The sequence below is a fragment of the Podarcis pityusensis genome (genome assembly GCF_964106645.2).
Source record: "Podarcis pityusensis genome assembly, chromosome: 5".
NCBI classification, from domain to species: Eukaryota; Metazoa; Chordata; class Lepidosauria; order Squamata; family Lacertidae; genus Podarcis; species Podarcis pityusensis.
Window position 1 is genome coordinate 37,602,595 of NC_138032.1, and position 71,346 is coordinate 37,673,940.

At 42.7% G+C, this 71,346-nt stretch overlaps 4 protein-coding genes across 10 annotated transcripts in view; 3 read left to right on the forward strand and 1 right to left on the reverse strand.

Annotated features, from left to right (window-relative positions):
* The window catches only part of LOC308478056 (uncharacterized protein), a 16,052-nt gene extending 11,982 nt beyond the window's left edge, over nt 1–4,070 (forward strand). Inside the window, exons 10-12 of one of the 3 annotated variants that reach the window (XM_081007323.1) lie at nt 233–311; nt 1,557–1,612; nt 3,768–4,070. In XM_081007323.1, the coding sequence (XP_080863449.1) occupies nt 233–311; nt 1,557–1,612; nt 3,768–3,984 (352 nt within the window). In that variant the 3' untranslated portion in view covers nt 3,985–4,070. The remainder of the gene's footprint in view (nt 1–232; nt 312–1,556; nt 1,613–3,767) is intronic. The other 2 variants (XM_081007324.1, XM_081007325.1) reach the window with 2 other exon arrangements.
* A 4,982-nt stretch (nt 4,071–9,052) lies between these two features.
* On the forward strand, nt 9,053–17,018 carry A4GNT (alpha-1,4-N-acetylglucosaminyltransferase). Its single transcript, XM_081007322.1, has 3 exons — nt 9,053–9,183; nt 14,537–14,972; nt 16,388–17,018. Exons 2-3 carry the CDS (start codon nt 14,562–14,564, stop codon nt 17,009–17,011), a joined length of 1,035 nt encoding a protein of 344 aa, XP_080863448.1. The 5' UTR covers nt 9,053–9,183; nt 14,537–14,561; the 3' UTR covers nt 17,012–17,018.
* Nucleotides 17,019–19,900: 2,882 nt separating this feature from the next.
* On the forward strand, nt 19,901–46,512 carry DZIP1L (DAZ interacting zinc finger protein 1 like). Of its 4 annotated transcripts, XR_013986828.1 has the most exons (17): nt 19,901–19,978; nt 24,478–25,056; nt 28,637–28,721; nt 31,621–31,733; nt 32,749–32,910; nt 33,797–33,934; nt 34,589–34,651; nt 34,952–35,092; nt 35,651–35,681; nt 37,337–37,384; nt 38,440–38,573; nt 39,727–39,919; nt 40,149–40,371; nt 41,149–41,351; nt 42,441–42,580; nt 44,005–44,785; nt 44,831–46,512. XR_013986828.1 is itself a non-coding variant. In XM_081007262.1 (16 exons), exons 1-16 carry the CDS (start codon nt 19,907–19,909, stop codon nt 44,179–44,181), a joined length of 2,502 nt encoding a protein of 833 aa, XP_080863388.1. In that variant the 5' UTR covers nt 19,901–19,906; the 3' UTR covers nt 44,182–46,512. The 4 variants fall into 4 exon arrangements, 3 of the variants coding, with proteins under 3 accessions (XP_080863388.1, XP_080863390.1, XP_080863389.1); XM_081007262.1 differs by having other exon boundaries at nt 44,005–46,512; XM_081007264.1 differs by lacking the exon at nt 19,901–19,978 and adding an exon at nt 20,055–20,329 and having other exon boundaries at nt 44,005–46,512.
* A 13,839-nt stretch (nt 46,513–60,351) lies between these two features.
* CLDN18 (claudin 18) overlaps nt 60,352–71,346 on the reverse strand; it is a 20,492-nt gene continuing 9,497 nt past the window's right edge. Inside the window, exons 1-5 of one of the 2 annotated variants that reach the window (XM_081006577.1) lie at nt 69,323–69,600; nt 65,889–66,053; nt 64,521–64,632; nt 63,152–63,262; nt 60,352–62,256 (exon numbers count right to left, since the gene is read on the reverse strand). In XM_081006577.1, coding sequence (XP_080862703.1) covers nt 62,115–62,256; nt 63,152–63,262; nt 64,521–64,632; nt 65,889–66,053; nt 69,323–69,542 — 750 coding nt within the window. In that variant the 5' untranslated portion in view covers nt 69,543–69,600 and the 3' untranslated portion in view covers nt 60,352–62,114. Of the gene's footprint in view, nt 62,257–63,151; nt 63,263–64,520; nt 64,633–65,888; nt 66,054–69,322; nt 69,601–71,346 lie in introns of those variants that run through there. The other variant, XM_081006576.1, reaches the window with a different exon arrangement.

Here is a 71,346-nt window from a genome sequence, read left to right on the forward strand (position 1 = left end):
ATATATTACATGGTTCTATCATGAAATGTTGGTTAGAAGGCTGCCAGCTCCCTCGGGGAGAGCCAGAATCTGGCTTATCCACGTGCCTTACAACATTTTCTTCTTCAAGGAACCAGAGGAAATTGTGCATTGCCCTGTTTGGGACTGCAAAGAGGACATTCCTGTAATTCAGAGAGACAGAATAGCTGCTACAAAATCTGCTAATGATCCAACCTTTTTTCAATTATTTCAGACATCAGAGCAAGTTGCCAGGCAAGTTTTTGAACCTTCACCCAAAGAGCTTGATGTATGAATTGGCCAGGGCTGAACTGGTCAGTAATCTTGATTTACCCAATAAAGAGAAAGCTATCTGGTCAGTCTTGTGAGCATGAATTTTAGTTCATCGGTCAATAAACAGGAAGGTTTTGATTTTATGCTATACATAAAGTTGACACAGTTATTGCAGCTGAACCCTGCAGGGTCAGGCCAGCAGCGTTGGCGGCTTGGTTGCCCCTGGTGTTTGGATGTGAAGGTAGAGGGAATGCTATTTAACAGCTTCTGAAAGGAAGGAAACGTGTGTTGCATGCTATGTGGCCAATGAATGCATCATAAGCTCACATTCTACATCACTGATGCTTTGTAGTAGTTCTCTTCTTAGAAAGCCAAGAGGAATGCACTGTCCTACAAGTTCTGGCTTATCAGCCTGATCTTACGATCTCTGCAGTGGCAGCAAAGTGCTGAATCTGGTACAAGAGCTTAGCACTACTCCAAAGGAATGTTTTGTCATTTTGCTGTTAGTTTGTGACTCAATTTCAGCCTCTGTGCTGTGTTTCAATAACCCCCCTCCCAAACATAGGTGTGGCACTTTTGCTGTTTTACTAGCCTACTGGTTATATACCTTCAGCATTTGAGGCAGCATGCCTCTGAATGCCAGTGGCTGAGAAATAACAGTGGTAAGGAATCTCACTGGCCACTTTAGGAAACACAGTGCTGAACTAAATAGGCCTTTAGGTTGATTCAGAAAGGGCTATTCTTATTATATATTGCTCATCACAAGCGGTTAAAATAGCCATAGGTGCTGTTCTAACTGCTGTAGTGCAAACTTGGGCTTGCCTCACAACAGCTGGCATGGTGGGAGAAGTTTGTGGTTTTAATTTGGCGGCATGGCTATTCTGGCAACTGATAAATTGCATGGCTAGCCAGTTCCATTTTCCTCACTTCACTTTGGAGAGTCACACAATTTAGAACCTTAAAACTCCCAGTAATGAACTGCTTTGAGTTCCTTTTACAGATAGGTAGCCGTGTTGGTCTGCCATAGTCAAAATAAAAAAAATCCTTCCAGTAGCACCTTTAAGACCAACTAAGTTAGTTTCAGTGTATCTGAAGAAGTGTGCTTCTGTTTCAGTGTATCTGAAGAAGTGTGCTTGCACACGAAAGCTCATACCAAGAACTAACTTAGTTGGTCTTAAAGGTGCTACTGGAAGGATTTTTTTTATTTTGAGTTCCTTGTTCATTTACTACTACAAGCATATGTGTGATGGAGGGGTAACTTTTTCCAACTATCTTTTTAACTACAGGAAGAAAAAATGCGAAGAGAAGAGAAATTTGTGAAGAAACAGCTTTGTGGTGGTAGGTTAGTGAAGAAAATGTTTACTATTTGTCACCACCTTCTCACTTTTTAAAAACACTCACCCATAAATGTATAACAATGCAGACATTTGCAGCAATAGCCTCTGGCTTGTATTTCATATAGTCATATTACTTTGGGAAATGGGAGTTTGTCCCCATTATTTATGGTGAGACTGTGTGAGACTTCTGCTTGGATTTTCATAACTCTATGATTAACTGGTTATGGTACCAAATTCCATAAAATAACCAGAATCCAGAGGTGGGTTTTACCTTTCATCCATGGCAGTACTGCCTGTTCCAAACAATGCTGGGACTTAACAAACCCAGCAAGATTCTGTTACAGGTTTGGAAACCTTCATTAACCACAAAACTGTGAAAGTACCACTGGCAAAAGGGAATAAGAGAAGAAGAAACTCCAGATGCTAAACAGAGGGCATTGAAAAGTACATATGAATGCAGACAATGCAAATAAATAACAATGACTTCCTTCCACCCATCAAGATATGTGGAAGAAGTACTGATGTGTGTTTTTTCCAATGGTTGTCTAATATTGAAACTGTCCATTTTCTGATGTGGAGTGATTAATGTTAGAATTCCTGCTCCATGATTACAGTCATGGGATTGTTGTCTATCACATGATGGTGTATGTTTTGACTCCACAGAGTGGGAAGTGATGGAGACAGGATGTTTGTGTTACTGTGTTCCGTAAAGTGGGACTATTGTCCTTTGTGCTTTTTCTCTTTGCTGTCTGATGCTTGAGAGAGAGGGAGCCATGTTGCAGTGCTCCATGTGTGTTTATATGTAAATAAAGTAGATTAACCAAAATGCTGAGTTGCTGAGGTCTGTTACGCAAGCTGCAAAGACTCTGCAGATCCCTAAGTGTGCCGGTGTCTGTTGGCATCGGTTGCTGTGATGTTCGGGTTGAAGAAAGCTTTTGAAGCTCCCAAATGAATGACCAGGAGGGAGAGAACATGCCAGCTGGGCATGTGTCTCTACCAGGGTCCTACTCAAGTGTAGGATGAGCTCCTGACAATTAATAGGTATAACAAATGAGCAAGGTACATGGAAGGTATTATTAGGTGTGACCAGCCCTGTCCACCTGGTATTCCCAGGCATGCTACTTAGCATCTTCTACAAATCAGGCCCATTCAAGGTAAAAAGAAAGACACTGTCAAACTAGGAGATGTGTACAAGCAAACATGTAACTGGGCATGGAGGGTACAGGGATGGGTGAAGCAGCAAAGCATATTGTTCATAATCTCTGAAGCATGTTCTGAAGTACTTAACAATTATCATCTCCAACTTCCAGTGAAGAAGGCTAGGGTGAGGAATACTGACTTGCTCTAAAGTGGCCTCCCAATTTTTCTCACAGGCCCATATAAGTTCAGCACAAACAGTTGTGCCTGGTGAGCATTTAAGGTCCCCAACCCTAATCTGCAGGTTGCCATGTGATTGGATTTTATTCTGATCCTGATGTGATTTGAGGATGTATTTTAATTGATTGTCTGATTTTATGTTAATGTGTTATACATTTGATGTTAGCTGCTCTGAGCCCGGCTTCAGCTGGGGAGGGCGGGATATAAATAAAATTTATTATTATTATTATTATTATTATTATTATTATTATTATTATTTCAAATAACTTTATTATTGCAGGGATTTGAACATGATTCTGCCACATTCAAATCAAACATACTAGCCATGGAACCATACAGATAGGAAGGAATCGAATGGTCCATTGCCATGTTCATCTTAGGCTATTGTGGTATTAGATGTTTAAATAATGGTGTTTGTGTTACATTTTCCTCATCTGTAATTGGAATGCAATGTCAGCCTTGATTGGCTTGAATGTATCTTCATTTTCAGCCAAAATGGATTTCTTCCAGTTAAACGCATTACAAAACCAACAATCATAATGTGCTCAGATAATACGAAAGGGCCCCACAGTGGTGCTTTTAGTGTCACTTGCTAAAAACCCTTGGAGTCAATTCTCCTTCATTAAAAGCCCAAAGTTCTCTCTGCTTTGAGTGACAACCTTTTGGAACCTGCTTATGTGCTCATTTTGCCCCATCAACAGATTGTCACTTGGGACCAAGAGAGGACAATGTCACCCTGCCTTGTCTTTATAAACTGCAGGCCTCTCTTTTCTTATTTCACAGGACAAAGATCACCTGGGTCTTGATAGGCTTGTGGCACTTTGCTGGTGTCCTGCTGGTGATTGTCTTGACCATCCTGCTAGTCACCGTCTTCATCCTCACTGCCTGCCTTTCCAATCACACAGTGACAGAGGCATATCAGCGGCCTGTGTGGCAGTTCCTGGACTATTACATCCAACCATATATGCAACTCTACAGCACCGGCATCTTACCAAAGTGACCTCAGGATTGGAAGAAGCTGCCGACTAGAGAGAGCCTGTCATTATAATGTATCTCAGAGTGTGGATAAAGCTCATAACCTATCAAGGTTCTCTGGTGTGTAATGATTTGGGAGTGTAATTACACACACACACACACACACACACTGTACCTTACCCATCACTGGAGGCATGCTCAGTTTGTGATATGCCAAGCCAAATACAGCACAATACCCATGTAAGGGCAGGCTGTCCTGGGCGCTATAAACATCCTGGTTTTACTTCCTGTCTGGAGTATAAAAACAGAGGCAGATTAAGCACAGCACATGCAATGTTATAAATTGTATAGGTATGCATTAACAAACTACATACAATCTTCACTGGAGATCTTAGCATGCATTGTGCCAATGTGCTGTCCCATGTTTCCTCCTGCCCTTCTATTTATCTCTGTGTATAGGACAATAATGTGCTTGGTGTCAATTTATCCTTCTGTCTTTTTCTTAGCCAGAGTTGGGGAGAATCAATCTGCTTCTTTTCTTGATAATGTAGAGAGGTTCACATTACAAACATGTTATGGGGAATAATGGTGCCCCATCTATGCCGCACCTCTTAATACAATATTTGTAACATATAATATTAACTGAACTATTGTTGCATAATCCCTGTGCCATTATTATTTATCCATTAGGTGTAAAACTTCTAGATATCATATCATAGTATATGTTTGCCCTGTTATGCTTGGCTGCATTAAGAAGTCCTACATCCTTTAGGTGTTTTTTTACAACAGGATCTGTTTCATGTTGAAAGCAAACATGGAAATATTCTACAACACATGATGTTTTAGCCAGCTCTCTTCCAGAAAACACCCACTACCTACCTATACAGTGGCCAACATCTGAATAAAACCAGATTTATTTAGCTTCAGTCAGGTCCCGATATTGGAGCATCCTGGATAGTGCAAGGTTGCCAACTTTACTAGTTTGGCCAGTAAACTGTTCTGTCAGATAAACAGCACTGGGTTCAGAGAAGCCAGTAAACTTCAGATTCTGACAGGCAGCACACATGATCCAGCAGCTTCTGTCAGATTTCACCCATAAGTCATGTCACCAAGATTTGCTCTGGCTCTAGCCCCGATCCACCCCATTCATCTTGGCTTTGCTCCTAAAATGGCTCTGCTCCTCAGTGGTGTGCAGTGATATTTTTAAATAGAGGGACAGTTAGGGCCAGAGACTCCAACTTGCAAATGCGATGGGGGCAGTCTGTCAACGTTGCATGTGTGAGCATTGCACCTCCCTCTCTAAGCTGGACAGAAGCTTCCTTGGCTTTGGGAAGGAGGTGCCCCATACTTTAATACTCTAATTTACCAGGAACATTTTGGGAACTAGCCTAGTCCCCCTAGGCCACTGACCACATGCCACTGGTACCTTCTCACTACTGTGACATTTTTACCAAAATATGCTTTAAAATAGAGCTTTGTGGGTATCAGGGTGGAAGAATGTGGGGTATACAGGCCGAATTATCAGGATGTGAGAGCCTGCTCACGGCTAGAAAACCACCACTACCTATTCTAGCACAGGGTTGCCTCGTACCTCCTTTCCTTCTTAGCACCAGTTCACGGAGTGGCACTACAGGTCACCTTCCTCCTCTTCAGCCTCAGTTTTGCTCTTGCAGAAGAAGAGGAACAAGTAAGATGGAGACAAAACTAGAGTGTGTTGACTCTGTCTCTCATGAGGAGATTTCACCCCTCCCATATCCAAGAATCTGCTGATTCTCCAGAGAGGAGGGGGGGTTTCTGCTCTCTACTTATTCCGCTCCAGTTGTGTCAGAGAGAGAGACTGAGTGTTAGAGAGAGATCGTGTGTATAGATAAGGTTGCTGCTAAGAGCAGCTGCAGACACTCACTGCAGTTCAGCATTCATTTTATGTTTAGATCTCATTTAGCTCTGTATATAGTTGTGTATTATAGTTGCTGATAGAATAAAGAAGATATTCTACAGAGCTGCTCTCCAAGTCATTTATGCTCTGCTATACTCTGCTGTGCGACGACTGTCTTCTTGTGGAAGTGAATCCGGTGCTCACAACTCTAAGCTGTGAGTCCACAGCACTTTGACCTGTTCCTGTGCAGAAGGTGGTCTCTGGAAGTGCTACCCAGCTTGCCTAGCCCAGTCGGGGCTGAAGTGGATGAGTCCAGTCCATGGCACTGGCTCAAGGGCGATGCTGACATCTCATTGGCTCTGGCTTCACCTACTATTAGTCTACCTGCCTTCTGCCCTGTGAGTCCTAAAGAGCAATAACTACCACTATGTACAAATAACTCATTCTCCAAGTGCCAATTCTTATGTAGCCAAAATGACATCATCTGTGCACAAGACAGAGGTATCAGAAAGCTCAGGGGAGCCAAAACAACTCAGTGAGGACAGAGAGAAAATGAGGATGAAGGCAGCATTGGGACGTGGGAGCTGCCTGGCTCCTGAACATGCACAGTCCGTAAGGCAAAATTGGGTTATGGGTCTCACTTCTTAGAAGGCTAGGCACCAATTCTTACTGTTATGTTTGCCATATAATGCTTGTAAATAACATAACCATTACACGTTAAGTGTGCTTGCTTGGTTATTTAATTGGTTATCAAAGCAAAGATAAGATTTAATGGAAAGAGCTTTGTTGCAATATGAATGGATTAACTGTGAATGGAAGAAATCTTATCACATGGCAAGCTTGTGGGCTGGTAATGATGTCTCAACAGGCCACCTAAATTGGTATCTGAGCCTTTCTTACACACAGGAAGATGAGGGTTGTATTATGCTGCATTTGGCTTGCTTGACACCACAACAAGCTTGCCATTATTTGATATAATTAGTTCTGTGTCAAAAAAAAATCCTCCCACCTTTTTGTAAAGTATTCTCCAACAATTAATGAGGAAAGAAATTGCTTTTGAAAATTATCAAAGCAATTAAGGAAGTGACTTGCCCCATATCACCCAAGGAGTTCATGCCTGACGAGGGATTTGAAACTAGGCCTCTCATTCCAACAATCAAATAGGGAAACCCACAAGATCATTGATACACTCTAGCCCCCTTCATAAGTTATGCCCCCAGTACCCATGTGTGTTGCACATAGACGTCCACAGTGAATATGTTTCAGAAGAATTGGTTGTCCACTCCATGAATCTTGCTAGTAGATCATCCCTGTGACCGGCAGCTATCCAGCAGTTTAACTTTAGTTCAAAAGATGGTCTATAAGAAAGATGTATATCTCATTGTGAGATCTCTTCACATGGAGGCACCTGGTGGAATCATTCCAAGAGACATGCCACAGATACCTATTGTTTCTAGTGCAGTTGGGTTATGTCCCCCTCCCCCCATGAAACATTTTCCTCTCGTCCCCTTCCTTATTGACAGCATCCAGTGAAAGAAATGGCAAATTCAGTATAAACAGTGGTACCTCGGGTTAAGAACTTAATTCGTTCCAGAGGTTCATTCTTAACCTGAAACTGTTCTTAACCTGAGGTACCACTTTAGCTAATGGGGCCTCCCACTGCTGCCGCGCCAACACTGCACAATTTCTGTTCTCATCCTGAAGCAAAGTTCTTAACCCAAGGTACTTGTCATGGGCTCAGGGGCTGAGCCACAGGGGAAGGAGGAGATGGAGAGCGAAGGGGAACAATCTGAGGGGAGCTCAGGAGGGTATGCCAGTGATCAGAGAGATTCCATGAGTCTCTCCAGCGAATCAGAGGATTCCCAGAAGGGGGCCCCCAGAGGCAGGGCAAGGGGGGCCAGTGGGGAGTCTCCAAGCGGCAGCTGGAAATCAGGGTTAGCTTCCCCACCAGAGCGTAGCGGGGGGGAAGAATCCCAAGGATTAAAACAAGAGCCTCCTGCAGGAGGAGAGAGTGAGGCTGGACTGACCACGCCTCCGTCAGAGAGTGGGGGGGCGGAGGGAAGAGCAGGTCAGGCCAGCCTCCCTGAAGGAGAAAGCAGTGAGGGGAGCAGTGTAGCCGTTAGGAGGAAAGTAGGCGGCTGGGCGCGCGCGCCAAGTTCAAATGTGGAGGCGCGAGGGACAGCAGAAAACCCGGATTGGGAGCCAGGTCCTAAAGCCCGCCGGAAGGGTGGGGAGGAGTCAGAAGAATCCGCCTCCGAAGAAAGTAGGAAGGAGGTAACCCCAGAGGACAGGAGGACCCGGAGGAGAAAGGAGCAGAAGGAGAAGAGGAAGAGGTGGAGCAAAGCTCGGGTCTTGAACTGGTGTAGGGGAGGGGAGGAGTCAGACGGAGCTTCGCCGGTCTAAGGACTCAGACGTAGCGCTGCGCGCCACGGATGTCAAACCAACAATGAACCACAATAAAGACTTTTGTTTATAAAGAGCAACTGGCGTTGGTCCTCTGTGAGCTAGGACCTGAGGCAGCGCTGACAGTACTATTTCTGGGTTAGCGGAGTCTGTAACCTAAAACATCTGTAACCTGAGGTACCACAGTATCATCCCCCAAGGAGGCTGAAAAAGGAGTTACATTAAAGAATCTCTCCTTCACAATGCGTTCGGCAGAGGATTGGTGATGAGGAGATAACATGTGTATACTGGGTTGGATCCACACTAAGGCTGCAATCCTAACCCCACTTACTTGGAAATTAGACCCATTGGATTCAATAGGACCTGAGCAAATATTGTTAGATTGCACTGTAAAGTGCACAAGTCTCATTGCAATCAATATAAAGAGTTATTCATGAATAACTTAAGTCCCATTGATTTTAGTGATAACAAAACAGCACTTGCTTGGTCTGGATTCAACCTACTATATCTAAGCACCCACTCCAGAACACTGAAGAAAATGAGCTATCTGTTATATGTTAATCTTGCAGACTGTGTTGTTCCACCTGAGCCTTTATGCTATTCCCAATACATTGCTACTTGATTATGTTCTTATTATCATTCCATAGTGTTAGTCTGCTGCTTTCTGCTGGCAAGCTCTTATTACTACACTCTACATGTCTTGGTGGTTTTATTTCTTCCCTACCTGTACGATTTTTTTCTTCTTTAAAAAGGCATTTGTTTCCTCTGCCTATCTCAGGGCAAGTAATGTGCAAATATCACCTCTAGGGTTGCTGCATTAGAAGTCAGGAACAGTGGTGCATGTCCTGGATATGAAAGGTTCTCCTGCAACTTCTTCACCATATATGTGCACCCAAGTCTAACCATTGCTTGCTGAAGAATCTTCTGCTTTTCCATGTTTTGCTGGTAAGTTCTTATTTATTTTGAAATGCATCATATGGGAATTAAACAACAAGAACAGTGAGAAATTTAGATGGGAGATTAATTGGTTTATACTTATTAAAATGGAAAAAGATAGATTTTGATTACCCATCACATAATATTTTTTTATTTTTTAGAGAAATATGGTCTTTCTGTTGAGTGGTTTGAGTCTCAGGGCAGTGCATTATTCTCTGACAATGAATGTGGCCATTTCAAGAGGGTGCATAAAGGTCTGAGCATGCTGTGACAAAAGCAGAAATGTTTTCATCTCTTTCAACAGAAAATGGAAGGAAGGAACCATTTTATTTTCTTAAATAATACTTGTAGGAATAAACAAATATATAAATAGCAGCATCCTATTTATGCTTACAGAGAAGTCCCACTGAGTTCATTGAGACTCACTCCCAATGAGAAAGTGTGCATCAGATTGCAGCTTTAGTGTAATACATTGATGTTGCATAAAAAGACAGTATAATCAAAGACGTGAAATATGCCTACCACAAAGGGGTGTTAAGCACTACAAGGTCTATAGTTAATATGTGCCATGTTCCAAGAAGAAGGTGTTCAGATTTTGGAGCTGTAAGCTTGTCTATGCTTCCAGGTATCATAAGAAAGCTGCAGAGATAGTGCAGGATAGCACACACCCCGGAAATGATCTCTTTCAGCTTCTGCCTTCTGGAAGAAGGTACAGGGTTAGAAAGACTAGAACTAGCCGCCTGAGAAACAGTTTTTATCCAAATGTGATTTTGGTTTTAAACGCAGTATAAGGTAGTCTCTGTAGGAGTATATTGTATTTCATTATGGAGTATCAGAGTTTTTAGGGGGTTAACCAGGCTGGGATAGCTGGGATAGCAGGCTTGTTGGCTTTTGAATGTCTGCCGTAGATTTTTTCCATTTCATTGTTCTGTATGGGACAATGACAATAGAGATTATCGTAGCGTAGCGTAACAGTACACATTTAGATACGCACATGCAATTACCTAAACCTTGGGACTGGTGATCAGCTTCCCAATAACATTAAATTAGTGTTGTGCAGAAAATTTATTGCATCTTTTCAACCATTCTTCATTAATGAGAAGAGAAATTGCATTCAAAAATGATCAAAGAGGATGGGGTGGGGAATCAGTTACATTCTCATGGTTTCTTCCATGCTTACTTCACTTCCAAGGTGGTCAGAGGTTTTTTGTGTGTGTCCTTTCTTTCATTCTATAATCTCATCAGTGTTCTGCACTCTGTAGGCTTCCCATGCTTCAGTTAAGCCCTGGGGGAAGACAGCCTGTGCAGTGGTATAGTGGTCCAGTGTTGCAGGGGATTGAAGACCTGTTGCTGTTTCTGCAATAGGGTCCCTATTCTAAATCCTAAATCTGCCCAATCAGCACCAAAGAGAAGCTTTTCAGTCACGGTATGCTCCAAAACTAAGCATTTGGAGACACTGAAAACACAATGTGCTTCAGTGTTTTGTTTTTTGTTTTTATTAGATTTTATAAAGAGGGGTCATAGGAATAATAAATGGTATAATTAAAAAGACCAAATCTTCTAATGTCATCTGTACATTGCAAAAATTTGCAATAATATCTACAACATAGGATTCATTATTAGTGGTCAGTGTGCAAGTCCTTGGTTTAAATAAACCAAGTGGATTGGATGGATTAAATAAAAACAGCAAATGGAAACAGGATAGAACTACTCAGCTTTGTTCTGTTTAAAGCTTCCTATCTTTATTATTATTATTATTATTTGGTTAGGAAGAAAAGAGGGGGAAAGAGGGGGGAAATGGTAAGTAGGGTGGGTCTGGGTGGTTATGCTTCTATTCTTCTACAATGTGCTTCAGTTTCAAGAGAATGGTGTGCAAGTTCAGTTGTGTACAATGGAACATCGTGGAAAACACAAGTCAGCTCAGAAGAAGGTAGTTGAGCACTCCAAATCATTTGTCCATGCATGTTCTCAGAAATTATCTAATTCAAAGGCAACACATGGAGGTCTGCATTAATTGTTGCAATGCAGTCCTAATTGTTGTTGTTGTTGTTGTAAAATGGTAATATCATTGTATAATCTTAGAAGGCTGCATGTGAGTGTGAGGAAGCATGGCTTTGAGTACGATGAAAGAACCCTGCAGACTGCAGAGTGTTAGAGCCATGCTTATAAGAAAGAGAACCTTGGCCACCTAGCAGTGATAAGGGAAGATCAAGACCCCACCCCCACTAAAGAAATTCTGAAATGCCCCGAAAATGAGGAAGAAAAATGGAAATCCCTTTTCACAGAACACGGAGAAATTTGAGAGTTTGGCAGGATGTTGCAACATGTACTTCCATATCTGGCTTTCAGAAAGCAAACTGAAGAAAAAAGTAATTGGCTTGAATTACACACACACACACATTGATTTTCAAGATAAGAATACAAATATAAAGAAAAAAGTAAACATATAACCAAGCTTATCGACTGAAACATTGGTGTAGGTGAGCACGTAATGCAGTATTATTATAAATGTCCTCTCAATTATTATTTATTATTATTTTAAGAATGGTATGGTTATGACTTGACTGCACCGATAACAAAAAGGAAGTTGGACAATCACCATGTGTGCATGATTATGAAGTCCATATAGATTTGGCTGTTTCTGACAGAGAGATGCACATATCTTGGTCTATGATAAAGGGATACCCTGTTGCAGCTTTAAGTTGAATGTTATCTTTGCAGAGATTTCAATAAACAAGTCGTTCTTATACGAAGATTGTATAGACAGATTTTCTAATTCCTTCCAATTAGAAGGACTAGTGGCAATTAATAAAAATGTCAACAGATAGAATATCCTTGTTTAATCCTTGATTCCCACCCCACCCCCACCCCGCAAAAATTCTGGAGCACAATGAATTGATTTTTGCAGTATTCTTCCCCCATTTCTGTATGTCTCACTATCCAAAATGCTTATAAGTGTGAGCACTTCCACCATAAATGGAAATAAGTTCCTTTTCTGTCAGATCCATGCCAGCACTTGATGTTTATAGTCAATGTAAATGTCTGAGTCCAGCAACATCTGGAAAACCATAGGTTTCACATCCCTGATATTACATTTCTGCATCACATTCCACAAGAAAATGTCTCAAAGTGATTTACGAATCCATAAAATACCACACAGTTTGGCGATCATTTAAAAACCATACCTACAGAAGAAATACAACAGAACAAGATTTCTCCATCAACAATAATTATAATAATAATGAACTCCACGAAACAGGTCAAAGTCTTACGGCACTACATTCCAAGTGAATGACCCAAAGTCTGGGCAAAAAGCCAGGCACCTAAAAGATGGCAATGATGGTTCCAAGCATGTTTTCCTGAAGACAACATTCCACACTCCCTTAAAGGGAGCAAAAGAAGCACATGCAAATATGCACTGGAAGAAAATGATAATTTATCTCACTTCTCTTTAGCATCCTGATTTTGAATATAGCAGAGTAGTGAATATTCACTGGAAAGGGATTAATCTGCAAAATTACCCTGACACACCTTTTGAACAGGCCTTTCCTCCCCCAAAATGATGCTTTAATGACAATCAGATGCTTCCGAGAATATTAAATTATTCATGCTGTTTAGAGTCTGCAGCCTTCTTCCGACAGCTCATCGCTTGAAATGACTCCAGTGCTGTTGGCTGAAGCATTGCAGCTGAAAGTTTCGACTGTGATAGGCAAAGCCGAGAAGGAGTGGATAACATTTATTAAGCAGCCAGCACTGAGATCAGCATCTTGGCTGAGGAGAGCTTTGCAAACTCCACTCAGCCACTTGTCTTGCAATGATAAATAGATCTTCTCTGCAGAAGGAGCAGTGCTTAATCAGTTCCAACCCCTTTGACAGCAAAAATGATCTTCTGGATGGAAAAAATGGATGTTGTGGGAAAGACAGAAGAGTCATTCCTTGTCTTTTGCAAACTAGAGGGTGTTCCAAGGTACCAACATAGAGAGGGTGCTACCTTTTGATTTTTTTTTTTTTTTTAATTAGTCAGACATGTTTGGAGAGATTGCAACTGAATTCAATAAAAGTCTCCAGTTTCTGAGGAGCTGAGGCTGAAGACATGGAGCAACACCCAAGATGCTAACCTATGGTATATGAATTCCAGCTGCTGCCTCTCCTGAAGTCTCCTGCAGACACAGCTGGCCTAAAGTACTGTAGGACATCTGTTGAAGACATTGGGCTTACGATGATCTATGGCTCGTTCAGGGCATTCTCAAAATAGCCGCACAAGCAAGCTGGCTGACACAATCTCAGCACATCAGAGTTTGGGAAGAAGGGACATTCATTTTCTCCTGAAAACTGTATTACGCTCCATCTCAGATATTGCTGCAGCAGAGACCTGACATGGGCTTCCTATTCACCTCATTTCTGCTTCCATATTATGACAGAGACACTAATCACCGATAGAGAAGAAAGAGCTCCCGTAAATAATTTTATCCCATCAGCATCCTGTCTGCAACAGAAGAGAAAGCCTGGTGCTTGGGAGGGGAATCAATTCAGACTTTGGTTCATTTTCTGAATGCAGCCCCACCGGGAACACTGAATTCAGCAGTAACAATGGAGTCTACTCAGCAACATGAGGAGGGTTCTTTAAGTGGCCCAGGAAAAGAATCCCCTTAGGCGGGCAAGGAAATAGTGGTAAGAGGGCATCTATATTTATTTTTTGAATTTTACCATGAATAACGCTGCTGCATCCTGGAGTGTCTGCTAATTATCTCCCTAGAATTTGCAGGTCTTTCCAGGATTTTTGCTGGATTTCAGATCTTTTGCCATAGTTTGCATGTATAGTGAGTAGCTTTGCACCCTTAGGAATTGGATGGGATGGGATGGGAAAGGAAAGGAAAATTCCCCCAAATGCAAGCTGCAATCTTATATACACTTACTTGGGAGTAGGCTCCACTGAAAATAATGAGACATATAGGATTGTATTGTCAACCACTAACCCAAGGTTGATGAAGCTGGGGGCCTTCAGATGCTGCTGGATTACAACATCCAACATTCCTGGCCATTGGCCATGTTTGACTGAGGCTGGCAAGAGTCCAACAACATTTGGAGGGCCACAGCTTTCACACCCCTGCTTGAACCATTCTTTTTAACCATATATTTTTCCAGGAGACTGAAATAATTCATTCATGCTGTAAACAAGGCTCCTCATCCCACATCTCCATTGCAACCCTACAGAATCTGTTACTATGGCACAACCTTCTGCTAAGAAGGATGGCGATCACCTATTGTTAAGGTTTTGAAAAGCAAGAGTGCAACAAGTATGTGTATGTGTGTGTGAAGAAGAGTAAAGGTACGACTAATATTTATTATGTTTTTTATTAAGATCAAAATTTGGAGAATCAGTCAACATGCTGAAGGAGAGCCAGATCTACCTATGTATCTTCTTTTTGCTTGCATTTGGGATATTGTATGAGTTCTCCCTAGAACCTGGTTGCTTCTTTTCCTGCAAACCTGTTGCTAAACAACTTGTGATACCCCAAGATGTCCTCTCTAAGGGGAGAAGTATCATCTTTCTGGAAACAACTGACCATCTACAGCCTCCACCACTGGTTTTATGCTCTGTCGAATCTGCTGCTAGAATCTATTCGGACAGACCCATCTTTTTTTTTATGCAAGGGCTGAACAATAGCACAATGACAGATTTCAAGTTGACTTCCCCTTCGCTGTCTTTCTTATCGGCTATGAAGAATGTTTTCCTTTTTCCCCTGGAGATGGACATTTTGTTCCAAGACACACCTCTGTTCCGGTGGTACCATCAGGTGAGAGAGAAAGAGGTATTGTTTTCTGGTGGGATGCATTAATTGCAAAGTTAGTTGTAAAATATTTTTGGTGACAAATATCAATCCCCCTTTTAAAAATGCAAACTGTTTACTGGTGACTTTATCAGTGCAAAGGAAAAGAAATTGTTAACTGCCTTTTCCTACCAAGACACTGAAATGTCATTGTATGCTTAAATTTAGTAATGTTTGGTGAAGATACAACTTCAAAGCATGTTTTATTATATCCTTTGGTTCATTTTACCGTATACAGCACAGTATTAGTAATCACCATGCATGGCAATCAGCCCAGGTAGTGAGGAGAATTCGGGAGAAAGAGTCAATATGATGAAAAAGAACAAACCATCATATACAGTGGTACCTCAGGTTAAGAACTTAATTCATTCTGGAGGTCCGTTCTTAACCTGAAACTGTTCTTAACCTTAAGCACCACTTTAGCTAATGGGGCCTCCCACTGCTGCCGCGCCGCTGCTGCACGATTACTGTTCTCATCCTGAAGCAAAGTTCTTAACCCAAGGTACTATTTCTGGGTTAGCGGAGTCTGTAACCTGAAGCGTCTGTAACCTAAAGCGTCTGTAACCCGAGGTACCACTGTATTACACTTGCACTGGGCTTCAGAGTTTCAAATTCACAATTTCTGTTTTCCAGAAATTCTGAATAAACTGGCTACAGTGGTACCTCAGATTACAGACGCTTCAGATTACAGACTCCGCTAACCCAGAAACAGTACCTCAGGTTAAGAACTTTGCTTCAGGATGAGAACAGAAATTGTGCTCCAGTGGCGCCGTGGCAGCAGGAGGCCCCATTAGCAAAAGTGGTGCTTCGGGTTAAGAACAGTTTCAGGTTAAGAACGAACCTCCGGAACAAATTAAGTTCATAACCAGAGGTACCACTGTAGTACTATTCAGCATGTTAAAAATTGATGTTTTCCTTTTACACTAAATATATGCCAATGAAGCTCAGTATTGTTTGACTGGCAGCATTTCTCCAGGGTCTCAGGCAGAAGTTTTGCTCATCACCTACCTGATCATTTGAACTGGAGATAGTGGGAATTAAACCTGGGGTGTTCAACAGGCAAAACATGATGTCTGTGGTCTACCGCTGGGCTCTGCTCCCACCCACAGGTTAAGTGGCCTCTGCAGGAGCTGAGATACTGATTGATGCAGTGAACCCACTGATACATTCAGGCCCTACACTTTCTCAGGTATGCCTGCATAGAGGTGAGGTCTTTTCTAGTGGGAAGTCACATCCAGAATTTGAACCTAGGCTCACATACATGTGACACCTGAGCTGTTCCAGTAGTGGAAATATTGCAGACATTGAAAGGAAGAAGTAAGGAGTATGTCTTAGGAGCTAGGGGCTGTCCCTTGATTCTATGTCCATTTTTAACCCTGCAGGTGAATGCAACACAGGAGAAGAACTGGGTCTATATTATCTCTGATGCAATCAGGCTTGCAATGGTGTGGAAATACGGTGGGACTTATATGGACACAGATGTCATTTCCATCCAACCCATCCCAGTGACCAACTTCTTGGCAGCCCAGTCTTCCCAGTTCTCCAGCAATGGGATCCTTGGTTTTCAGCGTCATCACTGGTTCCTCTGGGACTGCATGGTAGATTTTGTTCAGCACTACAATGGAGCCATCTGGGGACATCAGGGACCTCACTTAATCACAAGGATGCTAAAGAAGCTGTGCAACCTCACAGATTTCAATAATGTGGAGGATCAGACATGTCACAACATTTCCTTCTTGCACCCCCAGCGCTTCTATCCCATCCCCTACACACTGTGGCATAAGTACTATGAAGTGTGGGATTCAAAGCCAGACTTCAATGAGTCCTACGCTTTGCACCTGTGGAACTTCATGAACAGGAAAGAGAAGAGAAATGTGACCATTGGGAGCAATTTCCTGGTGGAAAACCTGTTCAGAACACATTGCCCTACTACTTACCAGAGTCTTATTCAAGCTGCACAAAGAAGCAAACAGATGTCTCAAAATAAAACTAGCCCATTGTGGTAAAGCAAAAGGAGGATATGTTACCATATGCAATACTTATCCTATTAGGCGTATAATTTAGGAACCTCGGGCTCCCAAGCAGATCACCTTCCACTGCAAGATGATTTTTAATATTCTCAGGGGGGATGGAACTCAGAGAATTGCAGACTTGGAAAGGGCCCTGAATGAAAAGCATCTCAAAGAATTTCATCTAAAGCATCCCTGACAAATGGCCATCCAACCTCTGCTTATAAACCTCCAAAGAAGTAGCGTTCACCACTCTCTGAGGCAGGGGAGTACGAAATAGGGGGTGGAGGGGGCGGGCCGCCCCGGGTGCCACTCTGGAGGGGGTGACAAGATTGCCCCTGCCTCCCCCCAGCTGTAGAGTGGCCGAGGGCGCGCACAGTCAGTATGGACTCCGCTCGTGCGACCGTACAGGCCCGGTGACGCACGCACAATGTCCGTACAGAGTATGCATGTGCGGCATACCGTACGGAGTGCGCACGTGCGGTGACCGTGCGGGCTGCTGTCCATGTGCCCTCTGTACGGGATGCCCCACATGCACACTCAGTACAGGATGCCACTTGCATGGCACTCCGTACAGCCACCGCACGCACGTGGCAGCCCATACGGAGTGCACATGCGAGGCAACCCATACGGTCACCGCACGTGCGCACTCCGTACGGTATGCCGCACATGCATACTCTGTACGGACATCGTGCGTGCGTCACCGGGCAGTTCGCCCCGCTCCTCGGCATCCCGCCCCAGGTGCCGAAGTGGGTTCTTCTGCCACTGCTCTGAGGGAGCCCATTCCACTGTTGAACAGTTCTTACCATCAACAAGTTCTTTTTGAAGTTGAGGTAGAATCTTCTTTCTTGTAACTTGAATCCATTGGTTTGAATCCTACCCTCCAAAGCGGGTGGGAGGGGGGACTTGGTCCATCTTCCATGTCAGAGGCCTTAAGATGTTTGAAGAAGGCTATCATATTTCCTCTCAGCCTCCTCTTATCCAAGCAAAGCATACCCAGCTCCTTCATCCATTCCTCATAATGGGAAAATAACTTGAGAGAGATTAGAATGCCATGGTTTGGCAGCAATGCCACCTGGGGGAAACTCCATAATAGCTGAATAAATAATAAAATAAATGGCTATAGATGGAATAATAATTGCCATTTCCTACATAATTCTATCTTTTGCTACTGCCACTGAAGTCAGGCAGTTTTTTAAAAAAAAACAATGTCTATAGCCCTGTTGATACACATCATGCTAAAATGCTATGTGTTTGTCGTGGTGATGGATACTATGTTGTGCATCTGTTTGCATCTGCTTTTCATTATTCTGTGGTTGATATAATAAATAAAGCTGTAACAAATAAAGAAGACTGTTTTCCAGGGCAATCCTGTACATATCTAATTTAGAAGTAAGCTCCGTTGAATTCAATGGAGCTTATGTCCAAATAATACAGGATTTCAACCTTCGGTATGTATGCAGGAATATTGGGTCTTGACACAATGAATGATGGTCTTTGTCCTGCTATTCTTATATGTATTGTTCTTCATTTGACCCTCCTGCCTCCTTTTTAATAGATAAGCTACAGTCAACTGTCTGGTAATGGTGTAGCTTATTTATATACCATATTTATATGACAATTTGATTGCATGCAGAAATAGGTGTCTACTAACTTCTGAACTTAACTACATACATTATCCTCTTCAACTTTCCTAGTAACTTTTTTTGTGGGGGGGGGGGGAGAGGCCTTTCCTTGCTTTGACAGGCACTCAATACACCACTTATTAAGGGGCACTGAAAGGACAAGGACAAAGACATTTCGTTTTGTCCATAAGATTCATGGAGAATCATGCAACCCTGTGCTGGCCTCATTTAAGGACAAGGATGGGGAGGTGGATAAGCCATTGCTTGTCAGGCATATGATTGTGCTTTACCTACTGCAAAACAAGTTGCTATTTAAGCTGCTGCATCTTGAGACAATTTATAGTAACTGAGCAGACTAGAATGCCCCCAATCCATCAAGGATCAGATGCAAAGTTCTGTTTGGTTTTGCAAACTGCAGTTTGGGCAAGGGTAAATGACATGGCCAGAGGAACCGAGCAAAAGAAACCCAGATAATACATATGCAAGTAAGTTGGTTGATTTCATGTCACCAAAACTCTTATTGAAAGAGAATTTACAGCACAATCCAATACATATCTACTCCAAGGTCCGTCCCATGGCTGAGATCAATGGGGCTTACTCCCAGAGAGAGAACTGCAGCTGTAGTCTTGCATTTTTATGCACATATTAGTGAAAATAACATAGAAAAATGCTTTACATTAGAGGAAACCAGCTTGCAAAAATGTATATACAGTGGTACCTCTGGTTACGTACTTAAATCGTTCCGGAGATCCGTTCTTAACCTGAAACTGTTCTTAACCTGAGGCACCACTTTAGCTAATGGGGCCTCCCACTACCGCCGTGCCACCGGAGCACGATTTCTGTTCTCACCCTGAAGCAAAGTTCTTAACCTGAGGTACTATTTCTGGGTTAGCGGAGTCTGTAACCTGAAGTGCATGTAACCTGAAGGGTATGCAACCCGAGGTACCACTGTATTAGGCAAAATCATATACAAAAGTGTGTCTTATCAGGAGAAATCCATGACCAAATGCTGATCAATTACCTTGAGGACTTTTAAAAATCATAATCATTGCAAACTGATGTGGGAAAGTGGCAAACTGAAGTGAAGACTGGAAAAACGAGTAACTAAGAGAAACCCATGTTGACAGATTTGCCCGTCCTTAATTGCAACCGTGAGCCCAGCCTCCTCACCTGCAGTTACATGTTCGGGTACAATTATAGCCACGGGGAGGCAGCTTTGTTATCAAATATACAGCAGCTTAATAACCCCCTGAGCATCGATGCTCTAATGCACATTTATTACCTGAACCTCCCTCTTTCCGCGTTAGCAAAGCCAAACAAGAAGGGAAAGGGAAATCAGGTAGGGTGTTATTAGAAGTTACTACAGCAACGGCTTGGCTTTAGGGACGGCCTCGCAGCGATTCCCCCCCCCCCTCCATCCTCGAGGGAGCAGCTCTCTGCGCTCAAAGCCCTGGAGCTGCTTTCTCCCGCTTCAGCCTGATGTTGTGCATTTAGGCCGAGGCGATTCGTCGCTGTGGGGAACCAGCGCTTTGCTGGATGGTGTTGAATTTCCTGGGTGGGAGGAGAGAAGAAGATTCCAGCTCGGAGAGAGTTGCGCCTCCAAATCCAGGCTGCTTTAGATCTCTCTCTTTCTCTCTCGCACGCGCCCAGTTCCCAACCCCACGCCACAAAACATGCGCCCTGGGGACAGGTAAGGATTTGCTTTGTTTGGTAAAGAACTGAAACGTTGCACCGTGAAGCTCTGTGGCAAGAGAGTTGGAGGAGGGAAGGAGGGAGGGAAGAGGGGGAGGAGGAGGAATGCAGAGAGGTAGGACTAAGCAGCTCTGCTTTGTTCAAGCCACTGCTCGCCTTCTTTCCCTCTTGCATGTTCCCACCGCTCAGGAAAACATCAGCGGATGAAGTGGCTTGTTAAATTGCAAACACTCGCAGGAACCTCCAGACTGGAAACTTAAGGAGCTGAGCTGACCAAGCGAACTAAATCTACATAGTAGCTCCTCCCTCGCTGTCCACCCAGCTGCTCCTGCCTGCAGCCCGCCTAGGAAACTTTTCTCCAAAAGCCGATTCCTTGCAAACTTCACTGGAGAATCTGAAGCGGCTAAGGGGAGGACTTGGGGGCTGCGTGACAGGAAGGGGAGTTGGTTTACTGGGAAGGGAAGCAGGGGCGCTGAGTTGGGGCATGCTCGTTATAAAGTAGCCTGTCACCAAAAAAAAAAAAAAAAAAAAAAGGGAGGGGAGGAAGAGGAGAAAAGGCATTGCTCCTTGTTCAGTTTTGAAACTGCCTGAGTAGAAATTGCTAGCCAAAATTTGCGGGGGGGGGGGGGGAGAGGGAAGTTCGACATTCCGCGGCCAGCAGGGCCCTGTGCATCCTTCTCTTCGGAGGCATCCGGGGTTCTTAGCCCTTGGAAATCCAGGGGCAATTTTCCAGAGAGGTTGTCGGGGGTTGTCAAGAGAGGCATGTTACTAATGCCATTCTCTTCTATGGTGTGAGAGAAAAGGTAGGGGAAGGCAGAAACTCAGTGTTAGGGCATCTGCACTGCATGCAGAAAACCGAAGGTTCAATCTTTGCCATCTCCAGGAAGTGCTAAAAACGACCCTTGTCTGAAACCCACGCCAATCTGTGTAGACCAGTGTTTCCCAAACTTGGATCTCCAGCTGTTTTTGAATGACAATCCCCATCATCCCTGACCACGGGTCCTGCTAGCTAGGGAAGATGGGAGTTGTAGTCCAAAAAACAACTGGAGACCCTCAGCCCTCTTAATCAGGGACGATGGGAGCTGTAACCCAACAACTTATGGGGAACTGAAGATTGAGAAACACTCATGTGGACAATACTGAGTGAGATGGACTGATAGTCTGACAGCATAAGGCAGCTTCCTGTAATTCTGTTTAAGCAGCTTCCTGTAATTCTGTTTAAGCACCACCAATGATGCTTTACAATGTGGCTTGCCGCCTTGCTTCTGACAGGGCCCCTGGGACTTCAGAAGCTGCAAGCAAATTTATTTGTCTATTAATATTTATTAGATTTATATACCACTCAAAAGATCTCAAGGTTGTTCACAACATAGAAATACAAGATAAAAGCACAAATAAATAGTTAAAACAGAAACAACAAAACAACAACCCCCTCCCCCCCACACACACACATTTAAAAGGCTTTAGAATGTTAATCAGCCAAGGGCCTGGTTGAAGATTACATCAACCTGTACATTTTGCCCCTTTCATTCATAGGCAAGTTAAACATGGTAAGGCGAGTGATAACAGCCCTGCAACATCAGTAGCTCTGCCCCAACAGGAGGTGACCTGAGAAAGCGCTCTCTGTGTGCGCAGGTAAACAGCAAGTGCTTGAGAAGTGCACTCCCAGCACAAAGCAGATTATAACCATTGCAGCAGAATGTGCTTCAGGTGGGCAAATAGTGTGGGACACTGGGACAGCATGGGGAGGACATTGTGTGTACAGCACCCCTAAAAGGCACATGCATCCGGCACTGAATGCACATTATTATGCAGGCTGTACACGCCCCAGGAGTCCTATGGCACCTAAAAGACCAACACATTTATTATGCCACTTCCTTTTTGTGAACTACAGTCCACTTCATCAGATACATGAAGTGTTATCCTGAGGTTTTGGTATGGGGGGGGTGGGGCAGGTAGAGGGAACTTGTTAAAAGTGAAGTCAGAGGGAAATGAAAAGCAGAAAAGTACAGAGAGTAATAATTCCATATTTAATAGTGGGACTTCACAAATAGTTATTGAGGGCACAGGCACCATGCTTTGTAAAGCAGTTAACATCTCTAATATGCTAAAATCCTTTGTCTCGGTTCAGCCCACAAGTGATAGCATCAAACCCTTTCATTCAATTCAGTGGTTTCATATTGCAGTCTCCCTTTGAATTTCCTTTGCTGCAGGATGGCTACTTTAAGGTAATTTACAGAGTATTCTGGTAGGTTGAACTGTCCCACCACTGGTTTTTGAATATTGCCACTTCAAATGTCAGACTGGTGTCCGTTTAGTCTTTCATATTTAGACTGGCCTGTTTGTCCTGTGTAGAATGCAGAGCAGCTTTGCTGGCAGATGAGAACACATGTTATCACCTAGTTGTTCATTGTGATCCTTGTTTGCTCATACTGGAGCTGCAAACAAATACATACAAAGCCAAGAATGAATATTTAACCACTTGGAGCGTGCTGCTTAGCTATGGTATATTTGTGCTACTGTGAGGGAAACTTTGGAGTCCTGTTACCATCATGCCAGGACACACCTAGTAACACACCGTTGCACAACACAACTGTCTGTTGTGAATAAGCAAGGGGTCCAGATCTATCAGAACAGCATTTCTATACTGGAAAAAATGGTATGTATCATTTTACAGCACTTTCCCCTAGAGGCTACTATCCTATGCACACATTCCTGGAAGTAAATCCCATTGAGCATAATAGAACTTTCTTTTGAATAAGCATGTCTAGGATTAAATTGTAAGCGGTTTTGTAATTGTGGCAATTAAATGTTGAAAGCAAATTGTTATAATAAGAGTACCATATCAGATGTCCTCATTTTTTCAGTCCTCAGAGCTGAAAGCTCAGTGACTCTCGTGCATTTTCTATTTGAGTAGGAATCAACACAACTCAAATTATAGTTGTTTGAGTACATGAATACAGGAATGTTTTTTATATGGAAGCTGGAACCCTCGCCTGTATTCTTGATAAGCCTATACTGAGAGCCAACTTTGAATTTAATAGCAAATGAATCAAACATTTCAGCTATAAACAGCAGTCACCTTGATTTGCTCACCTATTCATCTTGCTATTTTCTTCACTTATTTGAAATCTTAGTAGTTGTTTCTAATCTGTGGTTGTTTAACCATCTAGTATGGTAATAAGTAAAGTGATATAGAAACATAGAATTGTAGAGTTGGAGGGCACCATGAGGGTCATCTAGTTCAACCCCCAATGCAGGAATCTTTTGTCCAACATGGAGCTTGAATCCATGACCTTGAGATTCAGGGTCTCCTGCCCCACCGACTGAGTTCTCCCATGTGCCCGAGGACTGAGTAGAATAATATAAAAGGAAATCAGTTTTGCAGGCTACACAGAAAAGGGCAGCCAAAATGATCAAGAGGATGGAGCAACTTTGCTATCAGGAAAGGTTGCCCCATTTTGGGACTTTTTAGTCTAGACCAGTGGTTCTCAACCTGTGGGTCCCCAGATGTTGTTGGACTACAACTCCCATCATCCCTAGGGAGTTGTAGTCCAACAACATCTGGGGACCCACAGGTTGAGAACCACTGGTCTAGATGAAGGGCAGGGAAGAGGTGACATGATAGAAATCAATGGCATGGAGAAAGTGGATAGAGAAAAGGTCGTTTCCCCTTCTATCATAACGCTAGAACTCACAAACATCTAATGAATCAGAATGTTGGATAATTCAGGATGGATAAAAGGAAGAACTTATTTATGCGGAACATATGGAAGTCCCTCCATCAGGAGGCAGTGATGGCGACCAACTAGAATGGCTTTAAAAGAGCATTAGACATAGACTACCAGTCGCTATCAGCCATGATGGCTGTGCTCTGTCTCCAGGGTCAGAAGCAGTAATGCTTCTGGATAGCTATTGCTGGGAACCACAGGAGTGAAGAGGGTTCTTGTGTTCAGGTCCTGCTTGAGACATTCCCATGGGGATCTGTTTGGCCACTGAGAATAGGATGTGAACTTGATGGGCCATTAGCCGGATTCAGCAGGCTCTTCTTACATTCGTATATGTTTTGGGTCTGCTTCAAGTACACAAGTACAGCTCCCATTTTGTTCCAGCCTTAATTCATCTTGTATCCTTTTCATTGCCCAGCCTTTCGCTGCTAATATTTACTACCCACCACAACTGTCTGCACACCGTCATTATTGGACAGGTATGCCAGGCTCCACATTTCCTGTGAACTTCCCAAGCAGCAGCCATCTCTTGGGCAGCATGCTCGCCGGTCCGAGCATGGTCCCCGCCTTTAAATTCCAGTTGCGGCGAGACACGATCGACTGGAGGCGGTTCAGTGCCATCGATGTGGAGCGGGTGGCTCGCGAACTGGACCTTGCCACTCTGCAGGAGAACATCAACAGCATCACCTTTTGCAACCTTGATGCAGAAAAGTGCCCCTACTGTCAGCAGCCAGTTGACTCTGTGCTCTTGAAAGTCTTCAAGATGGCCCAGCTGACCATCGAGTACCTGCTGCACTCTCAGGAGTACTTGAGCATGAGCCTGGCCCTTCAGGAAGAGCAACACCAAGCGACCCTGGAAGACCTCAAACGCGTCAAGCAGGACTGGGATAAGCAAGCAGAAGAGCTGAAGGGTGTCAAGGAAGAGAGCAGGAGGCGTAAAAAGATGATTGCCACGCAGCAATTGCTCTTGCAAGCTGGGGCCAATAACTACCACAAGGTGAGTGATATGGCTGCATGCTTTCTGTGCAGCTTTCATAATTGTAAGCAGGGCTAGCTGATATCTAGTATTCAACATTGTGGTATATCAGCAGCTAAATACCATGATATGTTGATATATCATGATGTCTGGAATGTAACTCGGATGCTTCTTCCTCCCATCACCCAGTCCTAACAACAACAACAATAATAACAACAACAACAATTTATTTATACCCCGCCCATCTGGCTGGGTTTCCCCAGCCACTCTGGGCAGCTCCCAACGGAATATTAAAAACACGATAAAACATCAAACATTAAAAACTTCCCTAAACAGGGAGACCTTCAGATGTCTTCTAAAAGTCAGATAGTTGTTTATTTCCTTGGCATCCAATGGGAGGCTGTTCCACAGGGTGGGCACCACTACCGAGAAGGCCCTCTGCCTGGTTCCCTGTAGCTTCACTTCTCTTAGTGAGGGAACCTCCAGAAGGCCCTCGGAGCTGGACCTCAGTGTCCCGGCTGAACGATGGGAGCAAGCCCCAATACCTCTGTGGCTTATGTTAGCCAGAAGGGCAGGGGCTTCATTAAACTGTTCAGCTGGGGGCAGGAAGCCTCCTGCCTCCAGCTGAACTAGCCCCCATACTGCTCTGGCTCATGTGAGCCGGAGAAGTGGGCTTCCTCAAAGGCACAGACAGATGGAGGTGGAGAAAGTGCTTGCCCAGAACCCTTTTGGGCTCTGTCTGCCTGTCTGTCTGTGCCTTTGCTGTCTGCAGGCAAATTGAGCTGGGAATACATCATGGCTCCCTGGCCAGCACAATATATCACCCGCTCAAAATGTCTGAAACCGGTATTGCAATCAGAATGCCATACCAGTTTCATACAATTTACCAGTATATCACCCAGCCCTAGTTGTAAATAGGTGCCATGGGTAAGTACCATGGGTACTTAGGACAGCCTTGCTCTCACAGTAAGGATCCATTGCCTCCCGCCACATCCTAACTATAATGCCATGCTGTAGGAAGTATTTGAGCATATGTGTATTATTGGGATAGACAGCTATTGGTGGGATGGAAGGGAAGCTAGTAGACTTTTCTGTGTGCATATATATGCACATGGGCAGAACATGCCATGTGTCACACCAGCAGTGGCTGATTATAACAGTGGCACAGCCACCACTGCATCAGCAACCCTGCTGCTCATGCCAGCAAGGGTAGGTGGTGGGGCAAAAATGCACTTTTGCTATACCAGCTCCCAGACTAGGGCAGCAAATGGGCCCAGACTGGGCCAATTCCCATCAGTTGACAGCAACAGGGCCACCTCTACCCCCTCCTCTTTCCCAGAATGTGCTCCTACATGAGGATGCACAGACTGCTCCCAGCAGGGATACTGCCGGTGGTAAAGGTAAAGGTACCCCTGCCCGTACGGGCCAGTCGTGTCCAACTCTAGGGTTGTGCGCCCATCTCACTTAAGAGGCCGGGGGCCAGCGCTGTCCGGAGACACTTCCGGGTCACGTGGCCAGCGTGATGAAGCTGCTCTGGCGAGCCAGCACCAGCGCAGCACATGGAAACGCTGTTTACCTTCCCGCTATAAAGCGGTACCTATTTATCTACTTGCACTTAAGGGTGCTTTCAAACTGCTAGGTGGGCAGGAGCTGGGACCGAAAGACGGGAGCTCACCCTGCCGCGGGGATTCGAACCGCCGACCATGTGATCGGCAAGTCCTAGGCACTGAGGTTTTACCCACAGCGCCACCTGCGTCCCTGCCGGTGGTAGCTTCCACCTATTTGCTGTTTGGGTGGGTGCATTGAGTGGAAAGTAGGAAAAGACCTTGAAGGTGGAGCTGAGCCCAAACTTCTCAGATGGCATTTCCCTGAGGAAAAAATGCCTGAGATGTTTCTTTTTGCCATCCCATCAGCCTGATTTAGTTTAATTTTTTTTCCCCAGCCACCCTTAGCCCCGCAATGCTCCAGGATGATGTTAGATCCAGGGGACTGATGAAGATGTAAAATGGTGCCCATTCTGCCAATGCTGCTGCTGCTGCTGCTGCTAACATTTGCAGTGGCAGCAAAAAGAGAAAGGGAAACTTTGTAGGTGGTGGGTGGAGATAAGGTACTGGAGATACTGGAGAAATTTGGTGAAATGAGCCTGCAAGTTTCTGTGCCCGCAAACACAGTGGTGGATTTGGAGAGATCGCCTGAGCACTGTTGTACCACAGGTCATCTCGTCCAACCCCTCTGTTCAGTGCAGGATTTACAATGCAGGATGCAACTACAGCATCTCTGACAGTTTCTGCTTAAATACCTTCTGTTTTCTGAGGACTGTCCTTGGTAAATAGGGACAGCTGGAGCATACGGAGCTGCATTATGCACTGTGGATTTTCAGTCAGCAGCCTGTCAAGGAAATGTGAATGATCTTTGTTTTTCTTCCAGCTCATCTGCCTGATTGTGGTTGCAGAAGCAAAGATAGATTAGCAAGCATTGGGTGGGGGGGGGGAGGTTACAGCTGTCTGGGTGTTAGTACTTCAGCAGCCATTCACAAACAGCCCATGATTCAGATTTAGTTTGAGCATCTGGTCCTGCATTAAGCTTGGAGTTGGCCTAGTGGAATGCTTTGCTCCTCCTCTGGATTTTTAGGTCTATGTCAGGGGTCAGCAACCTTTTTCAGCCGTGGGCTGGTCCACCGTCCCTCAGACCTTGTGGGGGGGGGGACTATATTTTGAAGAAAAAAAATGAACCAATTCCTATGTCCCACAAATAACCCAGAGATGCATTTTAAATAAAAGGACACATTCTACTCATGTAAAAACACGCTGATTCCTGGACCGTCCGTGGGCCAGATTTAGAAGGCGATTGGGCCACATCTGGCCCCCAGGCCTTAGGTTGCCTAACCCTCGTCTATGTGACAGCTGTCAAGGTTGTAAAGAAGGACACTCATGGACACATAGGCCAAACTCACACCATGCTTTTAAAGCACCATGATACGACTTTAAACAGTCATGGCTTCCCCCAACGAATTCTGAGAGCTGTCGCTTGTTAAGGTGCTGAGAGTTATTGGGGAACCCCTATTTCACCTCCATGGTTTTCTGTTTCTCGGGGTGATTTTACAGTCAATCCCTCTTCCCAAGGCTCTCTGGGAATTGTGTGGGGAATATGGATCTCCTATCAACTCTCAGCACCCCTAGTAAACCACAGCATCTTGAATTCTTTGGGGGAAGCCATGAATGTTTAAAGTGGTGTCATAGTGCTTTCAATGTGTGCTTTGAATGTGGTCCTGGTTTGTTTGGCTTAGCATGTGGTCTAAATCCAGAATCGTGATTCAGCTTTCTTCTCCTTGACCTATTGCCAAAGTTTGTCCTGCAGTTGCATGGTCGTGAAGGAGGCATCTTCACCCTGATCCCTGGTCTGAGTGACAGGCTAAGCAAAACTCTGGCTTAGGTGTCCTCCCAGGCTAACTTAAAAGCCTGGGGGAGAGGGAGAGCAGTGTGAGTTCCTAGCTGGGAGCCAACACATTCATGCGGACATGATGAGCCACCTTCTGGCTTACCTTGATGTGTCAACCAGGCCAGCGTGTGACCTATCTATCCTTTTCTTTGTCTTTCTCCAGTGCCAATTCTGTGACAAGACCTTCATGAACTACTCGTTTCTTCAAGCACACATGCTGCGCAGACACCCAGAGGTCACTGCAGCAGGTGAGCATAGAGGGTTATTTCATTATGTACTGCTTCGTATTTCAAGACTAATAATAATTGCTAATTGGTTTACAGTGTCTTAAAAATATCACAAATACAAAAAGAAACCAGCAATACCCCCCTTTTTAGCAGCACAGAAGAAAAGAATTATATATGTCTTAAAACATCAGTATAAACAAGCATTAACATATGGGGACCATAATAACTAATAGCCGATCCGAAATACAGAGGGCATTGTTATTCGGTGTGCTTGTTCCTTCAGCACAAGGACTTTCAGCTGTGCAGTGGAACTTCCCCCTCCCCCTCCCCATAGGACAGCCTGTGTGCCCTCTAAATCTGTTCTGGGAGTTCCCCAATGCTCCAGAGCACATTTGGGGAATGTGCAGAGCACACACATGAAGAGAATGTCATAGAAAATCTACGCAATATTGATCCAGAGCAGAATTCCAACATATAGTTAGCAGAGTGAAAACTTAAACACATTGCAGGATTCTCCAAAAATAAACCAGAGGCAATTAATAGTTCATGCAGCAGAGCTTTACTGCTACTGAAGACAAATGAGCATAACGGTTGCAAATCCAATACGTTCAGGATTGGCACCGTCCATAAGAAATCCAGTTGCAGCAGACTTAACTTAAACTTACAATAACTTCTACAGTCATACCTCATGTTGCGTCGTTTCGGCTTGCGAACACAGCAAACCCGGAAGTGTATACTTCCAGGTTTCACCGTGCATGTGTGCGCAGAAGCATTTTGCGTGCTTCACACATGCACAGAAGCGTTCAATCATGCTCCGCGCTTGCGCAGAAGCGCCGCTCTAGTTGCTGACTTTTTGGGGTGTGAATGGCACCCCGGAACAGATCGTGTCCACAACTAGAGGTACCACTGTAATAAGTCTAAACCTTAATACTATATACAGAACACCACACCAGAAGAAAGAGAGATAGAAAGAGAAAGTGAAACCCAGGCTGGTTCTGGCCTTATTTTTATAGTCATCATGACCTTGACAGAAGAGATAACAGAACCAATTTAAGCCAGCTGTTCTCAGTTTCTTTGAAGGCAGCGCTTTTTTTCTTTAAATGTTTAGGGGTACTCTCATTTTCCTACTCATATTGAAATACTGCCCCTCAATGAGGCCACAAAACGTTTAAGGGTATTCGTATCCCTGCCCTCCCCCCGAAAAAAGCACTGTCTGAAGGAATAACTGAAACATCATGAACCTTCTGCTTGTTTCTTTCACACAGAGAAGCTTCCAGAGACCACTTGAATTAATTAGAATAGGAAAGATCTCTACACATCAGATCAATAGTTTCTGTACTAAGAAATGCAAACTGACAGAGAAGGGGGGGAAAGTTGTGTTGCACAAACAGAAATCTTTGCACTGATGAAACAAGTGCATTTTACTTCATATTTTTTCCCCATTCTCTTTTCCTTGTCCTTGTTAAATTTAATAACTAATTAACTAACTAACACATAGAGACCCTTTGTTTTCCAGATTGCCTAGAGCAGGGGTAGTGAATGCAGTGCCCCTGCCCAAATTTATTTTGCTGGGCTCAAACACACATCAGCTCCATTTAGCATGGCCAGTAGTCAAGGGTGATGGATGTTACAGTTCATTTGCAGGACAGCACAGTTACTGCCCCTGATCTGAAGTGTTATTTGAGACCATCAGGGGCCCATTGGATCAATCAAACTGTAAAAACATTTCATTTTTGAGTGCCTCTCTCCATATACAGATTGATACCCAGTAGTTTGTTACTAATTAAGCATTCGGGCATTTTCTTTCCCTTAACTCATGGGTAGAAAATCTGGAGAGATTTCCTTTTACATTAAAAGATCATTATAATGAAACAAACTGTTTAGTTTGCCCATTATCTACAAATAAGGGGCTCAGTAGCTATCATTTTTTTTCTGAATGATTTCACATATAAACTGATTCTGAGCCATACTGGCAACATCAGAAATTAATGTACTTACATCCAGCATTTTGGAAAATGTTAAGATGTCATTCTGCAAATCTGGATACAATCATGCAACTATAACTGCCCCACCTCAGAAGGGTATACTTCATACTCACATAATTATAAGGTTAGCCATAAAGCATATAGATTAAAACATGACAAATACATTTTGTTCAAATTGATTTACCTCACCAAATAATATGCATGAGATTCTCTGAGGTATAGCTTTGGATTTATGACTGGGAACAAAATTCTTCTAGGAAGCCTAAGAAAACTGCAAAATATACCACACACATACTATTGAGGTGGCAAAGGAAGTTCACAAAATGAGAGGAAAACAAAATCCACAAACCTAGAGGAAATTCAGCTCTGGGCATGGTTTTGTCCAGCAGAGGGCAGTGGTTCCGTTATAATTTATGATGACAATCCATTATAGAGCTAGCTGTCTGGTGTGCTTTGAAATCAACGGGCCTAAACACATTTACTACTGGATTGAAATGTGGTCCATGTTAATTCACTTGTGTCAAATATTATTTTCCTGACATACAAAGCAATGTTTTAAGTAAAAAATAAATGAAAAATAGAGTTTCAGACTGGGAAAACCAAGCCAGATGGGCGGAGTATTATTATTATTATTATTATTATTATTATTATTATTACTAATACTAATACTACTATTATTATCATTACCATCATCATAAGTGCTTTTTTCTGGGGGAATGCGGGAGTGTGCATACCCCTAATCATTTTGTGAATCTAAGTTTGGCCTCATTGAGGGGCAGTATTTCAATATGGGTAGGAAAATGAGAGTACCCCTAAACATTTTTTTTTAAAAAAACCACTGATCATCATCATCATCATCATTATCATTATCATCTTACATTCCTGGGTTTGCAATTGCCACCATAACTGTGCCTTTTTCTGAATGAACTTTATAGAGCAGGAGAAGAAGAAACAAGTGGTACAAATGGAAAGTGAGATTGAAGAACTGAAGGTCAAACTGAAGGAGACCCATGCCCAACTGGAGGCTGAGAGCCAAAGCAGGGCTCAGGTATGAACTCACAAAAACCAAAGCCCTCATAGCTTGCTGAATTACAACCATCTGTTTGTAGCCAAAGTGAAAGCAGTGCATGCGAAACTCTTGATAATGTACTTTTGCACCACGGCAGCTGGAAGGGAAGAGGCTTGTTGTTTATTTGTTTGTTTGTTATATTTGAGTCCCATTTTTGCATTTTGAAAGTAGTGACTCAAAGTGATTTACACAGTAAAAAGTAAAATAACAAAGACATTCAAATCAGATTAAAAACAGCAATGAACAAAACCTTTTTTTTAAAAAAAATACCCTTCTGACAAAATTTCTTCTGCTCCAGTAAAAATAAATCCAAAGGTGAGTTGCCTCCATTGCAGAAACATGCACGCTATGAAGGTGTGAGGGGACCCTTCAGGCAAACATTTGCAGGCACATGGAAATCCTTCAGAACAATACCAGTCATCTCAGATAATCTCTTGGCCTGGGTATCTGCTGTTCAGCGGTGTGGCCAATAAACCAGTGGAAAGGAATTCCTTGTGAGCCTCACGTATATCAGGTAATGGCTGTAGCTCAATGGCAGAGCATCTCCCTTGCAAGCAGAAGACCCCAATCCCTAGTGTCCAATCCCTAGTGTCTCCAGGTAGGGAAATCTTCTAGATGGACCATCTGCCTCAGTATAAGATAGCTTCCTGTGTTCCTGTGTGCAACAGTCATACACCTTGAACTCAGCTTTGACTAGACATAATAAGATTGTACTTTTAATATATTTGATAGGGCAACTTGTCTGCACAGGTCATTGCCACTCCATTCATCCCCCTCCCACTGTTGCACGCTATTGGTTGTTGCCATGTTGAATATCCAGCTTAAACTAGCTGGGCAAGAATTGGACCATCCTGCCCTTTGCTTGGAGTATTTCCACTTCCGTTTGAATGACTGGGATTTCTGGAAACTGCTGTCAAATCATTCCATAGCCACAACTTTTTGTCTTTTCTAACCAGCTTATTTCCAGCTTTAGATCTTGTTGTTTCGTTGATAGGAAGCAGAGCACATGAGGCAAAGAGAAGAGGAAAGCAGAAGAAAATTTGAGAGATGGAAGGAGGAAGAGAGGGTAAAGTTTCAAAGGGAGATGGAAGACCTCCGGCACCTGTTCCTCACCGAATTCAAGGACATTGCCAGCAAAAATTCCGCCTTGGAGGGGGTAAGGCGAATGCACAACTTTCTCTTTTCCTTGAACATTCAGGGCAGTCACAGCCTTCAATAAACAGGCATGCTGCTTTTAAATATTACCACAAAAGAACAGCAGGGCCTTTTCTTCAAGGAATGATAAAATTCCCTATGTTAGAGAAGGATGAATCACTTTGTTTGAGCATGGATGGACCTTGGTAATATGGTGCGCTGTGTGTCGCCAAAATTTCCATCCTTCTCTGGAGATTGTTCAATAGAATGCGCTTTTCTGGTTATAAATAGCCTGGATAATTTTGCAAGGTCTCGTTCACTTACCGTATTTTTTGCTCTATAAGACTCACTTTTTCCCTCCTAAAAAGTAAGGGGAAATGTGTGTGCGTCTTATGGGGCGAATGCAGGCTGCACAGCTATCACAGAAGCCAGAACAGCAAGAGGGATTGCTGCTTTCACTGCGCAGCGATCCCTCTTGCTGTTCTGGCTTCTGAGATTCAGAATATTTTTTTTCTTGTTTTTCTCCTCCAAAAACTAGGTGCGTCTTGTGGTCTGGTGCATCTTATAGAGCGAAAAATACGGTAGCTGAATTTCCAGCACCATTGACAAGTGCAGAAAGTGGAGAGCCATGCGATTGGTTATGATCCTGTTTGTGGGGAATATCCACACTAGCTAGTCATCCTTGCCCAATCAAGATAATAAAACACAGAGCAAGAAGCTGGTGTTCCTCCCAATGGGTATTCATACCTACATAGGGAAGTCCCAACTTACATGACAACTCTGCTTTTTATATTCCATCAGATATGGCACAGAAACCTAACCTACTGTACCTGAGTGATTCCTTAATAGCTCTGGCCGCTGCTCTTTGCCAGCAAAGTGTTTACATGTGCCACTTATTCCTCCTCCAGAAGCTGCAGGAACTACAAGGCAAGAGTGCAGTGGTCTCTAATCTGGGGACATTGCAGGATGACGAGTCACCTGACCAGCAGCAATGGAAGAAGACTCAGAGGGAACTACAGGGGATGAAGGCAAAAATTGAGCAACAGGTGCGTGAGCATAGATGTGGTGGTTGTGAGCTCTGCAATATATCATCTCTTGCTTGTAGAATATAACAGGGTAGGAGGAAGACACTTAAGAGTGCAATCTTATTTTTGCAGTCCATTACATTCTAAGCCCCACCCCCCACCCCAGGAGCCAAACCATAAAACCTAAGCTATATAGCTATTGTGGGGAGTGGGAAATGATGACAGCAGATAGATTGTTGTGGAGTCACTAATGCTGATGTCCCTTGTGCTCTGACAGTAATACAACATGGTTTAACAACAGGAGGCAAAACATTTCAAAAGAAGACATTGGTAGGTGAAGTAAAATATAAAAAGCACATTTAAAACAGCATAATTAAGAAGAAAATAAAATATCATCATAAGCATGACACGGCTGTTTGGTAGGCACACAAAGATGGGGCCATTGAGTGGCCTTCATGCCCCACAGCTGGGTGATGGTCCTCCGGCCTCATGAGGAGCCTCTTCAGTAGGGCTGGGTGAGTCTGGGGCCCGCCCCCTAGGCCAGGTAGAAAGGTCCTTGTGGGGAGAGGCCTTCATGCCCCACAGCCAGGTGATGTTCCTCCGGCTTCATGAGGAGCCTCTTTAGTAGGGCTGGGTGAGTCCAAATAAGTTTGGTTGTTGTTTTTAATTTATCAGAAAACAGAATGGAAGTGGAAACTGAGGGATCTTCAGAAGGAACACCAGATGGAGAAGGAAGAGGTGAGTGTGCTGAATAATATATTTTTCTCACAGTTTCTCTCTCATTAAGAGTTCAAACATTGTACTGGTGTACAGTCAGTGCCCAAATAGGAACAGAATCTGCCCACACCTGTGTAGAGCATGATACACAAACAGAGATTATGCATATACAATGCAACAAACTATTACATGCCTAGACTCTGTGTATACATTGTGCTGGATGCTTTTGGGGAGGGCAGAGCCTGCACACACAATCCCACTACCCTCATGCAGTGGGTCCTCATGCCCAAATCTCTAAACAGTTTGTTCTTATCTCCTCAGCTGAAGGGTGAGAATGAGAGACTACGGGCCTCCTTGTCTTCTGACCAATGGAAAATGGCCGAGCACAGCAAGCAGCAAATAGCATCACTCAGCGCACAACTCAGGGAACAAGTCAAGATCATCCAGTCACAGGAGAAAACAGTAAGTTGAATATGGTCTCCTGCCTTCAGTCCTGTAAGAAGCACTCTGTTCACCTCTTGGGGCTCAGGTTCAACAAGAGTTTTGAGTCCTGTTTTGAAGCAGATTGTTGCTTCTGCTCTAAGACTCAAACTGCACAATAAGCAGAATTACATGCTGCCGCTCTTGCCAAATAACAGGTGGCAATCTGCATGTTTGAATGTTCCCCTGATATTAAACTCCCTTGTTCTACACTGTGATTCTTCTATTCAAGTACTTTTGATGAAGAGAACCTTTCATATGATAGTATGGCTTATACCAGAGGACCACTTTGAATGAGAACCTGGTAGAGGGATGGGGAAGCTGTGCCCCTCCAAAAGCTGTTAGTCTCTAACTCCCATCCAGCCCAGCATGACCAATGGTTCCCCATCTCTATCCTGCCTAAAGAATACACTGCATCTTTGGGGCTCCTTTTTCAGTTGTTTTGCTTTTTTCCTGATTATGTGGACACTCACAGTAAGTAAGCAGTTCCTAAATCTTGTAAATAAAACTGATCTTTTAATAACGTATTTTGTTTTGCAGATTAAGCTCTTGTCTTCTAGCAAACCTAAAGGTAATGGTCAAAATCTAGACTGAATGCATTTCCATAGTTAACACTAGAAGCTTCTTTTTCTCTTTTGACAAACTGTATAAAACTGGGCAGGTTTAGGCAGGCAGATAAGGAAACTCTGTAATAGCCATATCTATTGATTCAAAAGCTCACAGTGAAGTTAATTATCCAGCTCTTTTTCTAAGGTCATTCTGAACATTTCACCTCTGATTTTGGTGTCCGTGGGAATTAAAATTGGAACTGAGGCCCAGAAGCAAAGGAAGCCCCAATTGATTCCGTAGTTATTTGCTGTTATAGATAGTGACAACCACAGATTGCTTTCTGGAAACTAAGATTTCTTGCAGCCCCAGTACAAACTGCACATCAAGGATTAGTGATTAATAGTGGCTCTAAGGTTGCAGTCTACTTGCAGAGTTAAAAGAAGATTTTTTCTTAGAGCACAACTGTGAGGGAGAGTTACTACAGTCAATTTTCCCCCATTATGCTGCTAAGAGGACCGAAGTCTTTGTCTCTAGCGATTTAGCAGACAATAAGAATTCTTATTTTTGGAATGAGAGCAACCTCTCTTTTCTTCTGCTTGTTGGAAGAGTCCAGTATACTGTCACTGAGTGACAGATACTGCAGTCAAATTAATCACTGAATTGTAGAGCCACAAAGGAAGAGTGAACAATAATTGCAGTTATTGTTGTTGATTCAGTGTGCATGATATCTGACAGAGTACAAGAGGTCAGGTTCATGCCCTGAGGAGCTTCCAGTCTAAACTTTGATACAGAGGAGGAGAGGGGAGGGGAGACAGATGTTAACAGAGAAAGAATACATTTTTTTCATTTACACATTCTTAGAACTGGTAACATGTAGTTGCTGTAGAACTTGGGAACGTGTTCAAGTATTGTACACTTGCATCAGGTCTTTAAATCAGTTGATAGGCCTGGAGAAGGAAGGATTGATAATCACATTTAAACCTACCCCAGTTCATAATTGAATTGGTTAAAATTAATGGGACTTAACTGAAGTATGAGAAGATTCTGGAATGATCATTAAGTTGCCTGGAACTCGGCGTTGAAGGGTTTTCCTTTGTGCTGAAATATGCAGTCCAACAGTAGCAGAAAATCTGATTTATTACTGCAAATAATAAAATTACTCTCAAAATTCTAAGCCTCTAACCAAAATATGCAATCCAGTGCTTTCATCAAAGCTATTCCATGCTCATCCAGCAACTTTTCAGTGATTTCATGCCTAGAGGTTTTTTGAAATGTTTAATGTGCTCCAAAACAACTGAGTGGTTTTTATCATCCTAAAGACTATAAATACAATTTAGATCATATATGTACTCACACAAATTCACATGTACAAAAAACCCAGTGTGTTTTGTATACTTCAGCACTGCAAGCATACAGTACATTTAAGCACTTGTGCGATCTTGAGATGTGAAATAGGCATGCACAGTAACTAATCTGAGGGATTCTGGCTGATCCTCGAGAGCTCCAGAAGAGCGTTTTGCTCCCAAGTTCCATACAGACAAACTACAAATCAATTTTTTTCTGGGATAAATGAAACTGTACAGCTTAAGTTCCATGCTAATGTGTAAGAACTGTGAGTTCCACCAACTGGAATTTGAATAATGTGCCTTTTCCTATGTTACTGTTTTTAATCTCCAGAAATAACTGTTCCTAAGGCAGAAACATCAGAAGAATCTACTGAAGAAGGTATTTTTCACCAATTTCAGTTGCTCTTCTCCGATTTTCAGCTAGATACTGTTGTTGTCCAAAGTCCAACCTGACCAGAGGACTTTTATAGATCTACAGAAGCCAATGACTGGCCCATTACCTCTGGAACCCAAGACACCCCTTTGCAAAGGGAACAACCTCCCCACACCCCGTAGCCCACCCCACCCCAACTAATTACACAGGACTGCACTTCACTGATGGACGGTTTCTTAACTTTAGTTTGCCACCTCCAGATAAGCATCATATTACTGATTATAATAATTATTAATTGGATTCTGTCAAGCTGCCATAGGATGCAGGTGTGTTTTAGGCCTATTTTATATATTTAGAACTCTACCCCCCCCCCCCTTCAAATACCAAAAGAATAAAGTATTGCAAGCTCTCATTCAGCGGCAGAATACAGGTGTACCTTGGATCCTGAACGCCTTGCGAGTCAAACGTTTTGGCTCCCAAACGCCGCAAACCCAGAAGTGAGTGTTCCGATTTGCAAACATTCTTTGGAACCCAAATGTCCAACATGGCTTCCGCAGCTTCCGATTGGCTGCAGGAGCTTCCTGCAACCAATGAGAAGTCACACCTTGGTTTCCGAATGTTCTGGAAGTCAAACGGACTTCCGGAATGGATTCCGTTCGACATCTGAGGTACGACTGTAATTAGAAGTTGATAATTTAGGCAGTATTGCAAAGAGTAATGCTGGTCCCAATGTTATTGGCTGTGCTCACAAAATTATTTCATATTTCTGATCACCCGAAACAAAAGTTTAAGTGTCAGCGTTATGCTGGGATATGAAAATAACGGCAGCATACTAAGGTGCCAGAATCTTTTAAGCAGTTCTGATGATCACTCTGAACAGTTTTCCTCTCTGTCAAGGTGTGTGGAGAAGTTCCTCTCCATTCAGCAAAGCACCGTGATGCTGCCCACTGGTTCCCCTTCCCAAACAAAGATTGTTTGGGGACCAGCGCTAACACACGGGATGGTGATTTGCCACCATTTCTTAAGATTTTTTCTGGTTCTTCCCATTGGTTTCACTACAGAACTAGAAGATACTCTGGACAGAAAGAAGAGGGTTCTAGAAGCACTGAGGAGGAATCCAGACCTGCTGAAACAGTTCCGGCCGATTCTGGAAGAGACACTTGAAGAGAAACTGGAGAGCATGGGAGTGAAGCGGGTAAGTGCCATGAGAGAGGGAAAGTAGATACAGAGAGCTTTTGCCCTTGAAGTCAATTGCCCAACGTTGAATTCCTTTTCCATATTCAACTGAGGATTGCAATGCCCAATATGTTTGAGAATTTAGAGTCAAGTCTCATTACAAGTTCCTGCAACACAGCCTCAGCATGTGTGGACATTCATACCTGGTTAGGAAAATAGACACCCTGATGCTCTTCAACACTAGAAATCTTCATCTGAGGAAAATGGCTTGCAGAAGGGACCATATCAGGGGAAGCTAACACTGTGTTCCTTTTCATAATCAACTTATTAATGGAAATTCTGTAAATTTCCCATCTTGGGTCCAAAAAATACTTTCCCACAGTTCACCAGCAGTTATTTTTATGACAGCACCGCAATGTGTTTGCCTGTCAGGACTCACTCCAGGTTTGAGGGAGGCCTAGGCCTCTGTGTCCTCTGGTCGGCCCGTTTCTCTATTAGCAGATCTTGGCAAGCTTATCTGGCAATAGGGATGGAAGGATCTATGAATTTCAGTTCTCTAAGACTGGAAAAAATGAGAATTTACAAATTGCTCTAGAAATGCGGCTAACAAAAATAAAGAAAGAAAAACTCTCATGAAGATACTTCAGCTTTTTAGAATGCATTTTCCCCAGCAAACACGTTAATGTAGTTTTGACAAATGAACACATTTTTTGCAGGCAATTTATCCTAATATAGTGCATTATTTTCACTAATATATTCATTTTAATGCACCCTTTAACCTAATACATGCATTTTTGTAAACATTGGCTGGAGCAACTACATTTCAAATTCAGAAAAGTGCCATTTTCAAAAGATGTTTGTAAGGTGTGAATTTGATAGAGTGCAAACTTAATGGAATTTCTCCTCCATCCCTACCCAATAGCTGGTAAACTAAAGATGGAAAATCTGTGATCCTGCAGATGTTGTTGAACTCTAACTCCCATTAATCCCAACTACTGGCCAGGTTGCCTGGCAGTGCTGGTGGGATTTAGAGTCCAACAACACCTGGAGGGTTCTCCACCCCTCTGTCAAAACATATTTGTTCTATGTGTCAGTTATGAATAAAAAGGGCTGTGGTCTACAGAATTACACAGTGATGCAATCTGCATTATTCCTAATTGTTTTTCTTACAGGGTTCAAAAGGTATCCCTGCTCAAACCTATAAACATTTGAGAGACGTGATAAAAACCCAACAACAGCAGAAGGCCAAAAAATTTCCACAGCTCCTCGCCTTAAGAGACAAAATTGAGCAAGAAGTGAAAAGGAAAGTCAGAAGGGGTCAGAAGGATGAAAGCGATCTCTCGCTGCCACTCTTGGGAACCTCAGGTAAGAGGCTCTGTGACAGCCTTTGTCAACCTGAAGCCCTATCAGCCCAAAATCATAGTCAAAACATCTGGAAGGCAACGTTGCTTAAAGTTTCCCTATGATATTATTAATTTAGGATAGTGATTTTCAGCACATTGCTTTTATTTTATTTGGGGTGTGTGTATTATTTACCTGGATCAGGTACTGGCCAATTTGTTTTCCTTCAGATGTTTCCAATCATCTCTTTCAGGTAAAAGCCAAAGGAGCTCACAGTCTCCGATCCAGGTTGTGTCTTCTAAGCCCAGAATGCAACAAGTTGAATTCAAGCCTTATGCCTCAGAGATGCCCAAACCAGCCCCTCGGAGCAAAGTGAACTCCAAGGCCAGTTCAGTGGAGACCCCCAGGATGCCTTCTCCAAAGCAAGTGAGGAGCAGCACACCATCTCTTCAATACTCTGCTGCCCATCATCCCAGGTGGGTTAAAGTTCTGGGTTAAACTTCCATTTCCCTGTTTTTATGCTGTATTGTCTTGGTTATTGTGTATGAAAACTGATGATGTAATTTGAAGTGTTGTCATTATGTTTTAGGCATTTTACAAACATTTTTGCAAGCTTTTAATTTCATGAAGAAAAGTGCGGCTTAATTTTTAATCTTAATTTTGCGTGTGAGAGTGTTGCTCCTTGTCCTAAAACAGCTATTTCCAGCAGACCTTGTTCATTGGCTAAGATTTGCAAAATACCCTGGGAATCTCTCAAAAGTGTCTCAGTTGGATGTTGCTCCAAAACTCTGTAGGCAGAGTTGGGGATTTTCATTTCTTACCCATGTCAGTTTCACATGTGTTTGTTCATAGATCTGTCCTGTCCTGTCTCGATTCTGCATTAATCTGTAGTGTAGATGTTTTTTTAAAAAATAAATTTATATTTTAAATTCATGTATAAATATGTACGTCAGTATGTATTTTTATCACAAAATATACATTTTTCCTCAATGTGTGCTTTTCTAACCTTATTTCATCCTAGAATACATACATACTCTTACACACATTTTGGTGAGGTTGTGTGTGTGTGTCCGTGCGTGCATTGAGCGGAGAAATGCATCCCAAAATTTGGAGAAGTCCAGAATTACATTCTGATAAATATATTAGCCTGGAAGTGTACTGAAGGAGATCAGTACGCTTAAAAAATGCACCAAATGAAATTCTCCTCCATCCTTTGTTTCTGTTTCCCACTCTGCTCTGTTTCCATTCTCCAGCACTTCGCCTTTCAGCTCTGAAGAAGAGTCTGAAGAGGAATCAAACTTTACATCTCCAAAGTTTACACCCCGCAAGACAGAACCAGACCCTCCCAGAGCAGCGCAGAATGAAGAGAGTGACTGGGATTCATCTGACATAGAATTGTCGGAGGGGAAAGGCAGTATGGGAAGGGTCCTTGCAACAACAGCAGAGACTCGTTCAGGTGTGCGTGTGTGCATGTTTTAATATATATTAATGCACATCTTAATATGCATTGAACTGTGTATTTTAATGCTTATTTAAATGCATATGTTCTCTGAAAATGTGCATTTAAATCCATATTTGGTGCTTTTCAACTACCAGGATTTTGTTGCAGTATTGAAAGAAGTGCAAAATGTGTTGGCTATGTCGTTTTGATATGCAGTTTGATCTGATAAGTGCAGATCAGGACATTTCATACAAGAATTTGTGAGGCTCAAATTCTTCAGGCTTCTCTAGTTATAATGCAACAGGGTAGGCTAGAAAGCTCTTACCTATGTAGTTGTTCCACATGGCTGGCATAGCATTTAAAAATGTTTTCCATGTGCTGCAGCCCATTCAAGGGCAGTATTTGTATGCCAACAATCTGTGACCTGAGAGGATGCACAACTGCTGTGCTATCACTGTGCACGAATGCTCTTGTTACGCAGTGGCAAGGGTTCGTGTGCTAGATACTTATTACCATAGGTTTTCCCGGACCAGCTCTCCAGTCAGACATACGTCAGCTCATTTCTTAGTTTTGTCATTCTGACAGCTTTCATTAGAATTATATGGTTTCTTAGGTCAGCCATAAGCTCCTAAGAAGCCATTTATTATTATGAACAACTTTGCTGTTTAAATCTGATGTCTAGACTCGGATCCTAACTCTTAATATGTATATGAATTGTAGGTGTTTTGTTTGAATTTGTTAATGGTGTACTGTATTTGGGTGGAATCCAGCACAGCACTAAGGTAACTATTCCACCATCCCAGGGAGTTTTGCTTGCTCATCAGAACATCATCTCCTTCTCTTTCTTTGCACCCACTAAATCTGTTTTCAGGGTTTCCCCTGGAATAGATTTGGGGAAGGTGCAGGACACATGCAAGGGAAGAGAGGGGGATACTCCCATTACACAAGTGAAAATTCTTGCAGTGATGGGACTTGTTAGTATAATACCACCCTTTATGTTTTAGATGTGTTGCAAGTCACTTGGAGACCTCTGAGTAATGCACAACTTGAGTAATGAATGACCAACAAGTTTAATGAATAACAACAATTCTTTGCTTCTTGTAGAAACGGTGGTGCAGTCAATGGCTAAAAATCTGGAGAGGACACTGAGTGCATCTGGGAAAAAGCCTGCTGGTGGAGTTAAACTCTTTCCCATCCCTACCAAAGAAGCTCCTAAACCTGGCCCAACTACTAAAAAAATCCAGGTACTATACAATACACATTAATTTAGGAAATCAGACAGATGGTATCTGCCTGCTGAATTCTAACCCATAAGAAACATCATTCCAGTTTTTGCTCCGGACTATTCATTCAGCATGATGAAGAATTCTGGAGAGCTTGAAAGCTTGCTCACCCTTACTTGATTTTATGCTTGATGACCTAATAAAGATATTGTCCTACTGTGGATTTTGGATTTCAACCCCCCCCCCCCCTTTTGGGCCAACACAGCCTTTGCTTTTCATTCAGCAGTTCTTCCCCAATAACATTATACTATGCATATTTATTCAAACATAAATGCTGCAGGGTTGCTCATGAGCGTGTTTAGGATTGCAGCTGTCAGGGATTCAACCAACAGGGTGCAATCCATCAGGTGGTTCTTCTGCACAAGACACATGGAAAGAGGTGCTCTTGAGCAGCACCCATTAACTGTGATAATGCAAAGCACCCAACCACTTGAAAACCCACCAGTTGTATACTGACTAATGGGTACTAGGTGGCAAAACTTGTACTGGGCATAGAATGGGAAACTTGAATCTACAGCTCTGAATTAAGAATTATTTACTTATTCGTTGTATTTATATCCTACCTTTCTTCCAATGTGCTCAAGGTGATGTACATGAAATAGGTTAGGCTGAGAGACTGTGATTGGCCTTGGCCCACCCAGGGAGTGTCATGGCCAAGCAGAGACTTGAATCCTGGTCTCCCAGCACTGTAACCACTACATGGCCTAGGACCCATGTACCTACGGGACCGCCTCTCCTGGTATGCCCCGCGGAGGACCTTAAGGTCCACAAATGACAACATTTTGGAGGTCCCAGGTCGCAAGGTGGTTAGATTGGTCTCAACTAGGGCCAGGGACTTTTCAGAACTGGCCCCAACTTGGTGGAACGCTCTGTCACAAGAGACTAGGGCCCTGCGGGACTTGACATCTTTCTGCAGGGCCTGCAAGGCAGAGCTGTTCCGCCTGGCCTTTGGTTTGGACTCAGTCTGACCCTTATGTTTCGCTCCCCTTATGGTCTTGATTTATAGGCTACTTTTAAAATGAGGCTGCATTTTAAATTGCATTTTAACCAGTATTTTAAATTGGTCCCCCCCCCCCATTATGTTTTTTACTGTGATTTTATTGGTGTTAGCAACCCTGAGCCCTGCTTTGGCCGGGGAGGGCAGGGTATAAATAAAATTTATTATTGTTATTGTTATTGTTATTGTTATTGTTATTGTTATTGTTATTATTATATTATACAACCTTGGTGGGGTGTGCCTTCCCCGAGAAGTATCTTCTTCTTCACTGATTTAGGGTGATTTTTAAGGAGGAGGATGTGAGCCATTGCAGAGATAAGAGAGTGTGACTGGTCTTTGCCATCTGCTGCTTGCTCTCCTATCTGTTTTCTCTTCTCCCTTGCTGCAGTTCATTGAGGAGGAGGACAGTGACTTGGAGATTTCTTCCTTGGAGGAAGTCACCCCACACCTGGAGACCAACAGCAAGCTGAAGAAGCCACCAGCCACAAGGAGTAGCGGGGACTCAGCTGATTCTCGGGGCACCAGCCTCTGGGGTTCTGGCAGCACAAGAGCTGGCGCCTGGTAATCTTTGCATTGAGCCGAGCTGTGTGAGACAACAGGCTCCATTTGAGATGGAACAGTTCCTGGGGCAAGTCAACGAAAAGGATGCTGAACTTTCAGAGAGAGAGAATGTGAATAAGTACCATACTCAGGATCATATCTTTGGACTCAAGTGTGAAGTTGTTTTGCTTGAATGTTTTCCTCCTTAGTAAAAAAAAAAAAGAGAGAGAGAGAGATAAAGTACTCTTTCACTGGAAGTCTCAGGTAACAGTGAAGTTCACCTTTTGATGAAGGAAGCACATCTCCACTTGAAGCTGAACCAACAAGAGGAAGCTCCCTGCTCTTTTTTTTCTATGGAGGAGCATTCAGTCATATGAGCCCCCAGCTGTAGTCTCTAAAGTGCAATAACCCCAGCACAGGAGCATCATTATCGCTTCAAGTATAGCTAGACTTAAGGCATTCAGGGCCACACGTCTACTAAATGCATAACAACATTTCTCCTTGCTCTTTACCCCGTGTGTTTTTGCACAAAATATATGAGTGTAAATAAGTTTTTTTAAAAATCTATATTGAATGCTTTTCACACTAAAAACGCTTTCATAATTTTAAAGACTATTTTTCTATTTGGGGTATTTTTCTATAGAAACTTGTTCCGATTAGACTAGTTGTCGGAGATAACATGATCCAATGGAAAGACATGTCCCCCCCCCCCCACAGGAAAATAACAGTTATGGATGGCAATTTAGATTGGGATGACAGTGTTGGAGAAAGAGTAAACCCACCTCCCATCTCATTTGCCCCCCCTTTCCCAATTGCTATTTTTAATATGAATTTAAAGAAATGTGAGGTACCTCATCTGGTGTGGCTCATAGTTATAACATATTTGAGTTCTAGAAACACAGTTAAATAAAAAGTTGCTGGATAGAGCTGACCACTTGATGGCACCACAACTCAAGAAACATTCGTTTTTTGCTTTGTTTTTTGAGATGCTGCAAATGGCACTTGTTACCAGAGTAGATTTATGATTTTTTTTTAAAAAAAAAAAAAGAGTATTCGGGAGAACAAATGGAGTAGGTAAAAATAAGGCATGCTATGAACCTGCCCCAAAAGAAATTACACAAGAGCAAAACTGGGGGTGATCATAAGGGGTCCATATCCCCTTCTGCCCTTTCTTTTTATATTAAAAAACCCTTTTGAATAGTTTTCAAATAAAATTTAGTAAATAATTTTGAAGCATTTGCTTTATAGAAGTCCCATTTGCTCATTCCCAGATTTCTCAGGATATATGTGACCATATGTGCTGTCTTTGCAAGTTACCACCCTGCGTGTATCTCAAGAAGGCAGACGCATAAAATATCTGGCAAAAGTTATTAAGCATCATGATGACGTTTGCAAGCTTGAAGATGGTATTTATTGAGATCTTCCTTTTTCCAGTAAGACAATAAGGTAAAGGTAAAGGGACCCCTGACCATTAGGTCCAGTCGTGACCGACTCTGGGGTTGCGGCGCTCATCTCGCTCTATAGGCCGAGGGAGCCGGCGTTTGTCCGCACATCTTCCGGGTCATGTGGGCAGCATGACTAAGCTGCTTCTGGCAAACCAGAGCAGCACACGGAAACGCCATTTACCTTCCCCCCGGAGCGGTACCTATTTATCTACTTGCACTTTGACGTGCTTTTGAACTGCTAGGTTGGCAGGAGCAGGGACCGGGCAACGGGAGCTCACCCCGTCGCGGGGATTCAAACCACTGACCTTCTGATCAGCAAGTCCTAGGCTCTGTGGTTTAACCCACAACGCCACCCGCGTTCCTTTTAGTAAGACAATACAGCTGCATAAAAATGATCACGGTTGGCAATAATCCTCAATGTAAAGTACAAAACCTACAGAAATGGTATGTGGGATCCATCTGACCCCACGCTTTTTTAAAATGTAAAAATAATTTACCGTTAAGATAGAGGTAGCTTGCTACTTACATACCGTACATTTAACTTGTGCGCATTCAGCTTTATGCGTTTGTCAGTTTAAAAGAAAAAAGAAAGAAAGGGAGAGGGTGGAAAGGAGGTGGGTATCCGTGGAAAAATACTTTGGCAGTCCCACCTGCCATAGAACTCAAAGTGATTTGACTCTACATGTTTTGGGCTTTAGGCTCTATCCCTGGAATGAATCACCTGTATGTATAACTATAATATTTGCACAAGTATAACAGCACAATAATCATGATTTGTGAGTGACTCCTAAACAACAAATGTTTAGCTTCAAAGTACAGATATGAATGTTTATAAGTTCGGATGTTATTGCTTGGGTTTTCTAATTTTAGAAAAGGAGGGGCATCTCCAGAAATAAAAGCTTATCATGCAACATTTGTGTGTTTGTTATGTAAACTCTGGTTGCATGTTTGTGTGCTTAATATTGGAATTTGAAATAATTTTTAGTAGAGGGAAATGGCAAAGTTAAAAAAGAAATCAGAAGTCAACTGCATGTATGGTATGTTCTTATTCTGAACGCATCCTAAAGTAAGGTATGATCTCGACAGTTTTCATGGTGAAATAGTCTCTGGATGAATATATTTATTTATTTTCTTCTGTATTACAGAATGTATGTACAATCCTGTTTAAAAACCTTCCAAATTATCTTTGCAAATCCACGCAAAGAGGAAGGTCAGTCCCTGAATGAATGTGTATGTGAGTAATGAAAAGTATACCCATTCATTTCAGAATGAATGGATATTGAACTGAATGGACCCCACTCAGTTAATGTTTTCATTTCTTGTAAAACAAAGGCTCACCTCTATTTTGATTTTTTTATCAAATGGTTAAACAAAGAACTGGAAAATATGCAGAAGGTGTGGGGAAGGTGTGTGTCTCATAACTGATCACCTACAATAGAGAAACCTCTGCAATTGTACACTCCTTCTGAAGGTTTGGTTACTGCAAGAAGGTTTGCCCTCTTTAGTATGATGCTAAATCTATGGGCAGGGGAAGCATGCACATACGGTAAGTATTAAACTCTTTCTTCCTTCTGGTGTACACTGAGCACAGCCACAACTGCAGAAAGAGTACTGTGCCAAAAACACAGTTAATTATGGACGTGGCATGGAAAAGACTAAGATGAATTAAATGTGAATCTGATCAAGCCCAAGGTCATGTTTAATTACCATCCTATACGGAATCATATCTGAATATGGAGCACTATTACAAATAGTATATTAATTAATATTATCTAGAAGAAAGTGCAACTGTGAGAGATATCCAACTAAGTCATACTCAAAGTACTCCCAAAGAAATCAAAGTCTCTTCATTTTAACTGGTCTGCTCTGGAATGGAGGAAGAGTCGCCCTGTTCAGAGTCAAAAGTGGACTCGCCTGACTTGATCTAGACATCATGATCTGGATCAGATCAGTAGTCCACTTCAGACTCTGCAGTCCAGTAGATCCCTTTATGAGGCAGTCAGGATTGTGCACAGGATCATTTTTTAAAAGCTGAAAATCACATTTATGGCTGGGCATTGGAAGCTTTCTTAAAACAACAACAACCTGAGGGCCACATCCCCTTCTGTAGAACTTTACAGGGGCCACAGGTCAGAGGTGGGTGAAGCCAGATTGTGTGTGTGTATTTTTACAATCAAGCGTTCTATAAATTTTATAGAACCAGTGTGGTGTAGTGGTTAAGAGCGGTAGTCTCGTAATCTGGGGAACCGGGTTCGCGTCTCCGCTCCTCCACATGCAGCTGCTGGGTGACCTTGGGCCAGTCACACTTCTTTGAAGTCTCTCAGCCCCACTCACCTCACAGAGTGCTTGTTGTGGGGGAGGAAGGGAAAGGAGATTGTTAGCCGCTTTGAGACTCCTGAAGGGGAGTGAAAGGCGGGATATCAAATCCAAACTCTTCTTCTCTTCTTCTTTATGAAGTAAATACAAATAAAATAAATAAAAGTGAACAAATGAAACAAATGGAAAAAAAACAAACCATTATACAGTAGGTTAGGTTTCGACACCCACCCCACACAGCCATTTCAATCCTCCCTCCAAGACATGGAAGAGGCATTATCACAATTCCTTAAACCTGAAGTTCCACATCCCTGATTTGTAGCATCTTTAGATCAAAACTGTGACAAAGCTTTACAGGAATACTAAAAACCCCACCATATAGAACATTGGATCTATTTTATACCATCCATCTATGCAAACTGACTGGCTTTTATACAGTTTTATATAGTATTACACTATATGTATTTCTAAGGTGGCCACATATTATCAGGATTAAGAACAAGACATCATTTTCAACTTTAGCCACATGGTGGTGCTTTTTAACTATTTTGATGTGCAACAGAAAATGTAATATAACATGTCCAATGTGCCCATGTGGCTGTGTAGTTTATATATGCAGGAGGAAACTGTAACAAGTATTTGGCCATTTCCAATATCATTCTAGCAGAACTTTCGCACGAGGGATGTGTGTGAGCTTATAGCTATTTCAGTGAACAGAAAGACCCACAGTTAATAAGAGGAGCATGTTAATAAGATACATATGGCTTGAAGAGAAGCTGTGGATGAGGCAATGGAGGAGGTGCTACACAGCAATAGAAAATAATCTGGAAGGAAGGACCACATTGTTCAGTGGTATAGTATATGCTTTCTATGAAGAAGGTCTCAGGTTCAGTCCCTGGCATCTGCTGCCCATCAGTGTGAACAACAATGAACCAGATGGACAAATGGTCTGGCTCAGTATACAGCAGCATCCTATGTTCCTAATGTAAAAATCTGTACCCAAATACAGCACACGGATACCTTATTTATGTGTATTGCCTCATGGGTCCATTTCCCCTTCACTATCTCCCAAACTTCCCTTTCCATATATACACACCCATTTACATTTACTTACAAACAGTGCTTTTTGTAGTGGTACTCAGTGGTGCAGAATACTGTCACCTCAAATTATTATTATTACTATTGTTATTGTTATTGTTATTTTGCTGTCCATGGCAGCCATTTTGTGCTGGCATCCATGGCACTTAATCAAGTATGAGTGCTGGCACCTCATTTTTTACAAAAAGGAGGGGGAGCAATACTCACAGCAACAGTACTCAAGCTGTCATACACAGTCAGAATCGGTCTAACAATGGGCTAAAAGTTAACAGTGCTGCTGATCTTTTTCCCAGCAACAGAACAGAGCCTCATCAATACCAAGGACTGGTGTGTCCGCAGGATTTTTAAACTTCCAGTTCTGAACAGGTTGAACATTCTTTAAGGGCTCATTCACACTTCTGCTTGTCCCGTGCCTAGATAACACACGTCTGAGTGGATTTCCCCTTGCCCCACACCTTTCCCAGGGAAAACCTGCTCTTTAGTGCTAAATAGGAGCAAACGAAAGAGAAAACCTGAGCTGCTATGTGCTCCGAATGAGAGCTAAAGAGTGGTTCACTCCAGGGGAAAGCAGTGTGGTACAAGAGGAAGTGTGGATAAGCCCTAATATTCCAAAACAGCTCTGTAGCTTAGCCAGTGGCTAGGAAGCATTCATGTCAATCCAGAAGTGGATGTAGGAGAGCACGACCGGTCCACCTTCACTGAGCTGCCAGGGGACCACTGCGGGTGTTGCAACAATGGCAAACGACAGAAGGAGAGAAGGGGGGGGGTGCGCACCAAATTTTGGCATCGCAAAGGGCGCCACTGAAATTTAAAAGCCCAAAGTCTGCATCCTGCCTTTACTTGAGTTACTTCATTTCTTGGATGTACAGTGGTACCTCGGGTACCAGACACTTCAGGTTACAGATGCTTCAGGTTACAGACTCCACTAACCCAGAAATAGTACCTCGGGTTAAGAACTTTGCTTCAGGATGAGAACAGAAATCTTGCTCCAGCGGCGCAGCAGCAGCAGGAGGCCCCATTAGCTAAAGTGGTGCTTCAGGTTAAGAACAGTTTCAGGTTAAGAACGGACCTCCGGAATGAATTAAGTTCTTAACCTGAGGTACCACTGTATCTGGTTTCAGAGTAAGGCTGTGTACACACCCCTGTTTGCTCTGCATTCAGTGCTCTTCCACCACTGGTTTGGAAAGCAGTGCACATACAATGTCAGGCACAAGCCATATCCCCCCTGTATCTATATTGTCATTTCTTATGGGATATTGCATTTTGATATGGTTTTTTCCTGAAATCAGCTTCAGTCAGAATTGAGAAAAAGAATGACCTAGCTGTATTTTAAACGTGCCCACAAGCTTGAATTGGCAAAGCCACTCTTTTTCTACAAATCTGTTTATGTTCTGTTCTTTGCTTCGATGCATCACTTATCTCTCTTCAGATAGGTATAGTACCTTACGAGATTACCCCAGGCTGACCTGGGATTCACAAATAAATGTAGAGGTCATAATCATCATTGTAATGTATGCATTATCAGCTAAATATCTGGCACGTTGCCCCTTTCAGAGAAACAGCTAGCTCTTGGAGAACTGATTCAAAGATGTGGCCAGGTTGGAGGAGATAGTTTCTACTCTGTGCAGCCTCCCAGGCCTAATCAAGAATAAAGTTTAATTAGCCATTAGCTCAGCTTCTACTGTGTTCCTAGATAAACAGCAGAAGACAATAAAGTCCATATTTAAGCATAATGTGCCCATTTTCCAGGGCACGAATGGGAGAATCTGATACAACAAATAGCATGTACCTCCCAAATGTTAGTGATGCTGCCTTTACATCCAGAAGCCACTCTTTGGTGTATAGATTTCCCAAGGAATGTGGTACTGCATTAATTAAGCATCACTAAGGGTTGCAATATCCATCCCTTCAGCTCAAAACAAATAAGCGTGACACCTCCGAACACTAATTTCCAAGCCAGAAAACAATACATAACAGATGTTAAAGAGATCGTGCTACACTATGGTTGATTAGAGCAAAAAGCCAGATATTATCACTGGCTATCTCTGCTGCCAGCTGATGAACAAGATATGTTTTGACTAAGAATGCAACTCAATAAGCGTCAATCTTTCTGGGTTTCATAGTTAGCTACAATACAGGCATGAATGCAAATAGTCAGACTGACACGTTTATTGAAGTGCAGCATCAAAATACGGCTGCATAATTGTATCTACTATATATATATTGGAAAGTGGTTTGTCTGGCTGCTTTTCTGTTTGTTCAGATGCCTCTTGAGATATTGTCACCAAACTAGGCACAAAGATTCCTGAGGTGGGGAAGTGGGTCTATGTTGATGTGTCAACCAGGCGCCATTTTTAATCAATATGGCAGACCGAAGTGTCACTTTGGCATGACTTCGCACATTTTTTGACATAGATTTGGCTTGAGAGATCATCACCAAACTCAGCATGAGGGTTCCCAAGGGAGGGAGTGGCAGTCTTCAACACCAGGCAACCTATTGAATCAAAATGATGGGCTGAAACATGACTTCACCCGATTTTGGACATAATGGGTCCAAACTCACAAATTATAGTCTCAGTATAATTAACAATCTTTATTGGTTTCTAAAAAAAAAAAATCCCAGGCAGCACCAGGCATTCCTTGCTAGGCTCCTATGCTATTTACCTGAGAAGTGCCATGTTCCTCTAAACTTTCGCTTAACTCACTTGAGTCTGTTATGTCACCCAGTCCCACTCGTATAAGAACCTAAGAGGAGCCTACTGAATCAGGCCCATCTGGTTCAACATCAGGTTTTCACAGTGGCCAACCAGATGCCTGTGGGAAACCTGCAAGCTGGACATGAGCATAACAGCACTGTCACGGTCCAGTTCACGGGCCATCGAAGTCCCAGCAGGGGATTTCAGGACTGGGGGCAAGATGGCGGGGTGGTAGCAGGAACGGGGGTCCAGAATCCAGGAGTCAGGAAGCCAAGAGTCCGAGGGTCAGAGAGCCAGGAGTCAAGAAGCCAAGGGTCAGAGGATCAGAAAGCAAGGGGTCACAAAGTCAAGGGTCCAAGGATCAAGAAGCAGGGCATCAAGAAGCCAAGGTTCAAAGATCAGGAAGCAAGAAACCAAAGGCAGGAAGCGTGTTGCTGTGGCAAAGAGCCGAAGGGAAATGCTGACCTTATATCCCTTCCCAGCTCTTGCCACCAGGTGTTGTGAGTTACCAATCGGCCTCACCTGTGGGTCTTGCCTCTTCAGAACAAACATAGGAAGGCCCCCGTCCTGCAAAGTCCTACTGGTCACAGGGCCTGGCTCCTGCATGCACACCTGACAAGCACACTGTCCACCAGAGATTCACAGCAACTGGTATTTGAGGCACAATGCCTCTGACAGTGGAGGGAGAACATAGCCATTATAGCTCCTAGCCGTTGATGAATCTGTCAGTTTCAGTTTCTCTTGTCACCTCATTTTCCCAGTCTTAACCCACTCTGAACATTTTCACATCAGTTTATGATCTTGTTTTTTAAAAAGGGGAAATTTGCAGGCCTTTTAGTGCAAAGTTTGTCCTAATGAACACATTCCGGTTTGGAAATGTGTCTGATACTTACACATTTTTGCAAGCCTAATAAAATGCACTATTTTATGGTGTTTTCACTGATACGGTGGTACCTTGGGATGCGAACAGGATCCGTTCCGGAGCCCTGTTCGCATCCTGAACAGAACGTAAGACACAACAGCGCGTCTGAGCGTGTGCGGGTCGCGTTTCGCCACTTCCACGCATGCGCATGATGTTATTTTGACCATCTGTACATGCGCGAGCGCCGAAACCCAGAAGTAACGTGCTCCGTTACTTCCAGGTCGCCGCAGAGCGCAACCTGAAGCATATTTATCCTGAAGCATATTTATCCCAAGGTATGACTGCATAAGCATTTTAATGCATACTTTCTTCTAATACGTGGGTTTTGAACAGATCATTTGGTTGGAGAACAGCATCTCAAAATTCAGGCAAGTGCAGATTTTGAAGAATAGCTATGTTTTGGTTCGCAGATTGTTTGGGGAAATGTGAATTAAGTAAATTTGCTTTAAATTCCAAATCAAACTGAATTCCTACCTCCCACCACCACCCCATGTGTAGTACCCAGATGGTGTCATTCTTGGACCTATCCTCAAGCAAACCTTCTGAAGCAGGTTCCAAGAGGGAGGGGAACCTTCCCGGAATCCAAAGGATTTCCCTCCACCAATTGCTCATGTATTTTCTGTCTGCTTCTTCCCTTTCTCACATAAAGGCAGCAACATGCCTGACTGAGCCTTTCACCCTCCTGCAGCATACATGCTGAGGGCCAAGGCAAAAAACACACACGCAGCAGTGCTGAAGCAATTAAATCTCTTGCCACAGCACTATTCTGTAAAGTGCCCTGCGACCCAGTTTCGTCGCTGATGGCTGCTCTAACCCTACATTCCTTATTTCCCTTCCTACCCTTTGCCTCTGCAAAGGTCCACAAGGAGAAGCCTTTACCCCACAGTGCTTTTCAGCTCATGACGATTGAAGTCAATTCCTCCGTTACCTCATCAAATGCTGAAGAGCGCTAAGGGCTCAGGCAAGCTACCTGAAATCTCTTCACCATGTGCTTGTCTGCAAGACTAGAGTCCACTCAAGCCTAAAGATGTGTATTGTTTGTCGCTCCTCACTTCCCAGAGTTCCAAGTTCCAGGTGAAGACAGACAACATCAGTTTCTTTGTGACAGGAGAGTGCTAACTACTGATGCTTCTTTTATATCATACTCTTGATTTGCAGATGTAGAAGCAGAGCAGCTGGAAGCAGGGAGGTAGTATAGATGCTGACAGCCAGTGCTGTTTGCATCACTTCCCACCCACCCCTCCTCCAAGGAAACAGGAAACTCTTGCAGGTTCCTAAGGCTGCTTCTCATCAGCCAGCTCTCCAAACTCACAGCTCCCCAAACTCTCCCCTGCCCTCACAGGGGGCCTCTTTTAGGGGTGCTAGCAAACCTTGAGAGATGACCATGGCCATGGCTGGCAAACCTAGAGAGAAGGCTTTGCACAAGAGGAAAGAGTGGCTATACAGTAAGATCACCACATTGCAACCCAGAATACTATGTTGTACCTTAAGGTTTCCCAATGAACTGGAAAATAGGGCATCCATGGCTTCTTCCACTGGTACTTTCCTCATTCCAGTTGTCTATTCTTGTTCCTTTTTGAGCCGTGGCATGCCTAGATCCCAATTTCTGTCAAAAAAAAAAATCTTGTTCTGTTTTGTTTTCCACATGAGTACTATTTCTTTTCTTTCTTTTCTTTTTTGTGCCTTACCTTACTCTGTCCACTTGTAATTATGAACTTTTTATTTTTCAATAAAGAATAAAAAATTAAAGGTGAGAGAGGGAGAAGGCGACAGAAACAGGAAAGGGAGGTTCTGGGGTGAAATGTATGCTCCTTATTTCCTACTGCATCAGGGAATCCTAGGAATCTCCAGGTTGTTTACTGATATTCTCTACTTACAGTACTGAGTATTAATTCAGATTTGTTTACAGGGAAGTTAGACAATGGCCACCAAGCAAGTGTTCATTCCGCACTTACCTGTGCGTTATCCTGTCACTTTCCTTATCTTGAAAAGTCCAATATTTAGGGGAAGTAGTTTTTTTATGCAAGACCTCCAAATCGACTTTAGTTGCACAACCTGAATTTCCCAGTATATGATTGAATCTCACCTGAAAATAGCAACAGTCTGGAAGCACCCAGTAAAAAGATTACTCCTGGTATTATATATCTTCTGGTGTCCGAATCTGGTTTTTCTTATGAGTTGAATTGCCTTGTTGCAAAATTGGGATTTGAGTTCAATGCACACTACCTATGATCCACTGCTTGTATTAAAAACTAGAATTAATACACTGCACAATCATTCCATGTTCTTCATGTACTCTGCATTTATAACACATCAGAGAAAAGGAAGGGAAGCAAAGAGATTACAGAATTCAAGAGAATAACTGAAAAAGAAATGTGTAAATCCATAGAAGACAATGTCAAAAAAGTGCACACTGAAGGGAGGGAACTTACTTTTAATCGAGTTTAAATGGAGAAACAGGTGCCCTGATAATTCCTTTACACAAAGATTTGTTTGTAATGGCATTAGAAAACAAATTTAGCTTTCCCACAAGAGAAATAGAAAGGAACAAAAGCTTAATCCAAAATGAATTTCCTTCTTTCTGCAAAGATGAGATTCCAAAACAGCCACGAGACAATGAAATCCTATTACCGGCACATGCCACTGGGACTGGGGTAGGCCAGCACTCGGTGTGAAAACGCATTTCATGCAAATTGAAGATGTTAATATGTGGTGTGACTTGTAGCATATTCTCCATTCAATAACACACCAAAACAAAAACAAGAATGCAGGAAACTGCCTTTTGAAATCTTTGGGTCTGATCCACAGCTGGTGTAATCTGGCAGAGCTCCCAAAAATCATAAATGATGAAAGTAAAACACACACACACACCCCAAGTCCATTGTTCCTCTTTCTGACCAGAAGATGAGGGGAGCAGGGGGAGGAATGCTAAATGCAAATGGTAGATGGAAAACTCAAATATGGGGAAGTCATGTTTCTCTGAGCAACGCATTAAGATTGCCACAGGATCAACACAACTTCTGCAAAGCAAGTCCCCTCCCACTCACCTTCTAGAGCCCTGTGGACACGGGAAACCTAGTAGACATTGTTTGCTAGGATTTTCAAAAAGCTTTTGACATAGCCCCTCACGAAAGACATACATACATCATTACAATGGCACCTCTGGTTGTAAACGGGATCCGTTCCGGAGGCCCGTTTGCAACCTGAAAAGAAGGCAACCCGTGTCTGCGCATGCACGGGTCGCGATTCGCCACTTTTGCACATGCACACGATGTCATTTTGTGTGTACCTTTCCGGTACTTCTGAGTCCTTGCAGGACGCAACCTGAAAATGCGCAATCTGAAGCAAACATAACATGAGGTATGACTGTATATTTATATGCCACCTTTCCACAGTTTAAACCGTGCTCAAGGCAGCTTATTACAGTATGGGGAAAAACCTGTAACTCCAACATTGATTACAACTTTAACCAGGCCTTTGGCTGATTGACATCCAATACCCTTTTAAAATATGTTGTGGAAGGTGGGGATTATTGGATTGTTCTTGTTTTTATTTTATGTTTTTATATTGTGAATTTATGTTGTGAATTGCCCTGAGACCTGCGGGTATAGGGCAGCATACAAATTCAATAAATAATAATAATAACATAGATAGCATAGAAGGCCACTGAAGGCTACTAGTCATGGTGGCTATGCTATGCTTTTACAGTTGGAGGCAGTAATGCAGGCTTCCTCAACCTCAGCCCTCCAGATGTTTTGAAACTACGATTCCCGTCATCCCTGACCACTGGTCCTGCTAGCTAGGGATCATGGGAGTTGTAGGCAAAAAACATCTGGAGGGCCAAGGTTGAGGAAGCCTGCAGTAAGGCTTCTGAATACCAGTTGCTGGAAACCACAAGAGAGGAGAGTGCTCTTGTGCTCAAATCCTACTTCTGGGTGTCCCAGGAATCTGATTGGCCACTGTGAGAACAGGATGCTGGACCAGATGAGCCATTGGCCTAACCCAGCAAGTTCTTCTTATGTTCTTAGGGTCAACCCAACCATTAGCTAGAGTGAGACAGCTGCCTCAGTCAGCAGATGGTGTGGGGGCAGAGTTGAGGAGCTGGGAGAACAGAACAGTGTGTTCTGTGCAGCCTGCCATTCATCTACTAATCTTGTTTGTAATGGAGGAGGCTGTCCTATCAGCGCTGTTGAAATAAGATTCAAATGCCACCCTGGTCAATTTCTGAATGTGAAATGGAGAGTACCATTTTCCCCTTTGGCCCCCTTTCCCCATTTTGGACCGCTCCTAGCAGCAACTTATTAATCCGTTCAACGGTGTGTCCCAAATGGCCGCTGCGAAATCATCACCGTATATTTAGGCAGACCCAGTTTGTAAATATTGTGAGCCCAGCTTCTCCTGGTGTGAACTGGCATTGGTTGATATTCAACACTAATTAGGCTGTGCTGATTTGCAGTCAGTGTGTGAATCAGCCTGACTGTTTAAAAATATTTGTGTGAGCATTTCGTTTTCCCACTTGGCACCTCTCTCTCTTTGAAAAGGCTGGGTCTACCAATGAAAACCTTGCAGGGAATATAAATGATAGCTGAAATTAAATAATCAAATGGCACCAGCACCTACCCTTGGACACAGAACAAAATTCGCCAAAATAATGCACTCCATGAAAAATAAAGGAAAAGAGAAATGCTATCAAGTTTGTTCAGCTGGAATATCTCACCAAGAGAGCTCTGCTCCCATAATATTTGGGCCAGAACCATGTCATAAATCTTACGGCTATTAACCCAGTGTCTCATTCATCTCTGCTCAGCTATAGAAGAGCAATAACCTTGTCGCTACAGGAAGTGAGATAGAGGCTTTTAATTGCACTGAGATTGCAGGAAAGCTCTTATCTTATAGTCCAATTTGTAACTCCAGATACAATTCTTTGCTCAAAGTCAGTGCCAGTCTATAGTGCCCTGTACTTAATAAATAGTTCAAAAGTTTGTGTCCCCTGCAGAAAAAACTGCTACATTAAGTTCTCTTTGTAGAACCCAGTGCTAAGAGATGCCCTGTGGTCATGCTGCTGAAGAACTGCATCACCACAGTTCTGCCAGGGGCGCAAGATCACTTAGCTACGGCTCTGGTTAGGAGCCAGAGTCAGGAGTAGGTCAGCAATAAACTAACTTCACTAGTGTCAGAGAAGTTAACTCTCTATTCAATGAAACCAAATGAAACCCAAATAGTGCAAGACTAGTGATCCCAGCATTTCTGTGCGCTGCTCTGGTTTGCCAGAAACGACTTAGTCATGCTGGCCACATGACCCGGAAGCTGTCTGCGGACAAAAGCCGGCTACCTCGGCCTATAGAGCGAGATGAGCGTGGAACCCCAGAGTCGTCCGTGACTGGATCTAATGGTCAGGGGTACCTTTACCTTTACCTTAGTGATCCCAGTAGGTCTTGCCCCAATGAGGCAGTTGTGAGGACTGAAAGTCCTTGCCCTCCCACTGCTCTCTAAGGCTCCTCCACCTGTTCCTTCCCCAGCAGCCTAAAGCTCCATCTATTCTCTCAATGCTTTGCCCTCCTACATGTTCTGGGAGACCAGGGGGAAGAAGAACTGGTTGCAGCAGGAGGGGGAGGAGGATCCCTGAATTCTTCAGCAACCTGCCTCATCTCTGTCTCCTCCCCGCCCCCCGCCCCCCGCCCCCCGCCCCCGCCTCTGATTCTGGACTGCTCTCTGCCACAGCCTCTCCCTGCTCACCAAACCCTGTTGCCTCTACAGCTTCTGACACGCCTCTCCTCCCAGTCCACTCCCTCTTCTCCCTCTGACCATGCATCATCATCCCACCTCCCACCACCAATCCCCTGGCTCTGAGCCTTCTTCCCCTGGGGGTTGCCCTGAGGGTTCCCCAACTGGTGCCTCCCACCACTCCTCTGCATCCAGCAAGTCTGTGACAGACAGACAAGCAAATGACTCCTTGGAGCCTCTTCCATCATCTATCAGTAGCTGCCCTCTGGGAAGGATTGCAGGGGAGAGACAGGCAGGCAAAGATCACCCCAGCATCTTCTTCAGCTAGATGGTTGTCCCCCACCCCCACATACACAGCCAGGAATCTATCACCAATTGCCCTATGGGGAGATTCCCAATGCCAGGAAATTTTTATTGGTTTTACTGTCATGTTATGTGCAAACAACCTAGCAATAGTTATATGTTCAGAATATCATTCTGTGTCAAGATAGAGCAGGTGTCCTTAGATGTTCAGTCTCCACTGCTGGGAATCACAAGTGGGTAGGGTGGTGGTATGTCAGTTTGCATTTCTTAGTGCAGAAAGTATTGATCTGATGTGTGGAGATCTTTCTTATTCTGATTAATACAAGAGGATTCTAGAAGCTACTAGAAGCTTCTCTGTGTGAGAGAAGCAGGCAGAAAGGTCATGATTGTTTGGGTTACACCTTCTGGGAAGCTGGCTTAAACTGATTCTCTTATCTCTTCAAATTAAGGTCTTGCTGACTATAAATATAGGCCAGAGGGAGCCTGGGTTTTACTTTCTCTTTCTATCTCTCTTCCTTCTGGTGTGGTGTTCTGTGCATAGTATGCTTAGTGCTAAGGTTTAGTCTTATTATGAGTTAAGTTTATAAATTTTATTTTGAGTGCTGCAACTGGATTTTTATGGACTGTGTCAATACTGAATGTTTTGGATTAGTGACCATTACACTCATTTGCCTTCAGCACAAATAAAGCTCTGCTGGATGAAGTACTATTGCCTCTGGTCTATTTTTGGGGAACTCTGCTACATGTTTAAGGTTTTCCTCCACACATATGACATGGTATGCTCAGGTCCTGCGTTGTGGTTTCCCATGTGCCTCTACATTCCCGTGTGTTGGTCTACATGGGCCACTGGCCTGACCCAACCGGCTCTTTCTATTTTCTTAGATGTCAATATAAGCTCAGCCCAAACATGTGCCAGCCTCTTCAAATATACTAAGGGATAACAAAGGCCTCCAAAAATTACATTTCCGCTGGGATCATCACATTTGTCTTAGTATTGTGTAGGATCAAGGTCACTTGGTTTGTTGTTTGATATTTCCAGGGGTGTTTTTTGTATCAGCAATGGGTGCCAATATTTGGAGTGCCATTCTCTGCACCTGTAAAGAACTTTCCCAAGAGGAAAATAATGTGCTTTCACAAACGACGTGAAGAGCAAAACCCCATTTTCTTTCTTTTGTCCTGGAATAAAACTGAAATGACTGTGAAACTCTTACAGTGCAGTACTGCAGCAGCAGCAGCAGCAGCAGCAGCTCAGTTGGATAATTTTAGACTCTGGGCTTAATGGTCTTACAATGGGCCTTACTTTATAGAAAGTCAGGCCATTGGCCCATCCATGTCAGTATTGTCCATACTGACTGGTGGTGGTTATCCAGAGTTTTAGGCAGGGTTCTCTCCCAGCCCTTCTTGAAGATGCCAAGGAAATGTGAGCATCTGCATGCAAAGCAGATGCTCTACTACTCAGCTATGACCCCTTCCTCTAAAAAGGTGCCCTCTCGTTCTTTGATTCTACTTCAAAATGTGATAAACCAGCCCTGCATTTGGGGTGTGTGTGGGGGGGGGAGAAGCTCAGGCTCATTTTGCTGAGTACAGACCTGGACCTCTGCCCCAATGCCTTGCCTTGGTAGCACCACGGTACCGAGTCTAGAGATTACTGAAGACCCAAGTGACAAGCAAGCAACAAGAAAAAGAATGGCAACCCTTAAAGTATTTTATTTTAATGAGAAATAAATCAGTGTTATAAACAAGTGAAACAGGCATACAACCAATAGGTCAGCTTTGTGAAAAGCTAGTTAATTAAATTAAAAATACACACGTCAGGGGTTTTTTAAAAAAAGAAAAAATACATGCAAAAAGTCTTAAGGACTATGCAACAAGCCATAAATGCCTAAAAACTAAATGTCAAATGGTACTAACATAAATCCTTCCAGTATTTATTAGCATTGCTGGGCTAAAAGAATATTAAATGATGATCAGTATACATTACATGTTTCTATGCTTAATGAGACTTCTGCTATAACATAACTTGTATTTTGGTTACCCATGAGATGTGAAAGATAGCTTCTTCCATCCAATCGAGTATTTTAACACAGATGCTGGTAGTAGCTGCCATTCTGTCATTTATGTACCACTTCTGTAGTGATCAAACTTTCTCAGTTCTTGCACCTTGACCTGCTAGATGGATGCCAAGGTGAAAACTCACCTGGCTGTCAAGTGTCACCTGCACAGTAATCATACTGGGGTTCTGGATCACTTGTAATGACTATTCAATGGATTAAGAAACCATTATATTGGAATTAGAGTAGTGCATCTTTGGATGTTGTTAGAAATAACAATGACAGAATGAGAGTTGGGCAACAGTGTATTTATTAGAATACAAAAACAAAAGTTTCTTAGGCCAATTTTCTTTTCTTTAACCCTGGCAGTAATGAATGACAGCAGGGTGCAATGTGACTCTTCAGTAAGACTCTGGACTGTGGGCCATCATCCCTGATCACTGGTCACGCTGGCTGAGGCTGATGGGAGTTGGGAGTCCAACAACAGCCGGAGGTTCCTCATCTCTGGGTGACATGACATGATTCTGCTCAAGGTCATGTGGCCCAGATTCCTCTGGTTGTTGGTTATTATCTTAAGGCATTGCATAGCAGTGTGATCTCATGAAAAATATGGTATGGTGCCATTGTGACAAGGCAGTTTTGCCAGCACAAATTATCAGGACTGAAATGTAAGAGTGGCAGTAAATTCTGTGCTTTGCCACAAAGTCAGAAGGATATCGCTGGTTTTCTTATAACAGATAGTGTATTCAAATATATAAAAGAAGTGTTTGCTCTAAGAAATATTTGACATATTTCTATTCTATATGAGGATTTTCTGTATAAGCTCATATGGCTGTTCAAGAGAGGATGAATTTAATGAAAGGGGAAGAAAGCAAATTGTAACTTTGTTTCCTCTGGAATTCAGTAAGCAGGTGGTGGTTATTTCAGAAATTTATATTAGATCAGTTTTACGTACTGTATGAAATTAAGTTTTTAACATTTTTAATTTTTTAGTTGGCCTCTGTGTATTGGTGTTGTTTTAGCCTCGTATTTCATTTTGTCTCATCAAGGGCAACCAAACACTGAATGAAGTCTCAATGCATGAACTTTACATGAACTCAACACTGTACGTTGCAGTAATGTTCTGGTCTTAAACATCTACTTACATCTATTAAAAGAAACAACAAAAGGTACATTAGTAAACCAATTCTTCAGCTGTCTTTAACTGCTATTATAACAAATGTAGAGGAAGGGAACAGTTCTTATGGAAGTCTTTATAATGTCAGGAACTATACACAGTCATATTAAAAGAACATTTATAAACAGCAAGCCAAACCAAAGAAAATAAGAAAACAGACTTGAGAAAGGCTTCAAGTTAGGAATTTGCTGTTGCTTTGGTCTAAAACCATAGGTTTAGGAAGAGATTATACATAGTCATATTTTGAAGGATAGGAACGTCTCCCGTCATCACTTTTGATAGTATTGGTTTCAACTACTGGGACCTTCTTGGCTTCATACCCAGTTCCAGACTTATATCCAGCGCTCTTGTAGGACACGGCCTTGTAACTGAAACACAAATAAAACACAAAGTGGTGTCACTTTGTGGAACTGTCTAAGATAACTGACTACTCAGAATCAACTGTTCTATTCCTTGTTACTTAGTGAAGAATATAATACAATTAGGTAAGCTCCATAAATATCCATTTTCTATTTCACTACAGTAACATGTAGAACAGACTCAATCATTATGAAAGAAACCATTTTATGAAATGCTTGGTGGTTTTGTCATCATGCATGTAGGTAGGGATGGGTGAATCTGACAATTTTGGTTTCTCTCAGGTTCTCTCAGGAAGTATGATGGTAAGAGCTGTTCAACTGTGAAACAGACTCTCTCAGAAGGTGGTCTGCTCTCCTTCATTGGAAGTTTTTAAGCAGAGGTTGAATGGCCATCTGTCTTGGATGCTTTAGTTGAAATTCCTGTATTGCTGGGGATTGGACAAGATGACCCTCGGGGTCTCTTCCAATTCTACAGTTCTATTATTCTATTATTCTCTCATTTCTCCAGTCTAATGTTCAGTTGTCCACATTCGTTTGGGGGAAAAATAAAAAGTTATCATGAAAAATTACCAGCATTTTAGTACAAAGTTCTCCTGGTATACACATTTTTCAATGCAATTTTGCCAAATTAATGCATTTTTATGTTATTTATGTGCATTTTCCTAATATACACATGTTTCTTCTATACATTACTTGGCTAGAGAACTGTGTTCCAGTTCATGTATTGCTTTGGAAAGTTCAATTTTGGTAAGTTCAACTTCAAAAGCAAACTGAGTCAATTTTCTCCTCCATCCCTGTGATTTAGTGTGGCCACTCTGCCACCTTTTAAGTTGGAGAATGAAGAAAAGGATCTGTCTTGCCCTTCCACATTACAACAGTTCCATGAACATGTATAGGTACTCACTGGGTCTCTTCGGGTACCAGTCCTCTGCAGGCGATGCACATCATAATGCCTCCAATCAAGGCCAAGCCTCCAGCAACCCATCCCACAAACAGGGCAGCACCAAATGTGTACCTGGAAAATAAAGTGAGTGATGGTATTTAGTTTACACAAGTCCATGTGTCTTACTCAAGTCAATATGTTGCTTCTTAGAAAGGATATTTAAAATGAAGTTTTGTTAAGGCATAAGCCAGGTATGGGAAACCTGTATCCTTCCAATTAAGGAATGCATCACCTCTGGTATTTAAATTGAAACAAGGGTTTTGTGCGGAGGTTGGCAAAGACATTTGTTCAAAAGGAGTTGGAGGGGCATATTATTGCAGCCATGGCCTATAGTAGAGTATGTCTCTGTCATCACCCTGCCTCTATCCCCCTTGTTTGTTTTCCTGATCTAACCGACCAATGTACTGACTTCTTTTGCACCATGTTTTGTAATCCCAACCTACTCATTCTGTGCCTTCCACCCACACGATGTGGACCTAGCTAGCCCACATTACTGGGAAGAGGAACCATCACTCTGTGATACAGCACATGGTGGAGGTCCCTAATTCAGTGCATATTCACACCAGGCTTTTTAAACACATCCAGTTCTGATTTAAAGCTCATGATGTCCTCCAGAGAATCCTGGGAAATGCTGTTTGTTGATGAAGCTGTGGATTGTAGCTCTGTAAAGGGGAAACTACACTTCTCATGATTATTATTGGGGGGGTGTCATATGCTTTAAATGTGGATTTAGTATGCTTTGAATGTATGGTGCAGATCTGCCTTCGGTTTTTGGTATTTCCAGATTATATTTAAAAAAATTTTTAAAAGATAAGGTAACAGGTGATGAAAAACACCTCTGTCTAGCACCTCATAAAACTGTGGCCAATCAGAATATATAATATTGGGCTATATGGACAAAACTGGGCTATAGACCCAGGATAAAGTAGTTCCCTCTGTTACTGTGTGATCCATGACATTCTTTTATACACTTGACTTGGCATGCATACATTGAATGTATGGTATTACCAATGAATCTAGTTAATGCTTGGCAAAGAAGATGACACTAACTTATAAAGCCAGTCTAGACTACAGAGCACATCAGTTTTGTATCAGTTTAATAGGGTTGAACCATAGAATCCTGAAAATTGTAGCTTGGTGAAGGTGTTGAAAATAGCCCCTCCCACAGAATACAATTTCCAGGAGTGAAGAGTTCATTCCTCTTGTGTAGTTATGCCTTAAGTCTCATCATTATGTCATGAACGAAGCACGCAAGTGGCTGCACACACACACACACACACACACACACACACACACCCAACTGTGAATGCTGTGCATGACCCGGAATTACCTTGTCTGGAGTGTCTGCATCATTCCTGGTTGATACATATTAGCTGTTGACATCCAAAAGTTTGTAACAAGCATGTTGGCAAAAACAGATACCCCACAGATAGCACAGAGACCTGTCAGAGAGAAGGGATCATTACTTGCTGCCAGAATGGAATTCAAGGTGGTCAAGGCCAGATTTTTAAACTTAGTTTTACTTATGAAACAGGAATCCATAAAATAATATCATCAATGCCCAGGTGTGTGAATGCGGCTACCTTTCACTGCAGGTGTGTATTTATACCAAGTTAGATATCTTAAACTATGTTACCCGGAAATGTAAAAAGTAGGGTCAGGTGCCAGTGTCCTTGAATCAAAGTGGTAATATTAAGCTGGTGTTGCACCTAAGCAACAGAACACCCAGTTTATTGCACTAGTATAGTTCAGGAGAGTCCAAGGCATAACATTTGTTTTGCTGGTTGTGATGCTAGTGCTTCTGTTCCAGTTTCTAACATTCTCTTTATACTGCATACTGCACCTACTGCATTGTGGAAATTGTTGGCATCCATCTGTCTCAAGAGACAATGGAGTGCGCCTCCAGGGGTGAAGTCAAACCGCTGTGCTTGCAGTTCTGAAGTGACTTCCCTGGATCCACTATTGGCCTCATTGGCTCAATTGGCAGGAGCCTGTCTCCACATGCAAGGGAAATCCCTAACTCACGGAAGGTTTAGGACCCATTGGCTACCCTCATCTGGTTTAGCTGGCCAGTCAAAATCATTCCTTGGGTGTGGCTGCTGTCACATCCTGACAGCTTCTAGGAGCCACAGATAGAGCTGAGTGCAGGGTGGGACCAAAGGTGGACAAGCTACCCCAAAGGGGGCATGATATGCTCCCCCCACCAGAGGTACTACCCCTCCCCAACTTCCCATTTCATTATTGAAATATGGGTTTTTTAATTGATATACCACATCAGACTAAATTTTAAACATCAGGAAAGACCTGTATACAGCCCCAGATATTGTCATGTGAAAACTGTGGAAAATTACAATGCAAAACTTGTGTGGTTTTCTGTGTTAATAGGTTTGCACATTGGTATATATTTTTTTCTGGAAACAATTAACATAGAAATGAGTGCTTAATTTCCACTAGATTCCACTAGAGTTCCAGAAGTGGCTTTTACATTGTGTGAAATATTACATAAAATGTGAAAAATTACAGGTAAGGAAATGTGTGGAAAATGGAATGAAGTGCCATCTGAATGCACTCCAGTGCCTGCTTATAAACGTTATTAGTCCCTTGTTGTAAGTTTGTTAAATGCTTTCAACCCCTTTATTTCAATTGTCTCTTCCAGAACAGAATGCACTGTGGAGCCCCAGTAAGAACCATCACTCACCAGCTACAATGCACATGATTCCAGCAGTCAGAGTCATGTTTGCTTTGGCAGAGTCCTCCATATTTCCGATCCGTAAACACTTCAGGGAAAAAATAGCCACCAGGAGGCCAAAAGCACCCAGCACGATGCCCACAATCATCAGAGCTCTCACAGCCTGGAACATCGCTGCAAAACACATGGAAGGAGAATAGGAATTATTTAAATGAGTAGCAAACTCAGTATTCTTAATGCAACCAAAATCAACTCTTATCAAAGGGCTGTGGTACAAAGGAACCATTGGGAAAATGTTCAGGGCAGGGGGGGAAACATGTTACTAAATGCAGAACTAAACATAACCTCTTGGGCTCAAGCTAATGTAGGCTGTTCAAAAGAAAGAAGGGAAATGCCTGATGATTTGTGAAGTAAATATTGAAAGTCCCTTTCAGAAACGTCCACATCCAAAGCTGCTCTCCATGCTTAATGTCTGTTGAGCAAACATCAAGAAGCACACATGTTCTTTTTGAGCAGAACAGGACTTCAGTTTGTTCCCTGTGGATATGGCCGTTGACATTTAGATAATGTGCCTGTGACATCTACTCTCTCATGTGTTTTGTCTTTTTTTCCCCTGCCTTGTAGAAAGCTGGCCCATTCTGACCCGAGTCAACCTTTCAAACCCTTTTCCCTCCAAGAAACATATATACTGCAAGAAGGAAGGTTACAGGAAACCAGGCAGAGGGCCTTCTCGGTAGTCGAGACAGCCCTATGGAACAACCTCCCATCAGATGTCAAGGAAATAAATAACTATCTGTCTTCTAGAAGACATCTAGGGACGCTTTTAATGTTTGATGTCTTACTGTGTTTTAATCATTAGTGGCTGAGGCAACCCAGTCAGATGGGCAGCATATGAATAATAATAATAATAATAATAATAATAATAATAATAATAATATTTTATTTATATCCCACCCTCCCCAGCCAAAGCCAGGCTCAGAGCGGCTAACAACAGTAAAAATAACACAGTTTACATAAAATCACAATCAATTAATTGAAATACATTCTAAAATCAGTTCATTCTAAAATCAATTCAGAGTCAAATTAATGGCAACCATTGGGCTAAAGTTCTATGAGGATTACAGAAGGCTGTGCCTTGGCCAAAGGCCTGGTGGAACAGCTCTGTCTTGCAGGCCCTGCAGAAAGATGTCAAGTCCCGCAGGGCCCTAGTCTCTTGTGACAGAGCGTTCCACCAAATCGAGGCCACGGCCGAAAAAGCCCTGGCTCTGGTTGAGGCCAGCCTAATCTCGCTGAGGCCCGCGATCTCCAAGATGTTTTTATTTGAAGACCATAAGGTCCTCCATGGGACATACCAGGAGAGGTGGTCCCATAGGTACGAGGGTCCTAGGCCATATAGGGCTTTAAAGGTTAAAACAAGTTTTTGTTTTTTTGTTTAATCTATTTTAGTAATTCCATGGTGAAAGGTTTCTGAACAGGAAGCGATTAACAAGATATTTGCCATACCATCTAAAGACCCTATTACCCTGTGTTATGAGAAGTCCATTTTGCAAACGGTTACCGACTGCCATACTATCTGCTGCAGCTGGTAAATGAGTCATGAGGTGTGGTCTAATTAGTCAACGCATGAACACAAATATTAACAATCCAGGCATTTTCAGACCCCCATTCATCAGCTCAGGCCTGATCTACACTAGGGATCTTCACACAGGGAAACAAGAGTTCCTGGGCAAGTGCTATCAGTACCAAAGTGTGATCACTGCATATTTTGTGTACAGAACAGAAGGAGGCAAACAGAAAGGCAATGCATGATCTGGCTGTGTATTATGTTCCACTTTCAGTTCCTCAAAATTCATTTCAGTGGCTCCTGTTTTACCAAGATCAGAAACTTAAAAACACATCTGAACAATAGATGAAAACCAAAAACATAATGAGAATAGATTGGCATATTTTGAAAGTTTGAATGCTATTTTTAAAATAAAATGACTGGTGTTCTAACGTATTATTTTGGCCGTAACTACATTTAATTTTCCTTTTTTTAAAAAAACCAAAAACACCTATGCATATCTAGGACCACTCTGTATTCTTAAATCACCTTATTTCCCAGCCCAATCACTGCAATATTAGGGGGAGTCCCTGTTGGTGGTCCCCTGTGTCTCAGATGTACAGCACATAGCTATTAGCTGCTGTGCATTCAGTATCATGGGCCCAAGCCTATGGAACTCCCTTGCAACTGAGATTAGACATGCACACTCTTTGTGGAACTTCAAGTATATGGCTAAGACTTTTTTGCTCCAGCAGGCATTTAAAGGTAGTGTTTGGCTTTATGATAGAAAGAAATCCTGGGCCTTGTTTTATGTACACTGCTTTGTGATGTGAATAATTAGGTGGTTAAATAAATAATTAAATAAATAGCTTGACCACCTTCCCCATAAAGTCCCAGGGCAGGTTGCAGCAATTTAAAAATATAAAATTATATCAACTTAAAATCATACTACCATGGTTTCACCCTAGACATCTAAAGCCTGCTCTCTTGAAAACTTGATTTCAAAAGTTAGAAATGTGATTTTCAAAATGTGATATATATATGTAATTCATGACATACCAGATATGTTTCATTTAATATTTTTGAATGTCTGTCTATTCCAAAGTCATTTTATGGTTGCACTTACTGTATTTGCAGCCTATTTGCACTGACCCAGATGTTAAAATCACGTCCTTTCTTGATAACAGAACTTTGCCCCTATCTACTTTCCAACAGGCACACACCCTGCCAAATACACTCATTGCTTTGACTACAGAAAGTTCCACTAAAACTTCAGAAATAGTACAAGGCCAGAATGATACCTGAATGTTTATTATTATTGTGTCCGAACAGCATACTAAAACCAGAATTTCTGCATAGTTCTTCACAAAAACAAGAAACAACATTTTCTCCTCCCAACATGTTCAGGCCAAGTATCTATATTACTTACCAGCGGGCAGTGGAAGGAGGGATTAAACCTATTTACTGTCATGTGGGAAAACTGTTTCTTTCATTGGTGGGTGTGCACACCGATACCCAAGATATGATATCAAATCAGTTCATTCAAATAAATACACAGTGCCCAAATACACACTGAGTTAGTCTTGGTCTGGCGGGTAGAAACTGCTGCTTCTCCTCCGAAAAGGAGTTTAGTTAGTTTTCACTCTGGATTTCTGGCACCTTTCCCCATAACAATAAAATATGATCTTTTAAAATGATGTGTGCACTTTAATATCCTCTGCGTGACAGTTTTATTCACAGCAATTGATTCTACATTTATAACTACATCACTGCAGTCAATATTAGTCTCCATTTACATTATCAAGCTGTTTAAAATATTGTTTCTTGCTAGCCTATTAAAAATCATTGGCTTTTGTCACATCTCTGGGGTAGCCTCGCTTGGCCAGCCCCTGGTCCGTACCTGGAAGCCCAAGGATTGTGAAATAAGGCCGGCACTCTGTAAGACCTGAACTCTGACTGATGCAGCTCCTCCAGAGGCCTTGGTACTGGAATACAGCTGTCACCGGGTTGTCATATAAGTCCTGCGTACTCCATGCATCCATCGCCGTGGACGCAATACAGCCAGCGAAGCCCAGGGTTGAGACCACAAAGCCCAACACTTGGCAAATTGTAGTGGACATGAGACCTCCTTTGCAATCAGAAGCCACTACACCACTGGCAAAGCTTAAGGAAGCAGTGAAGTCCCATTCACTGTACCAGCCAACAGTGGCTGCCCTTATCAGATGGTTTCCATTAACAGGCTTTGTTGACTCAGTGTGTTTTTGCAAGATAGCACAGTTTCAGTTCTGTTGGTTGGTGTGTGCTTTGGGGTTGGCAGGAGTGAAGACTGGTGCCTTTGTCCCTTAGAAGCCCTTGCTGGCCAAAGAGTCATTGTTGGACTAATGGAGGTCAACCCGCAAGCTGCATTGAACAATCTGTTCATAATGCACATGATCAGCCCCCCTCATTCTTACCCCTGTTATTCAGCTTTGCTTATTCCATGTACCTGACATGTTGCTGATTCCAATGAGACGAAAGGAGCTGAGGGCAACACCAGCATTACAAGCTATATTTTCAGTGCTTTCCAAAATGACCTGCTCTCATCAGCATCATCGAAGTGTACTCCACTGTAAACTTTTAGCGATTGTTATGTGAAGTAGGACTTTTTAAAAATATATTTAAAAATCACATTGCATTTTGTGACTGTTTGCTTCTTGCTTACTTGGAATTAGATCTCTCTCTTGAACCAGGAAAGGTGTAAAACACATTCCTTGCAAACACTCTAAAACTGATCTATTTTCAGAATAGGAGAAGCGATAACGCTCCCCCTGTGGGAAAGCTATTCAAAGGACCGTCTACTTTGCTTGAACATAGCAGGCTAGCTGAGAGGGTTTAAGGCAAACTCAGTGGCTCACACAGATCTGTCCTCTAATTCCTTGTCTCTGATCTCTTTCCCCATCATCTGCTACCTAATGGTAGGGCTGGAATAAAATGTCTCTGATTATTTATGTGTTGTTCTTGTACTCTTGCTGTTGAGTTCATCCATTACGGAACAGGGATGAAGACAGGGCCACTGGACTAAGGTAAAACAGTTCTTTTGCTCTATTTTAGTAGATGAGAGGTTCTACTGGTGCTGATTAACGCCGAAAGTTAATTGGGGGTGGGGTGGTAAGCCCTGCACATTTCAAAAAAGCTGTTACACAACCCGATACCGTGAATCATTCTACTGAATTAACAATGAGGAAGGTGTCTCGGGCTGCACCCCTAGAATAATAAATTGCTTCCTTAACCTAATCTTTACCAACGTGCAACCCCTTTATCTGTTACATTCATCTAGTACTGTGTTGACACAAGAGGAAATGCAGTAGAGGTCTGGACGCCATGTTTGATTTTGAGTCTTTCAGGTTTAGAAGAGTTGGGAGGAGGACTGAAAGAATACCAACAAAATATGAAATATTTAAACAAATGTACAGTGTGTGAGCACCAACATGCCGATAGCAAGGATAGAACATAAATGTCTCTGAACCATAGCCTAAACGGAGTAAATAGTTTGGCTGGTGCCATTTCCATTCCAGTCTAAACCGTATCAAATGGTGAATAGCTTAGTCACTATGCCTGTCTAGTCCCAGGAATAACTATTGTATTTCAGAATGGCAGAACAATCTGTGATACTACAGTACTTAACTAGGAACAATTTGTTGTTACAAAGTGTCTGGAAAATCCAGGGTAAAACTAAGACTGGTGCAATCTAATCGCAAAACATTTATCTCTCATCCCAGCTCATTTTGGGGCTCATTCAGTGTGTGCCCTGATTTGCACATGATAGTAAGCCATAAACTATGCTTTACTGCAAACAAGCAATGTGCTAGTGCATGCTTCTCGATTACAACCACCCTTCTCTACCCTGTGCCAAGCCAAGAAGAAATAAACTAGCTTGGTGTTACA

Excerpts from the sequence above, each read along its gene's own strand:
- A4GNT (XM_081007322.1), top strand. The coding sequence starts at position 14,562 with ATGCTGAAGGAGAGCCAGATCTACCTATGTATCTTCTTTTTGCTTGCA. Across the intron at positions 14,973-16,387 it reads TGTTCCGGTGGTACCATCAG|GTGAATGCAACACAGGAGAA; the intron begins GTGAGAGAGAAA and ends TTAACCCTGCAG.
- DZIP1L (XM_081007262.1), top strand. The coding sequence starts at position 19,907 with ATGCACATTTATTACCTGAACCTCCCTCTTTCCGCGTTAGCAAAGCCA. Across the intron at positions 32,911-33,796 it reads AAAATTCCGCCTTGGAGGGG|AAGCTGCAGGAACTACAAGG; the intron begins GTAAGGCGAATG and ends TTCCTCCTCCAG. Across the intron at positions 41,352-42,440 it reads AACAGCAGAGACTCGTTCAG|AAACGGTGGTGCAGTCAATG; the intron begins GTGTGCGTGTGT and ends TGCTTCTTGTAG.